This window comes from Ruditapes philippinarum, unplaced genomic scaffold (assembly GCF_026571515.1).
Source record: "Ruditapes philippinarum isolate M1 unplaced genomic scaffold, ASM2657151v2 ctg63_1_1_1_1, whole genome shotgun sequence".
NCBI lineage: Eukaryota > Metazoa > Mollusca > Bivalvia > Venerida > Veneridae > Ruditapes > Ruditapes philippinarum.
This window is the reverse complement of record NW_026866221.1, coordinates 719,505-791,593: the sequence shown is the minus strand read 5'-3', so window position 1 is coordinate 791,593 and position 72,089 is coordinate 719,505. Positions and strand designations below refer to the sequence as shown.

At 32.5% G+C, this 72,089-nt stretch overlaps 1 protein-coding gene and 1 long non-coding RNA gene across 3 annotated transcripts; one reads left to right on the top strand and one right to left on the bottom strand.

The window, feature by feature from the left end:
* Positions 1-28,619: 28,619 nt before the first annotated feature.
* LOC132731801 (uncharacterized) lies at positions 28,620-62,260 on the bottom strand. 2 transcript variants are annotated; one of them, XM_060718064.1, is made up of 7 exons: positions 62,144-62,260; positions 45,550-45,597; positions 41,126-41,179; positions 35,162-35,512; positions 33,149-33,247; positions 32,169-32,320; positions 28,620-30,201 (listed from the first exon to the last, which is right to left on the bottom strand). In XM_060718064.1, the coding sequence occupies exons 1-7, from the start codon at positions 62,148-62,150 to the stop codon at positions 30,088-30,090; spliced, it is 825 nt and encodes a 274-aa protein (XP_060574047.1). In that variant the 5' UTR covers positions 62,151-62,260; the 3' UTR covers positions 28,620-30,087. The 2 variants fall into 2 exon arrangements, with proteins under 2 accessions (XP_060574047.1, XP_060574048.1); XM_060718065.1 differs by lacking the exon at positions 33,149-33,247 and having other exon boundaries at positions 28,624-30,201.
* Positions 62,261-68,895: 6,635 nt separating this feature from the next.
* Positions 68,896-69,838, top strand: LOC132731804 (uncharacterized). The gene is made up of 2 exons (XR_009625935.1): positions 68,896-69,058; positions 69,706-69,838. It is a non-coding gene; the product is annotated as an uncharacterized LOC132731804 (long non-coding RNA).
* Positions 69,839-72,089: the final 2,251 nt, after the last annotated feature.

Here is a 72,089-nt window from a genome sequence, read left to right as displayed (position 1 = left end):
CTGTCATGTCCGTCAAGTGGGACGTATTGGTATATTAACTTGGTTCTCCCTGTCATGTCCGTCAAGTGGGACGTATTGGTATATTAACTTAGTTCACCCTGTCATGTCCGTCAAGGGAACGTATTGGTATATTAACTTGGTTCTCCCTGTCATGTCCGTCAAGGGGGCGTACTGGTATATTAACTTGGTTCTCCCTGTCATGTCCGTCAAGGGGGACGTATTGGTATATTAACTTGGTTCTCCCTGTCATGTCCGTCAGGGAGGGGGGACGTATTGGTATATTAACTTGGTTCTCCCTGTCATGTCCGTCAAGGGGACGTATTGGTATAATTAACTTAGTTCTCCCTGTCATGTCCGTCAAGGGAACGTATTGGTATATTAACTTGGTTCTCCCTGTCATGTCCGTCAAGGGGGACGTACTGGTATATTAACTTAGTTCTCCCTGTCATGTCCGTCAAGTGGGACGTATTGGTATATTAACTTGGTTCTCCCTGTCATGTCCGTCAAGGGGAACGTATTGGTATATTAACTTAGTTCTCCCTGTCATGTCCGTCAAGGGGGACGTACTGGTATATTAACTTAGTTCTCCCTGTCATGTCCGTCGAGGGGGACGTATTGGTATATTAACTTAGTTCTCCCTGCCATGTCCGTCAAGGGGGACGTACTGGTATATTAACTTAGTTCTCCCTGTCATGTCCGTCAGGGAAGGGGGACGTATTGGTATATTAACTTGGTTCTCCCTGTCATGTCCGTCAGGGAGGGGGGACGTATTGGTATATTAACTTGGTTCTCCCTGTCATGTCCGTCAAGGGGACGTATTGGTATATTAACTAAGTTCTCCCTGTCATGTTTGTCAAGGGGGACGTATTGGTATATAAAACTTAGTTCTCCCTGTCATGTCCGTCAGGGAGGGGGGACGTATTGGTATATTAACTTGGTTCTCCCTGTCATGTCCGTCAAGGGGAACGTATTGGTATATATTAACTTGGTACTCCCTGTCATGTCCGGAGGTGGGACGTATTGATATATGAACTAGGTTCTCCCTGTCATGTCCGTCAGGGAGGGGGAACGTATTGGTATATTAACTTGGTTCTCCCTGTCATGTCCGTCAAGGGGAACGTATTGGTATATTAATTTGGTTCTCCCTGTCATGTCCGTCAAGGGGAACGTGTTGGTATATTAACTTGGTACTCCCTGTCATGTCCGTCAAGGGGACGTATTGGTATATTCACTTGGTTCTCCCTGTCATGTCCGTCAGGGAGGGGGACGTATTGGTATATTATCTTAGTTCTCCCTGTCATGTCCGTCAGGGAGGGGAACGTATTGGTATATTAACTTGGTTCTCCCTGTCATGTCCGTCAAGGGGAACGTATTGGTATATTAACTTGGTTCTCCCTGTCATGTCCGTCAGGGAGGGGAACGTATTGGTATATTAACTTGGTTCTCCCTGTCATGTCCGTCAAGGGGAACGTATTGGTATATTAACTTTGTTCTCCCTGTCATGTCCGTCAAGTGGGACGTATTGGTATATTAACTTGGTTCTCCCTGTCATGTCCGTCAGGGAGGGGGGACGTATTGGTATATTAACTTAATTCTCACTGTCATGTCCGTCAAGGGGGGCGTATTGGTATATTAACTTAGTTCTCCCTGTCATGTCCGTCAAGGGGAACGTATTGGTATATTAACTTAGTGCTCCCTGTCATGTCCGTCAAATGGAACGTATTGGTATATTAACTTGGTACTCCCTGTCATGTCCGTCAAGGGGACGTATTGGTATATTAACTTAGTGCTCCCTGTCATGTCCGTCAAATGGAACGTATTGGTATATTAACTTAGTGCTCCCTGTCATGTCCGTCAAATGGAAAGTATTGGTATATTAACTTAGTTCTCCCTGTCATGTCCGTCAAGGGGAACGTATTGGTATATTAACTTGGTACTCCCTGTCATGTCCGTCAAGGGGGACGTATTGGTATATTAACTTAGTGCTCCCTGTCATGTCCGTCAAATGGAACGTATTGGTATATTAACTTAGTTCTCCCTGTCATGTCCGTCAGGGAGGGGGAACGATTTGGTATATTAACTTAGTTCTCCCTGTCATGTCCGCCAAGGGGACGTATTGGTATGTTTACTTGGTTCTCCCTGTCATGTCCGTCAGGGAGGGGGGACGTATTGGAATATTAACTTGGTTCTCCCTGTCATGTCCGTCAAGGGGGACGTATTGGTATATTAACTTGGTTCTCCGAAACCCTTATATGATTTTAAATAAGACGCATGATTTACTGCGGAATGGCACGATTTATTTTGCGAGTCGTCAATAAAAGTACATATAACAGTCACATACACCAGCTTTACACTTCATTTCTTGCTTTGTTGCAAAACATTTTTTATACATTTTCTTCAAATGCAAAGACAATGTTTTACAAATACAATGTAATTTACTCAGTAATTGTCAGTACTTATCGTTGAACCAGGCTATAATTAAATCATGCGTTAACACATATCATATGCCTTATATGCACATAATTTCCTCTAAATTACCGCAGCACATGTCATTCATACTGGTCCTAAAATAGTATTCTTCATTTATTAAACAGTCAGTTAATATAATTGATAAAATTTCTACAAGATGACAATTATATATATTAATTACTAACGAGGATACATATATCAGACATTTGATCATTCAATTAAATATGATAGCTCAGTGTTAAGTTATAAGAGATAATCGATTTCACAACTTACCATCTGCATTATTTATTAGCGAATCAATTATTGAGTTTTACCAACATCAGGGATAAATGTAAAACTAGGTTCTGGGACGTCATACTTTTTATATTGATATAAAGCATCATAAGAATGAAATGTTATGAAAAACACGTAGTGACAGTTATTATAAACAGTCATCCAGCAGTGATGATATGTTTAAGTATGTCGGGTTCACCTATTCCGTAAGAACCTACATTATTATGTCTACAAACAGGCTTAGACGCAAATACATAATATTTCAACTGTCATTTATCTTAACTTTTTTTCTAACATTCAACGGTGATTCTCATAAAACGTTCAAAATAAACACATTATGAGAGGGCAATTACCCTGAATAGCCGTACAGGCGAATTACCACGGATCACGAAAATTCTCTGACAGTGAAATCAATTCAACGGCTGGATATTATCGATTACATTAAAATGGTGTAAATTTTTAATGATATCACGTGACTGTAATGAAGATGGGCATTTTGATTAAACATTATCACGAATTGAATCTGCTTTAGAACAATGACATTAGGTCGGACGATTAGTGGTGGAGAGGAAATTATTGAAATGTCCTAACATATAAAACTCAGTTTAACGAGCTTATTTCCATGTTTCGTTTACATGTATTGCAATTGTATTCAGAGCGTTCATTCAGTTCGAACCTGATTTATTTAGTATGATATTGATTATATAAAATACACTTGCAAAAACAGTGTCTTTTGTTCGTAAAGAGAAAAACCTGAAAAAATCCAAATTCAAATCAAAACATTCATTAGCAAATGAATACCTGCGAATATATATATATAGAAACATATAATGTATACCTATGAATATATATCGTATAATGAACCTGACCACTTAACATTGCATGGTTTTATCTTTTCAACATAATCACTTCACAAGAACTCATAATTATAAACATGACATATATGTTAAACTAATTATATTAATAGTTTCCTTGACTGGTCATTAACTCACATAAAGTTAATAAGGTATGAACCATTTAAAGAAAATAAAAGAGTAATACATTTAAGATTATTCAGCGGTCATAGAGTAGGCATTCTTCAAACAGGTCATTTTTGGTGGAACTATGGCCTTTATTTTTTCATTTAACATGTGCTCTTCTAAGCGCTAATCTTCCTAAATTTCTCAAAGGATTTCAATAAATATTTAACAGAATTATTGTAACCACGGGGCATATTGGCATGGTTTTCGCGAAATCGTTGCCTTTTAAAAGAAGAATATAGGTGCTTTTCTGTGTCCATGGTCCAACATTTCTCATAGGGTTAAACCAATTACTTGCAGGAAACTGGCTATGTGGCAATTCATGTTTTCTTTTTAACCAGCAAAGGTTATAATGTATTCGTGTAAATATATATCTGAATTACAATAAGAATGGATAAAAACACAACTTAGAGAAAATAGATGATATGTGTTTTATCTCTTGTAAAAAAGTGATATCTTTTATTTCTTATTATACATATTGTGTGCAAAACAGTTATACAGATCACACGAATAAAGTTCGAGCATGACATGTGGGTAACTTTTTCTTTCATGCCTCTAAGATTTCAGGCACAGTAGGCCAGTCATGAATTTATGCAAAAAAAAACAAAAAACAACAACAACAACAAAAACAAAACAAAAAAAACAATAGTGGTACGTGCCAAGCTCTTTTTTGTTACAACACCGCTGACCTAAGCTGATTTAACCATTTATTAAAACAGTTATGAGGACTGACGACCTATTGTTTTGAAAACGTTGAAATGCCATGTCTTAGAGAAGCAAATTGTTATTCATTTCAGTCCCGCAAACTGTCCATTTGCGACTTTCTAAGATGAATTTATGTTTAATATTGCATTTCTCATATTAACGATATATGAATAGACTGCTCAAATTTCTTTGAAAATCTGCATGAAAATAATTACAACTGTAACAGTAAGAATGTCATTTTGAAAATCTACAGGGAATGTAACTGTCTCCATTTTATAAATTATGATCTATTAGGAAATTTCTTTAGAAGATTCTAGTCACAAAACATCTTTATTTAAAACGTCAACCCAACTACATCTTATAGAAACAAGAAGTATCTTTAAACAAGAGGGCCATGATGGCCCTGAAATCGCTCACCTGTATATAGGCCCCCGGGGCGGGGCTAATTTTAACCCAGGGGCTTGTATTTGAACAAACTTGGTAGATCCCCATTGTTTCATGATAAATATCTAAGCTCTAGCTCTAAGAAAATCTTTAAGTTTTTACTAAACACATATAGTGAAAAACAATGACCCACACCCTCTGTGCGGGCCAATTTTGTCCCCAGGGCTTTTATTTGAACAAACTTGGTAAACACTCACTAGAAGATAATTCATGCTTAATATCTAAACTCTATCTCTTTGGGCTTTTTAACAGAACATTTTTTCAGTTTTTACTATATACATAAAAGGAAAATCAATGATCCCGGGGCCGGGCCAATTTTTTAACCCCAGGGCCCTTAATTTAACAAAAATGGTAGACACCCATTAGAAGATGTTTCATGCTAAATATCTTAGCTCTAGCTTTTAAGATTTTTAAAAGAAGATTTTTTTATGTTTTAACTATATACATAAAAGGCAAAACAATGACCCCCTGGGGCGGGGCCAATTTTGACCTCAGGGCTTTTATTTGAACAAACTTGTTAGACACTGACTAGAAGATGTTTCATGCTTAATAGCTTAGCTCTAGCTCTTTGGGTTTTTTAAAAGAAGATTTTTTAAGGTTTTACTATATGCATATAGGGTAAATCAATGACCCCCTGGGGCGGGGCCAAATTTGACCCCAGGGCTTTTATTTGAACAAACTTGGTAGACACCCATTAGAGGATGTTTCATGCTAAATATCTTAGCTCTAGCTCTTTGGGTTCTTTAAAAGAAGATTTTTTAAGGTTTTACTATATGCATATAGGGAAAATCAATGACCCCCTGGGGCGGGGCCAATTTTGACCCCAGGGCTTTTATTTGAACAAACTTGGTAGACACTGACTAGAAGATGTTTCATGCCAAATATTTAAGCTCTACCTCTTTGGGTTTTTTAAAAGAAGATTTTTTAAGGTTTTACTATATGCATATAGGGTAAATCAATGACCCCCTGGGGCGGGGCCAAATTTGACCCCAGGGCTTTTATTTGAACAAACTTGGTAGACACCCATTAGAGGATGTTTCATGCTAAATATCTTAGCTCTAGCTCTTTGGGTTCTTTAAAAGAAGATTTTTTAAGGTTTTACTATATGCATATAGGGAAAATCAATGACCCCCTGGGGCGGGGCCAATTTTGACCCCAGGGCTTTTATTTGAACAAACTTGGTAGACACTGACTAGAAGATGTTTCATGCCAAATATCTAAGCTCTACCTCTTTGGGTTTTTTAAAAGAAGATTTTTTAAGGTTTTACTATATGCATATAGGGAAAATCAATGACCCCCTGGGGCGGGGCCAATTTTGACCCCAGGGCTTTTATTTGAACAAACTTGGTAGACACTGACTAGATGATGTTTCATGCCAAATATCTAAGCTCTAGCTCTTTGGGTTTTTTAAAAGAAGATATTTTAAGTTTTTTCTTTCGGTTGCCATGGCAACCAGAGTTATGCATGGAATTAATTCTTTGAACACTTTTTAAAGGTGACCATCAAAGGAACATTCCTGTGAAGTTTGGATGAAATTGGCCTAGTGGTTTATGAGGAGATGTCATTTAAAGTAAAAGTTTACGGACGACGGACGGACGGACGGACGCCGGACGAAAAGCGATCACAAAAGCTCACCCTGTCACAAAGTGACAGGTGAGCTAAAAAGATACTCGGTCGAACTAAAACTGGTTTATTTGCATATCGTATCGCAATAGAATCATAAGGATTATGATATTGAGCCTATTATCAAATTTTACGTTTAAATATTTGAAGTTTAAGTGAAAGAATTACATACGAAGTATTATAGATAGAAAACAAAATGGAAAGTCTGTAGTAGATTCTTTAAAAGTAAAGAAGAAATAAATAAGACATGTAAGAACTACAAACAAAACATATTATTTCGTACTCTATTTTTTTCGTTTCGTTTCAGTTCATTTTTACCGTCATGTATTCTTTGATTTTTATTATAGTGAATGTCGTTTAAGCTCAAAGAAAAACGTTTTAGTAGTTATTTAGAAGTTAAATCAAATCGAAATTCTAATAATAAGTAATAAAAGACAACGTTTTGTCGATACAAAATACTCGATTAAACGGATTTGTTACACCTTTTGAAATAACGAAAGCAACCTAAAATCCGAAAAAGTAAAAGAACGAAAGTAAGCTTTCTAATCTAAAAATACTTCAACAAATATTTAAAATAAACAAACCATTCATTCGTTACTTGATGTACAGTTGTAAAGTGACATGTTCTGACTTTTATCGTACCAATATACATTTGTAAAGTGACTTATTCTTACTTTGTCAATCTATGTACAGTTCAGTATCAAATAACCGAGTAACATCAATAATGGTTAAAGTGGCTTACGAGTAATAGAGTAACATCAACTAGGGTGAACGTCGCTTACTTTCCGACGGTATCAAATAATAGAGTAACATCAACAATAGTGAACGTCGCTAAATTCCCGCATGTATAAAATATTAAAGTTAAATCAACAGGAGTTAACATCACTTACGTCCCGACAGTATCAAGTAATAGTATAGCATCAACAATGGTGAACGTCGCTTACTTCTCGACTGTATCAAGTAATAGAGTAATATCAACAAAAATGGCCGTCGCTTACGCCCCTCAGTATCAAGTAATAGTAAAGCATCAACAATGGTGAACGTCTCGACAGTATCAAGTAATAGAGTAATATCAACAAAGCTGGACGTCGCTTGCGTCCCAGCAGTATCAAATAATAGAGTAATATCAACAAGGGTGAACGTCGCTTTCTTCTCAACAGTATCAAATAATAGAGTAACATCAGCAAAGGTGAACGTCGCTTACGTCCCGACAGTATCAAATAACAGAGTAACATCAACAAGGGTGAACGTCGCTTTCTTCTCAACAGTATCAAATAATAGAGTAACATCAACAAGGGTGAACGTCGCTTTCTTCTCAACAGTATCAAATAATAGAGTAACATCAGCAAGGGTGAACGTCGCTTTCTTCTCAACAGTATCAAATAATAGAGTAACATCAACAAAGGTGAACGTCGCTTACGTCCCAGCAGTATCAAATAATAGAGTAACATCAACAAGGGTGAACGTCGCTTACGTCCCGACAGTATCAAATAATAGAGTAACATCAACAAGGGTGAACGTGCTTACGTCCCGACAGTATCAAATAATAGAGTAACACACCAACAAGGGTGAACGTCGCTTTCTTCTCAACAGTATCAAATAATAGAGTAACATCAACAAGGGTGAACGTCGCTTTCTTCTCAACAGTATTAAATAATAGAGTAACATCAACAAGGGTGAACGTCGCTTTCTTCTCAACAGTATCGTATCAAATAATAGAGTAACATCAACAAGGTTGAATGTCGCGTACGTCCCGACAGTATCAAATAATAGAGTAACACCAACAAGGGTGAACGTCGCTTACGTCCCGACAGTATCAAATAATAGAGTAACATCAACAAGGGTGAACGTGCTTACGTCCCGCCAGTATCAAATAATAGAGTAACATCAACAAAGGTGAAATTCGCTTTCTTCTCAACAGTATCAAATAATAGAGTGACATCAACAAAGGTGAACGTCGCTTACGTCCCAGCAGTATCAAATAAAAGAGTAACATCAACAAGGGTGAACGTCGCTTACGTCCCGACAGTATCAAATAATAGAGTTACATCAACAAGGGTGTACGTGCTTACGTCCCGCCAGTATCAAATAATAGAGTAACATCAACAAAGGTGAAAATCGCTTATTTCTCAACAGTATCAAATGATAGAGTTACATCAACAAAGGTGAACGTCGCTTACGTCCCAGCAGTATAAAATAATAGAGTAACATCAACTAGGGTAAACGTCGCTTACGTCCCGACAGTATCAAATAATAGAGTAACATCAACAAGGGTGAACGTGCTTACGTCCCGACAGTATCAAATAATAGAGTAACACCAACAAGGGTGAACGTCGCTTTCTTCTCAACAGTATCAAATAATAGAGTAACATCAACAAGGGTGAACGTCGCTTTCTTCTCAACAGTATTAAATAATAGAGTAACATCAACAAGGGTGAACGTCGCTTTCTTCTCAACAGTATCGTATCAAATAATAGAGTAACATCAACAAGGTTGAACGTCGCTTACGTCACGACAGTATCAAATGATAGAGTAACATCAACAAGGGTGAACGTGCTTACGTCCCGACAGTATCAAAAAATAGAGTAACATCAACAATGGTGATCGTCGCTTACTTCCCTCAAGTATAAAATAATAGAGTAACATCAACAATGGTGAATTACACAACTACAGTTTTATATTATTATCTAGTTTGGATTGTCACAAGGTCCTATTGACTCCTTTCCTTTATGTAGCGATTTTTTCGAGATACAAAATATAAATCTGAATTAGAGAGGCAAGATTGCACCTATATTTTTCACCTAATATTGACAAAGATGGCATAGTGTTTAAAAATGTTGCATCTTGAGTGTAAAAAAGGTTTTCTAAGATTTTGTCCGGTGATTTAGTTTTGACCTCGTATAACTCAGATTTGAACTTGACCACCTGGGTACTGTTGAGATGAACATTCTAGATTTGGTCATAACTGTATTTTCTAGAATGTCCTCAAGGACTTTGGTTTGGAGTTTTACTACAGGTGACATAAATTTTGTACTTGGCCTAAATATTGTCGAGATAGACATTCCGAACAAGTTTCATAAAAATGAATCACAGCTGCGGCCTCTGGAGATTTCACAAGTTATTTCTAGGACTTTGTAACATAGGATTTTACTCACATGTTCCAGATTAAAACTTAACATAGATATTATCAAGATAAACATTCTGACTATGGGTTTATAAAGATTTGGTAAAAACTGTAGCCTCTTTAGAAATCCAAAGACAATAATAGACAACCCATCCAGCACAATACCTAAGTTTCTTTGTTATAATATAATTTCATGTGAATGACAATAAGTAAGTGTAAAATAACAAGCATTTAGCCATTATCTGAAACCTGAATACATGTATTAACCCTTTACCACATATATACGCGAAACAACGCACTTTCGACCCCCCCCCCCTTTTTTTAGGCCTCCTATAGTGAAAAAAAGTCCTATTTGGGCCCGAAACATAAGTTTTCGTTTGAGAAATGTTGCTTAAAAAATTGAGCACTTTTTCGGCGCCGCCCCCCATCCAAAAGATACATCAGGGGGTTGCCAGAAGGGGGATGTGCCCCCTTCTGTTAGGGGGGTTTGAAGGGGGGCGGAGTCCCCCTCATCGCCAAGAAAATTTTGGACTTGTGAGAGGCTAAAAATGACCCCAGGTCGATCATAATGTAACGTTTAACCAACGCTGAAAAGCCTTTGACTCTATCTCAATCCCTTGAGCAGTTGCAGCACTTTGAAATAAATTTTGATGGAAAAAATCGAGGCAAAATAGTGATTTTTGGCAATTTTGAGGTGTCCCCTCGTTGCCATGGTAACAGGAATTTAAGACTGAGCATGTCGTTACAAAGACAATGGTCCAGTCAACATTTGTGCCAAGTTTGATTAGTATTGAAGCATTTTTCATAGTTTCATAGCAGTTTGAACTTGTAACAGGAGGCTTTTCAGTGAAAACGGCCATTTTTCACAATATGCTCATGGGGGAAAGGGTTAAACATTCAATTAAAAAATTGAGAAATTTAAAATATAAAAAGATTGAACCTCAATGACAAAACTGTTGATGTAACTTTTCTTATAGATATTGAACAACCTTTCAAAGGTAAGTATACTTACTTTGTACAGACTAAATCAAACCGAGACTGTAATTCCATGTAATTTTGCTTTTTAATCGAGGGATCACTTTTTGCCAGATATTTTCTATTTTTTCTTACTTATAAAGAGAAACAAAGTTGTACAGTTAACTAAAGTGTAATTAACGTAACTACAATCCCAATGAAAACACTTAAACTACGCCCCTCGTGATATAATTCCTCGCATCCGAACTCCAAACAGTGATTTTATAAAGCGATAAAGTCACTGTTTGAGATATATTAATTCTTAATTAATAGTATTATACCGTGTTTTATTAATGCTTAGAATATCTATAATTACTACAACATTTTTGCCCTTCTTATGTTTGTTTGAAGTTACGTTTATAATAAAAAGAAAAATACTATTGAAGTTAAAGTAGTTAAATGTAATGTATTTGTTGTCGGATACCCACGGTTGATTAACATGTAACATAACTATATGCTTCGACGATGGTATTTATGAAGAATTTTCGAGGTTTAACAAATATATGTACATGTACATTAAAATTTCAAGGTTCTGAACAGAAGTATTATTCATTTCTTCTTGTTTTTTTTCGTATATATTTAATTCTTTCCTAAAAGGCATGATATGGTTAAAAACAGTTTTCACGCAAATTGATAGAAACGTTCCGTATTGGCTTTCATCACAACAATTTTAAGTAATTAAAAGATTTTAATATATTCTTGTTTTCCGCTGAAATAAATCTTTAAACTACATTTTTACCGGGTTTACTCATGTAATGCATCAGTTTATGAGATGTTTGAGTAAACTTATAAATAATTTGTATCATAGTTTTGGGACCTTTCTGTTGAAAATGTGTCAGAGTTAAATCGTATACATAGAGGATATTCAAGTTTTTTCTATAAATACATGATTTATTTTCATTGAGTGGTATGAAAATAAATATTTCATGAGTGGCGGTAGCCACAAGTGAAATATGGTAATTTTCATGCCACAAGATGAAAATAAATCATGTATTTATAGAAAAAACTTGAATTTTCTGTTTATTATATACATTTTTCTCTTTTTTGATATTAAAATTTGAAAGATTTTCCCGTACTGGCAGAATTTAAAAGAAAGTAGTCCGGCAAGACACCAGTGAAAATACGGAAAATATGTTTCACTGCAGTGAAAAATAAATTTTTACAGTGAAAATACGGAAAATGAAAATACGCATTTTATTTCATCAATATTTCTCAATATTTCATTTATAAGTATATAATAAATATACATATACATGCACAGTACGTAAACTGGTGTGCAGGTATTAGTTACCCGCACTCCAGAGCATGCCCATTAATTAGCTCATTTTTGCTTGGGTTTACTTATTGTGACGGCAAAGAAATGAAAAGCGAGAGAAATATCATATTCAGAGCCTTTTTTCTGGGGTTTCATATTATGACATCAGGGAACGTATTTTTATGTTTGACTATGATACAAAAGAGAAAGAACATCAAAACACTCGACAATCTGATTAATACTTGTACAAATCAGATGTTTCGATGCTCGTAGTACTTAATAATATACCATATTGTAATGTTAATGATATATCTTATTGTTATTTTAATTAATTGATGTCAAATGTAATACATAAATAGATTATGTTTATATTAAAACATGCTGATATAAATGGAGACATCTTAAAAAGTTTGAAAGAAGTAACGACATATAAACGTTAGTTACACATATATATTACTGTTAAAAAATTTCTTTTTCAACTCTCACCTGTCAGTTCACAGGGTACTTTAAACTCAGAACATTTCTATCATCATAGGGAAAACATAGTTTACATTCCTTGTTAATATGCCTTTTCGTTCATTCAGCAAAATATATTAGAACTTGTTTAGCCCTCTACATTGATAATTACCAAACATAATGAACGAGAGAAAAGTTTTTTATCTTCCTAATATTTAAGTATGTCATGTTCAAACTGTTTTTCCTTTATAAATACGGTTTATCTCAATAAATAACTAAAATAAGTAAGTATAAAAAAATAAATTTTTGACCGATTCCCATAAAACATTTACTTATATCTTTAAACAATATTTTTACCGTGTTTACATGTGTAAATGCATCAATATTTGAGTAATCTTTGATAATGTAGATTTATCACGAATGTATATTTATGACATCAAAAGGAAAAAAAGTAATAGAATAGGTATAGTATTTACAGAAACGGGTGGCGATCTGAAGACAGAGAGAGCGTACCGATCGAGCTTTTTAAAAGGCTGCCCGGGTGTGTAAATTCTATACATACCTATTTCGAGTGCGGTAACTTACCTACATGCTCTTTTATTCTTCTAACCAAACATCGTTCTGTTTTTAAATCAGCATTTATTAATTTTAATCGGAAGAAACCTGTAATTTATGTACTTTATCATGTTTAAGAAAACAATCCAAAGACACTCAACGACACCAACAGCTACGCTATTGTAATTTATTTAGCGCATTCATTCATGTGTTATTTGAAAGTTCTTGTGAACAATGTTATGCCACGAATAATATTTTTCTTACCATTTTGGATGCAATTTCGATACGAAATACCCCAAAATGACGTTGCTAGAACTTTAACCAATTATCATCTCGTGTGTTTTCTTTCGCCAAGGAGACACATCTTGGGTGATTTCTCTACTATAAAGTTAATGTTGACCCACATTATTTTGCATGTAAAATTGTGCCTACCTCACCTTTGACTCAACACTAAAACTATTTCAAAGAGCTTGGTTAAAAATGAAATATTTACATTTATTCAAATGTGATCCAGCCATCGGCACGGTGCTGGCGCCATCGGCACTGTGAAAGAGCTCTCGCAAATGTGATGGAGCCAATACAAGCATATAATTAGTGTCAATATTGTGGAATATGGCAATGAATATTCAAATTTGCATGAGTTGATAAAGACTTATATTTATAAAATGTCTAAGTGTGGCGTTTAGCACGAAGTACATTTCACCAAAGCAATGCAACACTATTTTAAAATTAGTGTCAAAACTGTAGACTTCATAAAATAGTGATATAACACAAACACGTGTATACTCTACAAGAACATCGAGGTACTGGCTAGACATGTTATTGAGCATGCGCAATGTACATATAATATAAAAAACCATCAACATTAAATCAAGAATGAATCTCCGGCACACGACACCGGCGAAAACCAATAAAAGAATGTATACAGAAGGACCAAGTTTCAAAAAGCTATGGTGCCTGATTTGGTAGGCTTTTGTGCGTCGCGTTGACGCTAGCGACAACAAGACAAAGCGCCAAACAGCGCGTTGTCGGAATTTCCTCTTGTCGTCCTGTCGCTAACGATGTACGCCAAACGGCGGGTTGTCGTTCGGCGTGTTGTCACATTGTCGCTCGGTTCAAATCGAAATTGGCTTATAAGCCAAGCGACAGGGCGACATCGCGATAACGAGCCATTTGTCGTGCTTCGCTGGAGACAGAACGGCAACGCAACAACGCGTCGTTTGGCGCTTTGTCGTGTTGTCGCTAGCGACAAGACGAAAAGGCGATAGCGATATAGGTTCCACAATATCGAAACTAATTATATGCGTGTATTGGCTCCATCACATTTGCGAGAGCTCTTTCACAGAACCTTGTCGATGACTCGATCACATTTGAACAAATGTAAATATTTTATTTTTAACCAAGCTCTTTGAAATATTTTTTGTGTTGAGCCAAAGGGTAGGTTGGGATCATGTTTCATGCACAATAAATTGGGCAGACATTTACTTTACGGTAAAGAAATCACTAAAAATGTATCTCAACATAACAGAAAACACACAAGTTAATATTTGGTAAAAGTTCTAGCAACGTCATTTTAAGGGTATTTTGTATCGAAATTACATGCAAACTGATAAGGAAAATGTTCTACGTGGCATAGCATTCTTCGAATTTTGAAAAACAATCATATTTTTAAAAAAACCGGATATTTTTAGAAAATGTGTTAACCTGTTTCTGCTTTGTTTTGGTCGATGGCTCTACAACGGAAGTGTCGAGGGCTCTCATTTAAACCGATCACAAAAATGTGAAAGAGCCACTGTTTAGTAGGCGTGATAATTAGTATTAAATTATGACGTCATCAGTTATCAATGAACGCACTCGACGAAAGTTTAGATGATGTCTTTTAACTGTACATACATTTGTCTTTAATTGTTATCGTATAAACGTAGTTAGCAAGCACAAAAATAGAGACACAATCTCGGATGCAGGGATTGGTTGTAGCAATTCATCTATTTGAATGACTGAGCTAAGCAACAGGCAACGATTAGAACGGGGGGGGGGGGGGGGTAATATGTCTGTTTCAACATACTCATTTTGTTAGAGGTTTGTAGCAAAGGCATTTTTTATTATATTTTTTTCTCTCTTTATTTTCTTTATTTTTATATTTATATAAAGAAACTTTAATATCTTTTAAACTTTAAAAAACAACTTTAATATCATGTTTTCAATTTTAAGCTGGATTCGTTTAACATCTTTAAAAAGTTCAAGCAAAATATTGTAGCTTTAATTATGTTATAATATTATAATAATTATCATAATGGCAAAGGTCCTTCTAATCCATTACTAAAACAAATTTTAAGTATGAAACAATGAAAACAAAAACTATATACTTAACACATACGAAGGCTAACACTGTTACAGTAATTATTTTTATAGATAGCATTGGAAAACAAATTTCAATTTGCAACAAACTAATTCGGTTTAAAGGAACTTTACATTTACTTTCTATTTTGTAAAGTATTTCAATGCTGCCTATAGTTTGTATTACTGTAATTTGATAATTAAGTTTTATAGACCATACTAAACGTCTTATCTGACAAAACATTTAACATTTTCTTTATATCTGAGAAACAATCTGGAGTGACCAGTTCATTGAACAAAAAACACATACTGGGCTGTATCTAAAATGTTAACTTCTAACTTATAACATTAGTTTTTGTTTTTTAAAAACTACGACCATGATGATGAAGTGGTTGTTTTTGTTAAAATCGTCCGATATGTATTTAGTAACATTTTGCTATCTATTGTAGATAATGGAATACCTAACTTGTCTGGTTTTTGTATCTACAGTAAAATGATTGATGGATAATGGCCTGTATAGCCTGTATAGAAATCTCGTAATAACTATTGGCACTTAATGCCCTGAAGCTCATACACAAATAATTAAGAAGCCATATTTCTGTACCTTTTTTCTATTGTCTATAACGCTAAGAAATATAATATATTATATATTTTTGTATTAAAGTCAAGACAATTAGTAGCTTATCTACAAATTAAACAATTCCAAATGCATGTAAAACTTCAAATTCTTTTTAACAAGTATAAACAAAGACAAGGAAAATAACGTATACAATTAAACATCCGACTCTATAGTTTCACAAATAAAAAATTACATTCATAAATGAGGGATGAACCCATCATTTTTGCCCATGGTAGCACCGGTTCCCGTTTCCAAATACTGGTACTACGTATTGCAAAGTTCAGATGGGAACCAACGGAGAAAAATAGGCCGGAACTTCCTTGTGGCGCCGTTACATGTCGCAACTTCGCTGTTTAGTAACTTTGGGACATAAAGTAATGCCGACCCAAGTATGATAAAATGCTCTATAAAGTGGATTGGTCTACAATGGCACGTCACATTTTCAAGAAATATTTCAAATATTGATAAAAAAAAGACAATAGAAACGTACCATTTGGATATTTTAGCAAAATATTTTTTGAACAAAAACGTTTATCTATTTCAACATTGTGGCGCTGTAATATGTCACAACGTCGCTCCGCTGAATATCGCAACCACCGCTTAAATGTCACAATGGTAACGTTTAATGTCGCACGATTTTCACTTGCAGCTAAATGTTGCAACACTACCATTTAATATCGCAAGATGTATAATTATGATAAAATTAAGTTAGCTAGTGATATTAAATTGCAATAAACATTATGTAATGTTAGTATATATTAAGTAACTTTGGGACATAAAGGAATGATCTGATTCATCTGCTGACTGAAAGATGAAAATGCTATTTAAAGTCGATTGGTCTAACGGACATATTTTCAAGAAATTTTTCGAATATTTATATAACAATAGAAACTTTTCATTTCGTATTCTAACAAAATATTTGTTGAACAAAAAATGTTTATCATTTAGAAATGTTGAAGAAGAATTAACTTTATCTTTAAAAGGAAAGGTTAGCAGAAAAAAATGTGATCCCAAAGCCTTCATCATATGAATAAAAAACACATACCTGAAAATATACAAATAGTACTTTTAATGATGAAACATGTATATATAATAATGAAAGTAAATGAGGTAATGATCCCAAACTGGGTTACATATACAATGAAAGTATGTGATATGAGAATGGTATATGAAAATAAATGAAATGAAATAATGATCCCTAGACTGGTGGGTTTCATTTACATATAATTTTTATGGAATAAATATATATGTATGTTTAATATACGTTTAAGACATGTTAACCAGGAATGTGACTTAACTAAAAACTAAGAGTAATACAATTCAAGTAATGAAAATTTAAGAAAACGTAATGTATTGATAACAACTGCATGAGACAGACCGACTAAAGCAAGCAAGCTGGGCCGGTCTGACTCGTACAATTTTGCAACATAATTCCGGCCGACTTTGGAATGTCTATTCCATACGGTGGGTTTAAAACAGCACACCGACAACAGAAAAGTTTCTCGATAAGGACTAAACGCACAACGAAGAGTTTCCGGAAATTTAAAACAGAAAAAGGTAAGTATACATTTACGAGATAGATTCCTAACTTATGTTAATAACATTATAAGATATATACCGGTAAGTACTTATTAATTATAAAGAAAGAAATATATTTAAAGCCAACATATGGCACATATAAACTGTATGAGGCAGACCAACTAAAGCAAACAAACTCGGCCGACCTGTCTCATAGAATTTTACAACCTCGAAATTCGAAAAGAAAAAATGATAAGAAAACAAAAAATAATCTATAACTTTAAATGAAGCTTCTTAATATGAATATTAAAATAACAAGTTTTATGCATGGATATTCTTCTACAGTGTAAAAAAGTAGTCTACATAAACAACATCGTAATCTATAATATATATTTTTATTGCTTGGATCTATTTCTGTAGTAAATATATTCGAAAAGACATTTTTAAAGTTAATTTGTGGAAATAATGTTTTACATTTGATTTTATAATCAGTATATAATAGGAATTACAAAATACTTATGACGGGAACCCATTAAACTAAAAAAAATCAGGTATTTTCTCAGAAATTAATCTGAATGCATTTAAACTGAATGGATTTAAACACATTTTATAATATGGAGAACAAAATTTACTATTTGCTGAATGTTTTTGTTGAAAGCCAATCCAATATTTAACAAAATAAAACCAAGGGTATGAATGATTAGAAATAATATCTAGTAAATGTTTTAAAAGAAGAGAAAACCATCTTAATAATATATTAGGAATATTCAAACCACCATTTTTAAAAGGTAAGTATAATGTTTTTTTTCTCGAAACTGGCTCAAAAGATGAATTCCAAATAGATTTTTGCTTTTTGAAACATAGTCATATAATATTGAGGCATAATGTCTGCTATTAATAAATGAATTTTGAAAATGCTTAAGAATTAAAGGCTGTGTTTTTACCTTTAAATGAATAACAATTTGTTTTTATATAACTAAGTGTTCTTGTAAATTTTAGAAAACGTTCATGCCAAATTTTGTCTATATCAAAATTATTACCAAAATAATAACCTAATAATTTACAATTCTTAACCAAGGATGATCAGATTTATTTTCCACTTATATAAATATAAACCATTAGATTTTCTGTAATTAATTTTTGGCCCAGATACTTTTTAAAAATAAATGTTTTCATTGACAAATTGTCAGTTAAAATTGTTGTATTATCATCGGCATAAAGAGACATTTTGACCTGGAACTTATCACCTGGAGCTAAAATACCTTTTATAATAGTAATATCTTGTGTCATTTTTGCGAATGGTTTAACAAGAAGTGATAAAGAACACCCTCAACGTACAGATGTGTCCGTAAAATGGTTCAGATATATCATGATTAACGATTACACTATACTTAATAAATCCAATTAATAAAATTATCATTAAAACCGAAAGCATTTAATGTAGAAAAAAGGTAAGATACTCTATCAAAGGCTTTTTCTTGGTAACAGGCTTTCAATTGTTTTTGTTCGACATAATCAAATATATTTCTAAATATATATTATCAAAAAATTGATCTTACTTTGATAGAACATGTTTGACTGATATCAATTTTAGGTAAATAATAATAATAATAATAATAATAATAATAATCTTTATTTATACATGTAGAAGGTAACATACAAAGTTCACAGTAAGAAGTATACTTATTTTCAGTATGGCCTTCTTATTTAACAATAACAAAGAAAAAAATGTATATCTATACAAATATTTAAAATCGGTTGGTATATATATAAAAAAGAATATTGATATTATTTATATTCTTGATTGTAAAAGTTGGATATTTTTTATTCATTCATCCGACTGACGCTCATATTAATTATAGTAATTACAGATAAACTCTTAAAGGCTTTTAAAAAAAAAACAGAAAAAAATGATTGATATCAACATTTACAACAATTAAAATATAAAGTGATCAATTTTCATCATGTATCTAACTGTAAACTTAGAAAATAAATTTTACAGTTGTTTATGAAAGATTGTAAAGTCGAACATTGTTTGATAGTATGAAGAAGAAGAAAAAGAAGAAGAAGAATTTTATTTCAAAACCCACATGTATGTAAATTAGGTATTTTATTCCAAACGTCAATACTGAAATAAGAAATGAATCCTTTAAATAATGTGTATGATGTATACTTTTCAGAACAAGATCTTTATAAGCGATTGAGCCTAATTTATGTAATAAAAATTTCACTCATATATAACGGTGCCAGATTGTTTAAAGATTTATACCCCATAAGTGATGTTTGGTATTTCACTCTGAAATTGAATTTCATCCATTTAAGTTTATTAAAAAGATCTAATGTTGGTGAACGTATCGGTCTATTAAGTATAATTTTGCAGCTCTTTTTTATTTATTTATGTACGAGTATGTGTCCTTTTCCCATACCGTACAACAATAATCAAGCACAGGAAGGGTGTAATATATCTTTTTTACCCAAGAACTTTTTAACTGTAACATTTTCAAGAGTTGTATCATTTACTTTCAGTAGGAGAGGATTGCATTTCTTCACCTTTTTTGAAGAACCAATTATCATGCATTTTGTTTTAATTGGGTGCAAAGACATATTATTAAGGATACACCAATTATTTATATAATTTAAATCTTTTTGTAAATTATCTTGTATTTCCAGTAAACAGTCACCGGATTGGTAAAGTGTAGAGTCATCCGCATACAAGTCTATTAAGATCATTACGGAGTATAGATATATCATTTATATATAAATCAAAAATAGTATGGGCCCAAGAATGGATCCTTAGGGAACTCCTGATTTTACCAGTAAAATGTCAGATTTTAAATTACCTACCTGAATTGTCTGTTTTCTGTTAATAAATAGGAACGAAAAAAAGTTACAGCTTTTTCAGAAAAAAATGATATAATTTCAATTTGTGTATCAAATTTTCATGATCAACAAGATCAAACACTTTTCTTAAATCAAGGAAAATAGCACCTATCATTTTACCATTATCAATATCTTTGATCCAGGCATCAATTTATGTAAGTAATGCTGTATTACAAGAATGTTTTTTTCGAAACCCTGATTCCCTGTCATGTATAATTTTTTGTATTTTGAAAAAATGTCTGAAGATGTGACGCACTATGTCGTTCAAATATTTTTGAGATGGTGGGTAGAATTGAAATTGGGCGATAATTTTCAGAAAACTCTCTACTTCCTAATTTAAACACAGGCAAGACACGAGCTTCCGTAAGTTAATCAGGAAAAATACCCAAATGAATTAATTTATTTATAATAGATTAATAGTATCCCCAGAACTTTTAAAATTGCGGGGCCATCAAGGCCTGTAGATTTATTTGTGTTTAATTTTGAAACATTTTGCTTCACTTCCATGATCGTTATATAAGGAATATCAAATACGCGAGAGCCAAGCAATGTATCCATTTTTTCCTTTAAAGTTGAAAAATTGTTTTCAGAAAAAGTGGTTTCGGTTATGATATTTGTAATATTGATACAGTGTTTATTTAATTTATTGATAATACAACTATAAAACTATATTTAAAATAGGTAAATGTTTTACTCAAATTATGAACAAAATTCGACTTATTTAAATTTCACTCATATATAACGGTGCCAGATTGTTTAAAGATATATACACCATAATTGATGTGTGGTATTTCACTCTGAGATTGAATTTCATCCATTTAAGTTTATTAAAAAGATTTAATGTTGGTGAACGTATCGGTCTATTAATTATAATTTTGCAGCTCCTTTTTTTATTGATGTATGAGTATGTGTCCTTTTCCCATACCGTACAACAATTATCAAGCACAGGAAGGGTGATTTATATTTTTTTTACCCAATAACTTTTTGACTGTAACATTTTCAAGAGTTGTATCATTTACTTTCAGTAGGAGAGGATTGCATTTCTTCACCTTTTTTGAAGAACCAATTATCATGCATTTTGTTTTAATTGGGTGCAAATATATATTATTAAGGATACACTAATTATTTATATAATTTAAATCTTTTTGTAAATTATCGTGTATTTCCAGTAAACAGTCACCGGATTGGTAAAGTGTAGAGTCATCCGCATACAAGTCTATTAAGATCATTACGGAGTATAGATATATCATTTATATATAAATCAAAAATAGTATGGGCCCAAGAATGGATCCTTAGGGAACTCCTGATTTTACCATTAAAATGTCAGATTTTAAATTACTAATAAATAGGAACGAAAAAAAGTTACAGCTTTTTCAGAAAAAAAAAATGATATAATTTCAATTTGTGTATCAAATTTTCATGATCAACAAGATCAAACGCTTTTCTTAAATCAAGGAAAATAGCACCTATCATTTTACCATTATCAATATCTTTGATGCAGGCATCAATTTATGTAAGTAATGCTGTATTACAAGAATGTTTTTTTCGAAACCCTGATTCTCTGTCATGTATAATTGTTGTATTTTGAAAAAATGTCTGAAGATATGACGCACTATGTCGTTCAAATATTTTTGAGATGGTGGGTAGAATTGAAATTGGGCGATAATTTTCAGAAAAGTCTCTCTTTCCTGGCAAGACACGAGCTTCCGTAAGTTTATCAGGAAAAATACCCAAATGAATTAATTTATTTATAATAGATTAATAGTATCCCCAGAACTTTTAAAATTGCGGGGCCAAAACCATCAAGGCCTGTAGATTTATTTGTGTTTAGTTTTGAAACATTTTGCTTTACTTCCATGATCGTTATATAAGGAATATCAAATACGCGAGAGCCAAGCAATGTATCCATTTTTTCCTTTAAAGTTGAAAAATTGTTTTCAGAAAAGTGGTTTCGGTTATGACATTTGAAATATTGATACAATGTTTATTTATATATCTAAGTAATCTTTAGATTCTTTTTGAAGATTAGAAATAGTAAGTTATAGAAGATTAGAAATAGTAAGTTATAGATTATAAGAAGGTTATAGATTATAAGAAGATTAGAAATAGTAAGTTTTAGATTATAAGAAGATTAGAAATAGTAAGTTATAGATTATAGATTATAAGAAGATTAGAAGTAGTAAGTTATAGATTATAAGAAGCTGACTCTGGCTGTCGGTACAAACCAGAATATCTCTCTCGAGGGTAATTGTTTATGGCGGTAATGAGACTATGCATTCATGAAAGACGTGCGGGAATGACGTCATTTATAACAAGGGGCTTGCTTCACACGGGGGTAGCGGTTTGAGATGGTTTTTCTAGTACCGATGTTAAAAGTAGAAAATCATGTTTGGTATGTTGTAATACAGTGTATCTGTTTGATCTCCAGCATGCATAATTAACTCCCCTGGATCCTTTATGTTTTCAGGGGCAATTAATAATCTTATATATTTACAATACAATGATCAAACACACAGAAACAATTTACCTGTAGTCATGTTTATATTCACAAGCATCAAAGGTGCTATATTGTTATGACTTTTGCCATGAGATTGGTTCAGTCAAAGGGTAAGAAAACATTAGATGGAAACCAAGTAAAACTACAATTGTACATTCTTTCATCGGTAGAATAAATGTAAATTTTACCTTTATTCTATCTGTACAGATGACAGCGAATTTTTTATCGTAAAGAATTTTATCAATATTTTTACCATCGTCATCATTTTCAGTATTATAAATATTACTCTTGTTCGTTGGTTAATTTTGTTGATATAACATAGTTTTATATCAATTAATTACCAAAATATGATATCCAATACTATAATTTTTATAATTAAGTGTTGTCATAATGGCCTTGTTATTGGGCTGAAGCCTGTCATATTAGCCTGAGGCCAAAGGCCGAATGACAGTCTAACGCCCAATATGAAGGCCATTATGAAAACACTTAATTTTTGACAATTTTACTAATTAACTACACATAATCTAAAAAAAGTTAAGTACTTAGTGAACAAAAAATAACTAATGTGAAATTCCGTTGCCGTGAGCTATTGCAAATGAGATTCTTGTTTTAAAAATGTTTGCAGCAATTCAAAATGGCGATTTTTTTCAATGAAAAAGAATCAGATTCATAATGGCCGAGCTTGAGAGCCAATCAAAATTCTCCAATCTCATTAAAGCCGAGTTTCCTCACTGAGGCCGTATTTTTTCATCATGGCCTTGTTTTATGTTCATACTGTTGTGATGAACTACATTTGAAGTGAAAACGTACCTAATATTGAAAAGTTAATTAATAATTATAGTTAAAAATTACAACGCTTTTTACTAAAACCTGGCTAAGAAACGTACTAAAACTCGATTTCAATTATAAGTATATTTCATTATTATCTTTTGCAGATATTTTCCATTTCAAGTGCACATAAAGATTTCAACTTTTATGTCTTGTCCTAGCCACTTTAAATTAGACACGACTTACGCAATATTCGTTCATCATTCATTTCTATAGAGTTAACTTGATTAATGAAATATGAAAATGAAATATTTATTTATTTTATTTATCTATCTTTTAGATACTTTTGAGATACAAGGTCTTAATATTTTTCACGACTAAACAAAACACTCTTAAGTTGTTAAAATTTATTTCAGCACGCTTGCACTTTTCCACTATCAAACAGATCTGATCTAAAGGGCGGCATTTTGTAGATCTTGAAAGTGCATTATCAATTAAGAGGTTAATGCGGCCCGCAAAACTAATAATGGCCCTACGACGGCAGTATTCCCTTCAGAGCCGGTTATGTATTGTGTATTAATTAAACATGTTAAATATATACTATGCTTAGTTCTAAGATACATGACCCCTATTTTTCTCATCATTTTATATCAGTTTTATCATAAAAAAAAATCTGCCGTGCGAAAATATGAGACAAATTATTTTAAAAAATGACATGAGACAAATGTGCCTTCTTGTTCTCTTAAAAACTTGATAGGAGCACATTTGTCACACAAATATGTTTTAGTTAGACATTTGAGGTCCCATTTGTCTCACGTGGGACAAATGCGACCGCATCGGTCTTACGTAACAGAAATGTGCTCCGAGACAAGTGTGCTACAAAGGTGTATATTTTCATGCAAGATCGATAGTGCTGTAATATGCTTTTGTACAAAAACTCTGCTAGGAGAAACGAAAGGCATGGACATATTCTTATCCCTTACTATAACAACAATAGAAATTCAATGCTGGTACGTTGTTTTGTTTGCTGCAGATAATGATAGAAAAATAATGCACAATTATGGTATTGCAAAATGCCTATACAAGTTGTTGTATTATTGTAAAGGTTTTGCTTAACGCCTAAAACACAAATAAGAACTGATGTCTCATTAATACTATCTCGATCTATCGTTGTATTCATTTATTTTATTTTTATATTCATTTATTTTTCCGTCTGGAAATAATTCTTCGCAATTATAGTACTGTAACACTGAATGTCGATTTTTTTCTTAAACACCATCAATTTACAGTTTATTATTTTCCCAGAGTACCTTTTCCCCCTAACAAATTGATGTACCTTCAAATAGCCTAATAACTTAGTCATCATTTCGATATTTCGTTTCGGTAGAATTTTGACAGAAGTAAACGATGAAAGAAGAAAAATATATTCCCAAACTTTACTTTGACAGTTGTAATTTATCTTCTTTATTCTGTACACTTTATAATTTGTTACACAACTTTCAGTATTTGCAGAGTAAATACAAATATGATGTTTTTATAAATGAAGCCTGTTATATAAATTTGATGTTATCCTAACCTATCTTTATGTCTTAATAATGTCTATATACACGTGTTAATACACTATATGAGATAAATTTAGATATCAGCATATCTCCATATGATATTTGTTCCAATGGGACGGATTGTGTAACACATGGTATTTGTTTTGAAATTATGTTTTGTAATGTATTGTACATATTCCATACTCTTTGAATATTCAATTTTGTAAATATGTTTTGCTCTTCAATATTGGAGGAATACAAAGTATCTATCTATACATAAATCATAATACGACTACATATTTGTTTATTCTTGCTCAAGTTAGACTGTGCTCATTTTTTATAGTCAATTTGAGCTGAATTGACATATGCACGTATTTAATGTTATAATGGTGACTGACCAACGGTTGATATTGGACAATGTTTAGGATAAAATAAATTTCTACCTAAAATATGAAAAGGTTGTTCGACTCATTTTATAAATTGAACGTAACAAGTAAGTTTCCAATGAATATTTACAGAAATTTCATTGAACTATAAAATTAAAAGGAATTATAGAAAAATGATAATTTATTAACCTGTTCACACACTATATAACCTTGGATGCGAATAATGTCACTTTAAGTTTTAAATCATTAATTTAAGTATGTCATTTTAAATACTTAATATAAGAACTTCTTTAAACATTTAGAGCTACATTAGTCCAACTAATAAGACTTGTCAAAGAGACATCGAGATAATATTTGACGGGCGATGTCTTTACCAAACTGCATTTTCCTACACGGACGCTGGCCAATTAGAAGTTGTTGGGAGCGAAAACTATGAAAGTGAGGACAAACGGCCAACATTATGTTATAAATATCAGTTTTATATAAATTCTTAAATGTTCATTCCTCAGAGGTCATCAGACCACAGTGTTGAGGATGGTTGGTGGCTGCATCCATTTTTTGGGTATCAAATTGAAATGAATCTCATTTACAGCTTAAACGAAAAATTATCATCGAGGTGGTCAAGTCGGTAAAAGGAAAAATCGAAAAATATCATTTACACATACGTTACATTTAACACTATGAACAGTGGTTCATTCGGTTTATAAATCTTTAAACTGCATAAATTGAATAGCGATTTCAAACAGTAGTAGAATTAAACATTTAAAACAGCAACAAAATTGGGAAATGTTAAACTGGTCCTCTACAAGGAGTATTGATTTTAGGATGGTACATGTATATTTGGCCAAAAATGTTTAAGCTGGTTATCTTAAACTCATTTTGTTGCATTCACAGTCTATGGCATTGTACACTCAGTTTTTTAGATATTACATTCCAAATTAGGTAAGATCATGCAGCTAATGTCGCGTAAAGGTCGCGCGGAATCTATGGCAACGACGCCAAACAAGAGGTCGCACAAACTAAATAAAATTTTCTTAGCCCTTCAGGATCTCCAAATATCAGATTTTATTAATCTTGAAAAGAGATTTTCTCAGTTTATTTGTTAATATGTTTTAAAGAATTGTCAATCAAAAGTAAGTGTATCAATTTTGTATATCAGAAATAGTACAGATATATTTATTTTATGCATGCACAATGTATATGTTGCACGTACTAAGTCGCATTGTTGAACAAATAGATATGCTTTGAGTAAACATGTGCCTTTATGATTTATTATACTTATGTTTGTTTTGCACAACAGTATGTATGTGGGTCGCGGGTCAGTCTATAGGTTATATATAAGCTGGGAATTTTCTAATTGATAGGGTTCTTTGAGTTTATTGGAGTTGAAGAGATGTTGTTGAGTTGTCTTATTGTAGTTTAAGTGTTCAATTTGTTTTAAGACATATAAAAATGATGCATAATTTTAGTTTAATTGATTTTATTATCATGCTTTCACTTGGATTTCTTATTCATTATACAAGCATAGAGACCAAAATGGGTTGAGGCAGATTTATGTAAAAAACCGAAGTAATTTCGTAACAATATCACCAAGCTCTTTTATATGACCGAGTGAACCTTGTACCGGAATTATGGTGCTCCTTTAACTTCGGACACCTCGTCGAGTATTCCTAATTTGAGCTTATCTGGAAACTAACGGAAATAGCGGATATGTTGCAGTTGTTCGCAGGTGCAATCGACCAATCAGAAGTTCTTACTTTTCCTCCATATGAACAATTAAACAAATCTTCAACACCTGCAAAAAGACCTCTCCGGTTTTGTCCGTGTAGAGTACGAGAATAAATATGGAGCATATAACTAATGTTTTGAAGGTCACACCCGCAATAGCACAGACGGTTAGGTCATTGCCTGATGTGGGATAGGTCAGTGGTTTGATACCTACTGTTACCATTGTCTTAGACTTACTCTTTTTATTTTTTTTGCAGTAAATTATAATGGAAATGACCGAGTGTTTGCATAATTGTCTGCACGGATGTGAAGCAACTTAGAAGCACTGTTTTGTCTCGATTTGTATTGTGTTATACTGCATTAAAATGACATATACTGATTTTAATCCGAATGAATTTTGAATATTAAGTCTTAAACATTTATTTTTTCAAAAGTTAGAGACTACATGTATATGATAGAATTGTAAAGAGAAACCTCACTGTCGGTGCATCCAATATGGAGGAAGGTAAACAACTAAAAGGTACGTGTCATTTTATTTTCTATGTATTTAGACAAATCCGTTTTATATTGTAAAAGAAGAATATTTGCATATAACGTAAAAATAAATCCACTATAAGATCAATAAGTTCACAATGTATGTAACATACGTTATAAATGATTTTTTTACAAAAAACGTTTGTAAATAAATGTACATGACATTTGAACTGAGAGAAGTTAAATTTTTTTTAGTCAATCTCTGTACAAGAGACATTTATATAGAAGTGAATACTCTTGTTTATTACAGTAAATGTATAAAATCATCTGTGCAATTTAAACATTTATTCTGTCAATTTGTTTTGCCGAAATTTGTCTACTTTCTGTTTCGTCTCGACAACGGTGCAGACACTAAGCAACGGCGCGGACTTTCCGTGCACCATCACCGTGTTACGGTGTTCCGTTTGGACAATCGTGACTTTTATTTAGTCTGTACCCGCGATGCACGATGGTACGATGGTGAAAACGCGATGGTACGATGGTGAGAGCGCAAAGGTACGATGATGAAAACGCGATGGTACGATGGTGAAATCGCGATGGCGCGATAGTACGATGGTGAAAACGCGATGAAACATCGCGTTTTCACCTTCGTTTCATCGCGATTTCACCATTGTACCATCGCGTTTTCACCATCGTACCATCGCGCCATCGTGTTTTCATCATCGTGCCATCGCGTTTTCACCATCGTACCATTGCGTTTTCACCATCGTACCATCGCGTTTTCACCATCGTACCATCGCGTTTTCATCATTGTGCCATCGCGCTTTCACCATCGTACCATCGCGCTTTCACCATCGTACCATCGCGTTTTCACCATCGTACCATCGCGTTTTCACCATCGTACCATCGCGTTTCATCGCTGTCCGGAACATTTAGCCAAACCTTTTTCATTCATTGCTAGGTAAACTGCTCACAAACAGTATCACAAACATAACCACGTGTTTTTGTGCAAACCAGGTCAACCAGTGACTATGTATTATCTCAAGTAAAGCGATTGGATAACAAGTAAGCCAATTTACATAAAACTGTAAACACCGGAAAGGTCCATACTTGCCTCGTTTAGATATTGCTCCTAGGGTCAATACTTGCCCCGTCTAAATCTGGTCCCTTGGGTCAATAATTACCTCGTCTAAATCTGGCTCCTAGGATCAATACTTGCCCCGTCTAAATCTGGCTCCAAGGGTCAATAATTGCCTCGTGTAAAACTGGCTCCTTGGGTCAATACTTGCCTCGTCTAGATCTTGCTCCTAGTGTCAATACTTGCCCCCGTCTAAATCTGGCTCCTAGGGTTAATAATTGCCCCGTCTAAATCTGGCTCCTTGGGTCAATAATTGCCTCGTCTAAATCTGGCTCCTTGGGTCAATAAATTCCCCGTCCAAAATTGTCCCTAGGGTCAATACTTGCCTCGTTTCAATCTGGCCCCTTTGGCCGACCGGAAGTCTTATTTTGTAAAACAACAATGAATCAAGAGCTTTGATAATTGGCATGTGACATTGCCTTTTGTACCTTTGCAAAGCTTATATTAATCGTGTTCTTTGGGTAATTATTGACTTCGCCCCGTTAGGTCACACTTGGTTAATATATAACCTTATATAAGGAAAAACATAAAAGTCATACTGTATGAAACTACTATGTTACATCTACAAAACGGATTTAAAGCATATTTGTCATGTAAAGCATTACATGGTGAACCTGTACAAATTGATATGAAATATGACCTTGGTGTCTGCAATTATATATCCAATGTGTCATATCAAATGTTACTTTAATACGTGTAATATACATTATTTCCATAAAGACACAAGGTCAGAATCAAACGCTATAATTACAAATGGTTCAAATACATGTCTTTAAAAAGCATAAACACACACACACACACACACACACACACGCACGCACGCACGCACGCACGCACGCACACACACACACACACACACACACACACACACACACACACACATGTAAACAGTAGTATTATCTTAAACTGATTCCGTCAATCTTATAGTATGTCTCTAATTTGTACATTACACAGGAATCCAGTAAAGCTTTACGTTTTTCTAGTCAATTTGTTTTTCTTTATTTTGAATTGTTAATATTTGCTGCTAAATAAAGCATTGTACAAGAATAATCTATCTTTTGAAAAGAAAATATGTGACAGGTTAAATGCTAACTTAGACTTACACGGGAAGTTGTTTTCCTTTGTTTTTTACATCCTTTAACTGTTTACCCCCGGAAAATCATGAGTTCAAAATTGTCTAAATTACAGCAATCGTTTATGGCATACATATCCATATAGGAAAATCTTTATTCAATCCAAGAAGGTCAGGAGGGAAAAAAAGCATTTAATGATGTACGACGTTGTGAAGAGATCTTGATTTTGTCATATTTCTGCTTATTTGATCACTTTCTTTGTATTCTTTGTCATAGTTCAGTGTCACAGTGTCTTCTTCTACATCCTGAAAAAAGTGTTATCATAATCTTTATTAACGCAAATAAATGAATCTGAACCGCACATAACATTTGCCGACGCAGTTTTATAACCAGATGAGTAAATTATGATGTAACATTCAAGTCTATTATTAAGTAAGACAATAAAGAAGAAGTCTGCAACATGATTCGTATCATGTAACAGAATATATTTATAACCAATATTCAATCAGTTAAGCTATTTTTAGTCAGTAGTAAATGAAAGGTGAACTGATGCTTTAAATTTATTTTAGCTATTAATGCATCTATCGACATTTATTCATTTTAAGTTGGTACATTTTCATAAAGTCTTGATCTTGCTTAGAAAAAAAAACAAAAACAGTATGACCCACTCCGGTAAGTCCCAGGAATATTTTAACCTAAATTCAAACAGTTGGGTAAATACCATTGGAAAATTTGTTCAAGATATGTCAAGGTTACTAAAATTGTAGAAAATTTCACAACAGTTTATTCAACAATTTTCATTAAGTTTTTACAAGATAAAAACAAAACTTACACTAAACATTATAACATATATGTACAGTACAATGCATTAATATGGCTACTGTTCATGTGTCAATAGGGGCATTTAAAGGTGTCTCTTCTAAGTACGCTTCTTGGGGTGCAAAATGATAAATGCATCCAACCATCACAACCATGTTATCTACCATTTTATAATATTACGAAATATGGAATCTTGTCTAGATCTGACAGCAGGTATCATTTACAAAAGATCTATTCTAATAGTCAGCACTTGAAAAGACTATATTACAAATTAAGATTTTATTATTAAGGACCCCTATGTAAGGTCTGATGAATATTTAGTGGTAGATCATATAAATAATTATTTTAAATACACTTGAGACTTGAGGTAAATGGTAAAACTCTGTAACCAATATTAAATAAAAAAAGTTTAACTTGTTTCTAAAAAAAATTGTCATTATTTCAAACATGTGACTATTTTGATATTGTTAAGGTTGGACAATTTACATTGTTTCACTTAAAACAAACAGTTTCTTGTTGTTTTTCTGATAACATCTGACATTCAATCAAGTGTGGTATTTTTGCAGGAGTTGAAGTTAATACAACGTGTGACTTTATGCAATTTACTCTTACATGACATCAGCGCTGCAGAATTTAAAAATTTAAATTTACAAAATGTAGTCTATCTCATATTTACACTTATCTTCAATATATTAACTGTAATTATTATTGAACAGTGTATTAAATTGTTATTTTGATATAGGTAGCACAAATAAATGTTAACAAATATCTTACTCAATAATGTTCAAAATCTTACTTCAGTCCATAGTCTAGACATTGTTCATACATTAAATATTTTGAATTGTTAAATATAATAACATGTTATCGAAATACATGTTTGTAGTTACAGTGTTATCAATATTTACCTAGATTGTTGGCATACGTTTGTATTATGTTTGTTGAATTTTCGTAAATGTGTATATATGTTTGAAATTTATGTATTCTTTTTCTGCTCTTCATTCAATAGAGGAATAAAATATATATATGGGGAGACAACATTTACATTGATAAATACTAATAGTACGAGGTATACAGTGTGGAAACAAACAAACCTAATATGAAATAAAGATGAAAATCACCGCAACAAATATTGTACTGTTCATCTATAATTTTATATACATGTATAAAAAAACCAAAACATAAATATGAAAAAAAAACTACGCTGGTTACGCACACAAAAGTGATGATTATAATTTTAAACTTTCAAAGTAAATTGCTTCTAATGAAAGAAAGATAATAAACACTAAGTTTAATAAATCTTGATTTGGAAATGAGGATTCCTGAGTTTTGAATTTCAAGACAAACATTTTATTCTAAATTGATTTTAATCCATCTAACTTTAGTTGTAACATAAACATTTTATGAAATGATCAGATCTGACTGACATGTTAACTGTCTTATATTGACTATATACCTGCTTAATGATAGTTATTTTGTTGTCAGTTGAACAAGGCCCACATTTTCTCAGAAAAAGGAAAGTAACTGGTACAACTAAAGCCAGAAGTAAGAGCATACCACCTGCAATCACTGTACAATTTGGGGCACCAAAGTGATTGCTTCTTTCATCTGTAAAACAAATCAAATGTAAACTTAATATGTAAACGTAAAGTAAGCGGTCTACGGTAGTAGAAAAAAAGCAATATATCCAGAACAAATTTATGAAAGTACACTTTTTACAGTTGAAGAGTAAATAAGGACAATGTTATCCAATGAAAAATGATAGAACAAGTTCTTTTCTGTTGGGTACTCAATTTTTGTTTATCGATACTGAAATAATGAAATGTTGTAAAAATAAAGCTGGGTAAATCTATCACACAAATTCAGCAGGTTATTGGTTAAAAAGAATTGATCAATACGAAAGAATCTTTAGAAGTATTTTTGTTTCAGAATTTGTGAAAGTTACTTTGATAAATTCGGAATTAATTGCTTGGTTTCTTGTAAACAAGGCATAATATAAAAACACACTTGTTGCCAGTACAGACCGGAATACCTGGTTCGAGGGTAACTGTACATTGGTAACGAGACTTTGCCGAGTTTCCACAAAACAGTTACCACAAAGCCCGACAATCCGTCTGTAACGACAGTCATTGATTCTTTTTCTTGCATATTATAGTCCGGAAAAAAGCAAAAATACGAAAACTAATGTTTTTATTTAGCACTTTAACTGTATGAATTTGCAACTTCATTCAGTACGACTAAGCATAAAATGCATTGAATTGTCGTCATTGTAAAGTACGCTACTTGTATAATAGGATATTTTCCAGGACGGGTTAAAATACTAGAAAATCCAGTCTAATATGCAAGGAATAATCCATACATGCTAGTCACAAATGTACATTACATTTAGACCTAGTATATGAATATTATTTTCGTCAACTGTACGACTTTACGTACATGCAGTTATGAGGATAGTTAACGGTACCACAATTGCGGTCGTGAGTAAAATAGCAGCAACTACAACTGTAATGTAAGGTGTGGAACGATATAACTTTCCTGGAAAAAAAGACAAAGACATACAAGTAGTCTTCAATACTCGGGACTTTTTACCATGCAGTCATTAATTATCTTCATTGAAGTTTAAACAAACGTAAGCATGTTTGTGCAGTTAAAATATCTTGTGAACTGAAACATGACACGGCAGTCAACATTTTTCATTCTGTCTTAATGGAAACTGTTGCAAACAGCAAGTACAGCAAGTACATCAAGTACATCGATTAGACTTATTTTTTCTAAATGTACATTTAACTAAAGATTTGAAAACAAATTAATTTCCGTTAAGGGATTGTTATGCCTGTGATTACATAACTGCTCAGATTTTCTACAATATAGTTATAATATGTATATTTCATTTCGATTCATTTGTTTCTGTTATCATTATTTAAAGAACATGCACAGTTAATAAAATTATAATCAAACAGCTAGTTTTAATTCTTTCTATCTATTTATAAGAATATATAGACTTTACACAATAATAAAAGTGAAAGCAAATTATTTCATTGTGAATGAGATCAGTATAAGCACCATGTAGCAGATTTACAAGACATTTTTATCATGGAATCGTATGTTTAAGCTTAAACAGAATGCTATACACCGGATGGTTAAGTAAACTTCATTGGAATAGAAATAAGGTATTGTACACAATAATTATAGTGGCATCATTCAGTTAAAAAGAATTTATTCTTTAGATTTATCAAAAAAGAAGCTGTCACAAAAAAACAATTTTTACGTATTTTCGTGTAACTGTACCACTAATTATGTTAAGTTCATTGTTTTAAATTTTCCGTTTTAAGGAAATAAAGTTCTTCAATTAGAATGTCGTAGATTATGTTTATCCCTGTGTATTCCTGTTTCACAAATTATCTGAATGGAAAGCCCCAGTACAGCCCCGTAGCGCTAAATTTATTGTTTTCTTCTTCTTCATATTCGTCGTCGGCGCTTTGTGAATTACCAAGAGAGAAACTATTGGCGTTCTTCTCATTCGGCGCTTCTTTAATAGTTATACTACTCCAGCAGAAAAAGCCCGAAATACCGAAGTTGCTTTGGTATTAAAATTAACCTTAAACCTTAAAATTAGGGTATGTTATTTGTATTTTACGATGGTATATCTTCATGTGTAACCTTCTGGATATTATTATCATTATCATTATTATATGAAATTGAAATCTGTTTTGATCGGCGCGGCGACTCCACATATTTGATGTGATTTATGCTGGTCTACATTTAAATAGTGGTTGAAATAATGTTTAGAATCTTACCACATTGTTAATACGATAAGCTAATTCAACGGGATAATATTAAAGAACAAGTTTGTGTCGATTCAATACATGCAGATTAAATGAACTGAAAAAATGAAACGATATTATTGGACAAAATACAATATTTATGTATAAAATATCTTGAAATCTTAAACATAAAAATGTGTGATTAATAAGTTTGTATTATCACAATCATCTCTGCTCAATCATCAACGCTACACTGCGATGTATATTTTACCTTAATCATGTGCCGATGGAGAAAAAAGAACTTGGATGATTGTTCAGCTATATTTCTTCTTATTTGGAAATTCACAGAGCGCCGATGTAAAACAACAAATGGCCGAAAGAAAATACATCGGTAGTTTTTCTTCGCCGGAAAAAATATTCACAAAGCGCCGACTAAGAAGAAAGTAATAGATTTATACAATATTAAACTTTTTTTTATAAATGTGGCCATACGATTGAGCAATTGTTAAGGAACTGAAACAGAAGAGATCAGGATACAAAGGAAATGTATATGACAGCGAGGTACATTTTAGCAATCGACTTGGCCTTTTTTCTAAAATGTTAAAAGGGCTTTTAAAATGTATTATGCTTTCATAGCTAAAGTTACGTTCAACCTATCGTTATAACGTCATTAATTTTAACTCACCCTCAAATTCGTCAGTTTTCTGAGTTGCAAGTCCACATTGTTGAATCACCGACTCCTTATCGTCAATTGCATTTACACAAACAACATATTCCGTTGCTGGTTTTAAACCAGTTATTGTGAAGTTAGATATTCCCGGAGTTACAAAAACCTCATTATATGAAGTGTTGTCTTTTATTGAATAACGTATTTTATATCCATACAGGTTATCACAGTTCAGAAGTGGACACCAGTCTACGTTAAGTGTTGATGAGTTTATAACTTCAATGAGCACTTCTTCAAACCTAACAGCTGCATAAGCTTGTGTTGACACCATTTCTATTTCTGTCTGTGTCGTCTCAATCGGTGTTGATTCTTTTAAATATCAAAATTATAATAATATCACTTTTAAATATTGAAATAATAAAAATAAAGTTCTTATTAAAATTTGTTAAATATGTTTTGGGTGCTTTGAATGTATTTTAGTTTTACTAAATGACAGTAGTGCAATAAATTTAAGTCTTGCATAAAAGAAAAATAACATGCATCATGTATTAAAACCATGTATTTCCTCCTCACAATAAACTTAAAAATGGACCAATATAAAAACAAACTCATAAATGTTTTGCGGAGAAGCATGTATTGTTAGATAACATAGCTCATCATCATTTGACAACAAAATAGTGACATGTGTATTAACAAATGTTTGTTTTTGTCATAATACAAAAACGTTCCAAATTTCACAATACTATTACTATGATCACGGTTGACTCGCCAAGGAAAAACCAGAGATGAAAAACTTATTTAATTAAAATAATTAAGAAAATTTACGCGGAAAACCTGTTCCCATTTGTCAAATGTCAGCGAGTGTTGGGACTCACTCTTAAATACATGCCAACATGCTCATCATCTATTTTTTAACTAAAAAGTACGCAATCTGAAAATTATATAACATTAAAACCAAAATGATACCTTAACCAATCTGATCGATTAAAACTGATGATATAATCATTTGTTAAATACGTTTGTCTTCACTAGCTTAAAATGATGCCCGACATAAATTTACCAATATTTGCAGCAGGTAAATAATCAATATAGACCTTAAATCATAATATTATACATAAAAGAAATTGGATAAAACAGGATAAACAATGCGCTAGTGTCCGGTAGACTGATTTAAACCTTCTGTAAAACCTTTATATATATACTTACACGATTTTTTTCCAGATCTAAAATAAGGCCTAAATAAAATTTATCATCAGAAACATCTTGTTCAGTAATAAACATATAACGTTTGAGCATGGTAAAAGGACATGCGACGGCCTTGTTTTTTGCAAATAACAATTTCGATACCTAAACGATATTGATCAGTTTAACATTTTGAAATTTTAAGAGATATTTAATCTTCATTTTTTTTACATCATTATATTTCAGTGCACTGAGCTCATCAAAATTTAGAAAACCCGAAAAACCTAAAAGAAGCATACATAAATCTCTAAATAAATCTAAATAAATTAAAATATCTCTTGAATTTTTAAACACATTACAAATGCTTATCAATACTTTTACATTCAAAGGCTCCTTCTATTAGCTACTTTACCATGAGTTCGTTTCGCAGATCCTAATATTTTTTAAACAAACAAATTGTCAGTAGGATCCGAAAACCCCTTTTAACCATATACCCATTTAATGCTATAAACAGTCGCTGAAATAACGCCAGCAGAATTCTTTTTGTCTAAAATATCAGTCAAATATAAGTGTATTGGTGACGCAGAGTTTCCTCCCTTTTCTTTGACTTTTAAAATATAGCAAATATTTAACGTTTGTATTATCACTACGGAAATTCGATAGTTGTTCAGCCATTTTACGAGGTCAATCACCAAAACCTTCCGGAGATACACCTGCCTCATTTATGTTGTCCATGATGTCCATTCAATTTTCAAACCTGAAAAAATAAAACAAAATTAAACATCTGTTTCTATTCTTTATGCAATCAAACCAAATTTTAAAGGCCTCGCATCAAAAATACCGTTCCTATCCCTACCACGCCTAGTCAACACTCCAGGCTTGAAATGAAAACTATCTTTTATAAACGAAGTATAATCTTTTTCGTTCGGAAATATTAACGGCCAATAATTTGAAGAGATTTCCAAATGGGAACAATCAGCGTACAATCACACCTATCTCTATACATTTTACTGATAAGCTTAGTCCATATTTGTTTAAAAGCATTAATACCGCACGTATTAGAACACCAAAATATCACATTAAAAGCCTGACACATTGCAATATAGTCGCAATCAAACCTGTCTATTCAAGTGAAAATAATATCCAATCAAGCAATCAAGATTCACGTGTCTACAATCTTATACCAAACGGGGTTTCCCGAACCTGCTAAAAGCAACAGTTAAAGGATTAATACATGTGGGGCAGATGTAACCTGTGTGATACATCCCTTGACTAATATCTTTTTAATTACTTCCAAAACAAAAATACGGTTTTCCAGAGCAGATTTACTATTTTTAAAACTTTTTTTCTTAGGTAAAGTTTTCAAAGGCAGCTTCTAGCCCTCATTTATACTTCTAATACGAAGCTGCTTGCGCCAGATCTTTCGAAATAAGAAATATTTTTCCGCAGTCTTTCATTTAGAGATAGAACCTTTTCATTGTTCTCTCTCGATCTACTACCAAACACTGTCTTATCTTACCAATTAATTAGTAATGAGAAAGGATTTATATAAAATCTTATCTGAGATGTTTTAGCATCCTGAGCCTCCGTAGACCCCATCTTACAGTCTGCCAATCACAATCGTCTGAATACGTGCGCCGGAATCATCCGAATCTTCAGCTAACAGGTGTGCCTCGTATTCATTTACAACCCTCGAGCCAATTAAGTGGAGTCGGCTAACTTAATGAGCTTTTGACAGTGAACAAAGAGCGCTCATACCTTCGATCACTTTCAGCCGAGCTGCCTCTGCTTTTGACAAACCTTAAGCTGTCATGTCATTAAGCTGATTGTCTGCCTCACGTAGACTGCCGAGCACTTTGAACTTAATCTTGAGCTACTCCTCATTCCTTTTATTTCGGTACTGATAATTGTCATTGGTGAAATTTAGCTATCTGTGGCTAAGCAAGCTGTTTCTGCGTTTCACAAATCTTCGTTTCAAAACAAGAGTCTCAATCCTTGTCAATAATTGATTTCTTCTCTAAATGCCACGTGGTTCGCACAGCTAATCTCAGAAATTGGATAAAACAGTATGAACAATGCGCTAGTGTCCGGTAGACTGATTTAAACCTTCTGTAAAACCTATATATATATCATATCATATATCACATAACACGTATATATACCATTTATTAAAACCTTATTGTGAATACAAATCATTAAGACAATATTTTTACGCTATACTTAAACGAAACGCGTGAAAAGTTTAATACATGCATAAGTTATTAACACTCGCGGCTTGGGTCGCCTCATAAAAAAATTGCTGCCGTGATAATTTCATTATAAAGACATCGCACTCGCACATGAAAAGCACAACGAAATCATTATTTCTATAATAATTTATAAAATCCCCACAAAATTAATGCACATTTTTTTCGTTTTTCGTATATTAACATTTACGAAAGCCCTATGACTTTATTCAATTCCTCACTTTCCTTGACTAGAGGTTTAAATGCATTCTCGTGCTTTAGCGATGTTCATGCACGATAAAGGAACAAAACAATTGTTCAAATCTCAGGCGAGTCATTTATCACTCATAAACGATTCAGAAATGTGATAAGTAGTCAGTGATTTGTGGAGAAGTTGCTTATTAATTAGGGAAGCCCAATAGGTGATTCGACCTCCTAGATATGAAAATAATGTGTTAACAGCGTAAAATGAGAAAAACATACAAACAAGTTATTACCAATTTCTCAGCAAGTGACCGATTACTAATACCACATGATTTCTTAATCAGCTGTTAGAGACAGATGTCCATTAGGATCAACTGTCAGGGAGAAATGTCGTCTCGGCACAAGTTCGAACTAGCGACCCCTGAATTACAAATCTGATGCTTATCGTACTGAACTATAAACATCATAAACAATTTCAGGAGTGGCGTAAATGTTCAATTATCAGACGTAGTTTTTATTTATATACAATAGGAATCTAAAAGCACGAGTTTTTCACTAGGATAGAAAAGACACTTTAGAAGAAAATACGACTGAAAGTATTTAACTTATACGACGATTAATTGTAAAAAAACATGTAAGTTAATAAACACATTTATAGTTCACTCTGCCCCTTCCTGCAATTTTCATCCAATCAACATCGAGAGAGTTTAGTGTTTTAAAGATCGAAATATAATTTATTTCACCTCGTGAACACCAAAAGTTTATACTCGTGGCTGCGCCACTCGTGAAATATACATTTTGGTGCTCACTCTGTGAAATATATTCCGATCTTATATTGAACTAAACAAATATCCTCTATCTATCTTTGTATTTGTTTATTTATCTTTTCATTTTTATTTATTTATTTACTTATTTATTTTGGTGTGGGAGCGGCAAACAGTGAATGTCATGTTATTAATTTTGTTTTTTCTCATAGAATGTCAGACCATATACAAGAAAAGTTGGAGTTTGAACAACGTGTTGTTAGTTTCGTCGAAAAAGCCATAACTGCTTAATATTTACAGTAACTTTATTTCTGGAAATGACAATCCAATTTATTTTGTTCTTTTTCGATAAACTGATTTTACTCTTGAGTGGCACTATAAAGTTCGCTACAACTTTCCGTTTGCTTATATGGTGTCCTGTTTGAGGTAGTTAAAATATCGCCTGTTAAGACTTGAAATTGACTAAATCTCTTGTTTTAGCTCGTCTAGTTCACCCAGGCGTCGGTGTCAGCGCAAGTTATTATCTTCAAAACCACTAGCGGAAATGTGTTGAAACTTCACATACACATTTGGGAGCAAAATACGCGGAAAATCCCTCGATGATTTTTATAAGCACTCTTAGATAACATGTACAACGTGTATAAGTTAAAATCAATATAAAATATATGAAAATCTTTAGTTAGCAGGGCGCCGTCATTTTAAAATCCTTGGAGCTTTTGAAGAAAAAAAAACACCACAAACGCTAAATAAAAGCGTCTATATATTTCAAACTGTTGTTGGAAGACACGCCAGTCTTCTGTGCCAAATTACACTTCGTAGAAAATTATAGAAAATCCGTAAATAAACATAATTTTCATTGAAAGTAACGATGATAGACATATATAAAGTTACTCTAACATATCCATTTTGATAATTCAACACGTTTAAAGTAAGATAAAAACAACAACAAGGCCAGCAAGGATTTTTTTAAACAAAACATCACGAATAAGAAATTAAGATATACTGAAAGAGTTTGGGTGGATGTCGTTCAATGAACGGCAAGCCTCGTCACCGCCCAATGGGCGGGTCCTCTCGGGACGGATATTCCGATCCGAACAGCAAACATATGTCAGAGATTTTTTCTTGCATGTTCTAACATATTCAATCATATTTTAAACTCTTTACCTTAATAAAACATTTTTCCATGGAAATGTATGAAATTACATTTCATTCTTTAACAGTAGAATTACGTCATCATAAGCGTGTCATTCATCTGGCACCCGCCTGACGAAATTTCTGGCATGGGTAAACTGACGGAAACGCCAGTCTAATATGCAAGAATGTAAAATCTCACTATTTAATCTATAAAAATACAAGAGGGCGACACAAGCATTTTAGAAAAACATTTTGCTTGTCAATTTATGTCATACAGGACACCGTATATGTCATCTGCACTAAATCCAAGTGGAATTAAAAATGTCTTCTTACAGACGTAAGAAGATACTTTTTGAATTGCTCTGCTGTGATTATAGTCGTATAAACATAACAAATGAAACTATTTTTAAAGTTTGTTAATTCACGTAAGCGATCAATTGTAAATTTTAGTTATAATAATAAAAAAAACTAACCACAGACGATATTGTCATCTTCAATTTCTTCCTCTTCTTTTACTTCTTTCGGACCTTGTAATAAGTGTGACGCCATTATATGTCGCAACGCCGCTAACGTTTAATGTCGCACCATTGCCGCTAAATATGTCAACCGCCGCTATTTATTGCAAAATCATCTGTCGTTAAATGTCGCAATGGTAACGTTAATTGTCGCACGATTTTCACTTCCCGTAAAATGTCGCAACACTACCGATAAATGTCGCCAGATGTAAATTCATGTTAAACTAGTAGATGCTAATGGAGATGCATTGTAGTTCACCCTGTTGAGCTATAAAGTCCATTATAATTATTTCAAAGACAAAAATAAAAAATTATTTCATCTCACGAAACTTACCGACAATTTATCAAATGTCCATTGACTGTTAAATCAAAAAGTTTATTGACGAAGGGAGTCACGTGATCTCTAGTTTTTGCTACAAAAGTCAACAAAAGTTTTACTGACAAATAATTCCTGCAAGAATTTTATATGGTTAAATTTAGATACAACCATTTATATCTTCGGAAAGAATCAGATGATCATCGCATACAAAGTTATTAATAATATAATTAAAATACATTCAGAGTCTTTCCTTATAAAAGATTTTAACGACAACGGAAATCGAAGTAGACATGAAACTTTCAGTATCTGAAATATCTATCAGTGTTTTCCTAGACAACTTTATCTAACTAGGGGAAATTTCAAAAAGGTGTCATCATAAAAGTGATGGTACTGACACAGGATCATTGAAGTAAGGTGATAAAGCACATGCCGAGGCACAAGTGGATAAAACCTGTACGCATACTGTTTTAACAGAAACATTTTTTAGCTTTAACCAAGACTAAATTTGAAATGATTTTACTTTACATTAGTTAATCAAATTATTCTTTCTTTTTGATGATGGTGTTGGTAGTTTACATTCCGGATAACAGCAGTTATTAACACTGAATTCATCAAAGGACAGTTAAGCCACCGCATCGTTCCTGGGTAACAAAGAGCAATAAAACTAATTCCATCATTGAAAGATCTATCATCATACATTGACCGTTTGAAAAGACTTAAACTGCCAAGTCTAACTCATCCTAGATTAATAGACATTCTAAATTGTTAAAGGTTTAGATGACTGCACTTTTGATTTTTTAGTTATTCGGTCGTAATTTAAAACTCGAAATGATTCATGTAGAACAACTCATTGCTTGAATCAGTTATCAAAACATGAAATAATTTGCCGGAGAACGTAATGGACTGAAAAAGTATCCATAAATTTAAAATCAGGCTGGGTCAAGACTGGACCGGAGAAGTAACATATAAAATTTAAGACGTTACTGTAACATTGCTTTAAATATTTATATATCAGTGTAAATTGAAATCTGTATTTGTGCATAAATAAATGTAATAGTGAGGAGATGAGCATGAAGTAGTGGCGGAAGTTTGTCAAAAGAAGAGGGACTTAAAAAGTGCTTAGTTCTTCAATCATAGCCCAGAATTATCCTACCTGTATCATCCTACAGGATACTGTAGAGATACATTATTGACTAAACTGTTACAATCAGGAATAAACTGTAAAATGAAAAATGTGATAAATGTATATATCTTAATGTTCAAGCTTGTGTGAAATTGCCAGCTAATGTCCGACTTCTTTAATGTAACAATAGGTGTAAGGCAGGAAGAACCTTTGTCTTCCCTAGTTTTCGTCAATGATATTACTGAAAAATTGGATTTTAATGCTTTGACCGAAAAAGACTTTGAACTTCTGTAAATGTTATGATTTCTTTGCTGATGATATTGTATTATTAACAACAGATCCAAATAGTATGCGGTCACAAATTAATGCTACATTATTCTAATAAATCGGGGTTGAAAATAAATGTCAATAAATCAAAAATATGTGTATATGAAAAGAGAAAACAAACTGTATATACAACCTTCTATATAGTTAACGAAAGAATTGAAATTCTTGAAAAAAAATCTTCTTTTGTCTTGAAATCAAGTTTACTTATACTGGTACTCTTGTGAATACGGTTAAAGCGCTACATGAGCAAGCCTTTAGGACGTATGATAATCTTTTAAACGTTATTAGTCTAGATATTTGAACCAAGGCATCTCTGTTTGATTCTATGATTGTACCTATGTTAACGTATGGATGTGAAGTTTGGGGTGCTTATTATTATAAAGAGGTAGATAAATCATATATTATGTAAATTTTATATAAATATAAAATTATTATAAGCACCCTAAACTTCACATTCATACGTTAACTTAGGTACAATCATAGAATCAAACAGAGATGCCTTGTAAAGACATTTATCATATGTATAATGATTTATGTAATGATGTTAGTACTTCTTACTGTGCTAATGAATTCTATTTTTTTAGCCTATCATTTAGGCTTTTCAAATATAAGGTTGTCTTTTGATCCTGGGGTGAATTTTGATAAATTCTAGAATACGATATCACTTTTTCAAGAATTGAGTTTAAATATCATTTCTATGTCAAAATTATATTGCTGTTGCAACTGAATTTTATTTTATAATATACTTAGATATACTTAGAAGTAGATAATGTTTACATAGTTATAATAATATTGAAAGAAATAATAGATTGTGCAAACTATGTAACCAAAATGCAGTATAGTCAGAATTACATTTTGTTTTATAAGATCAAAATATTTAGTACAATGTACATGGCCAACTATACAAAATATAAATGCATTGTATGTTTACGTGTGCGCATGCGTGCGTTTGAAAATTGAAAGTTCAATTAAACAAATCAAACTCTAAAGGCCTACTAAGATAAACGAAAGTAAATGTTGTAATAAGAGCAATAAAATCCGATAGCATCTTCTCATCACTTTCCGTCAAAATTCGCATAATATGTAGTTAGAATACACAGAACGGATACGGCATTTCGGCCAATAGTTATTAAATGCTAGGGTTTGTTGACTATAACGAATAAAGTCCGCCTTAAATAAATTAATTGATAGATATAAATAAAAAGTAAACAGTACATTATTTATATGCCTATTATCATGATTGAAGAAAAAACAAAAGCAACGAAAGTATTAAATGTATACTTGTTAACCTTAATTCGAATTTGGTTATAAGTTTAGTCTGTGGGCGTTTTTAAATTTTGATTAAGATTGTCAAATATATTTTTAATTATAATTTGTCGGAAATAGACTTTTCCCTCGGATGTCAAATACATACATTCGTTATACATTATATAAAGATTGCAGACTCTGTTTCTATTTACATCTAAAACCGAGCGGCAGAACTATTTTCAATCCGTATGTCAAATTGTATTAAAGTTGTTTTATTGTGCCTTGTAGCGCATGCTGTTTAAACAGAAATTTACTTAACTTCGATCTAGATACATTCTCAAACCAAAAAACACTATAAAACCACTGTCAAGTGTCTTGCATACATAAACTATTATCAGTCACATTTAAACCAAAAAAGTATATTTCGTCTAGACGTCTAGAGAAGGTAGATTGATAAGGGCATTCCGTTACGTCCTGAAGTTAATAAGTATATTCAAAGTGTTTTAAATGATTAATGTAAAAGTTATAATAATACCATCTAACATGAGCTAAACTTGAATTTTTACATCTTGCTACATTTAATGGTAGTGTAGCGACATTTAGCGGAAGGAAAACTCGTGCGAGATTTAACGTTACCATTGCGACATTTACGGGCAGAAGAATTTGCGCAAGATAGCGGGTTGCGATATTAAGCGGCTATTGTGCGACATTGAGCGGCCAGTGCGAAATTTACCACCGCTGCGACATAAAACGGCGCCACAATGAGTAGAAAAATCAAATATTTTTAAAAAAATGAAATAATAAGTTTGCTTAACAATGTGATTGATTTTTCAATTAACAAAACCACAATCAAACAGTGGATCTATCATTGTTTTTATCATTGAATTCATCCGTTTTTTAAGCTATACATTCAAAATACATTTAAACTGAAATCCAATTTGATTAATTCAATTTTATTACATTAAATGGAAATCGATCGTTCAAAAAGTATAGTTTATTCATTATTAGCTTGGTAAAGCGTATACAAGAGTAACATACAGACATATGGTAAAATGAAAATTACATAAAAGACTATGATCAAAGAATAAAGTAACAGAAACAATTGAAGCAAAGACATTTGGTCCGCCTAGTTTTCGAGTAATCTGTCATTGCACTTGAAAAACTAGGTTATTTCAAAAGCAGATAATTCATATTCAAGGTAAGCAATGGCTTTTTTCAGCATCCCATGTAGACTGCTTTATGTCTGTATGTAACCCTAGCACACGCCTTAAACAAAATTGGAGAAAATAAATAAATAAAGGTTTAATACATCATTTGATGGTATTGTAGTTAATATTTTTTTAAAGTATCACAAATAATACTTGCCGATACAGACGACACCATTTTTGACGCCTTCGTCCGCCTTCTCTGGATCTGAAGTATAGATTTTGTAAATAAACATGAAACCTACGAAAGACCGGTAAAGCCATTTCAACTTCATGAATTCCCGATTTCATCTTCATGAATTCACAATTTTAACTTCGTGAATTCACGTTTTAAATATACGGAATTCACGAATTCACGATTTCAGCTTCATGAACTTCAAGAATTCATGATTTCAACTTCACGAATTCATGAGTTGCTTCATGGCTTCTGGCTTTGGCGTCAGTTTTGGTTCAAGTGCTTTGCACGTGAGCAGAACAGTCAGTTGAGGTTATGTGAGACGCATCTCTTCTTGATCCGAACTTGTTTACATTTCAGCTAGATTTAATTTGCATTTTAATTAAACGTCTGAACCTTTTCCGAAGGGTTGAATTAAAAATTGTAAAAATATTTGCTCTTTTGATAAATATATGGACCATATTGCATTTACATATTGACACACCTTCGTTACATAGAATGACAACAAATCAAATTGATCGTATGAAAAATCTACATTATATACTCGTACATGGAAAACAAAGTCATATTGATCACGTCTTTAAATCTACATTAGAAAAACAAAATAATAATACTCATGATTAATAAATCTACGTTTACATACTACGAAACCAAAACCTTATTAATCACGTCAATAAATGTACATTATATTTACATACAATAAAAACCTGTCAACTACATAATTCAGTTCTGTCATAATAACCTAGCGTTCATTTCCACATGACAACAAAATCATATTGAAGCCGACAGAACTCTTTCTCTTTATGGAGGGAAATATCCGCCAAAAGTATAGGTATCTTGATGACATGTTTATATCTGAATGTTACTTATCCATGTATGTTGATTGCATTCTTATTCACTGATTTGCTGACTGAAATGTGAATGTTTAAGACTGCATGTTTACTCATGCTTCATTGCACATTGCTGCTTATCTAACAGAATTAACATTGCAAATGCAAATACATGATATATTACTTCATTACACAAGAGACTTATGTCTCTGATTGCACATCAATTGCTTCTTTTTTATATTAAAATGCATGTGTAATATACGCTATAACTTTATTACACATTTCTATATATTCCACAGAATCATTATTACAATTGCATATGTGCTATTGCTTAAATTCACATTGCTTCTCACTTAACAGAATTCGTGTAAATGCCTTTATATAGTAATGAAGAGGCTCTATTGGTATGGCTACTGCCTAGTGATATTTTTCTTTCATTATTTTACTACTTCTTGTCTTGAAAACAATAAAACACCAACATATTTTCGCAAAATTAAGAAAATTTCAAAATTGCAATATAATTATGTTTATTGAGAGTAGCAAGTAAGACGCAAGCACTTAAATAAATGGGACATGAACGAATACAGTCAGTCATAATTTGATACCAGGTGGCGCAATGACATATTTGTAACAGTTTAATATTATAATTATCTATGGTAGGAGAAGGCCTTAAAATCTGAATATAAAAGCAAATCAATTACTGAACAATTAAGGACCACAATTATTTTTCATAATCTTAAAAATTCAAAAATAAAGTAACGTTGCTAAATGAAATGAAATATACAAATATTGACATCTTAAAAAGCAACATTACAATTTTCATAAAATGAATTAATAACGTATCCCTATGGACCAGTCATTGAATTTAGGGATACTTTTACTTTTTTTCTAAGTGTCAAGCGTTGCTATTTTATGATTGATAAATCATGAATGATATTTGAAATGACACATTTAAATTATTTGGTTGTTTATATCTTATGAGACCTATTATATTTCATTATTTTATCTAATTATAAACAGATTCTCCCTGTTCTATTGTAAGAATCACGTTCTTACACGTTGTATGTTAGTGTTATAGAATCTATTAATAGTAACAGATTGCTGCTAAACTTGTGAATAGTTGGAAAACGGTACGGCGGCTAATTAGATGCAAATGTATAAATAATTACAAAGTTATCTTTCATTAATCAGTTTCATATTTTATATCATTAGAAAGGTCTGTATACTCATAATTTGCACATTAAAGAATTAAATAAATTTTCAAAACATTTTCATTTTTTCTTGGTAAAGGGTTAAACTTGGCCCTTTCTGTCAACGTTCAATAGTTTAGTTTAGGTTGAACATCACAAAATAGATTTATGCTAAAGAGGCACATTTATTGAAATAAATAGTGGTAATCGTCGTCTTCGTTATATTCCGTGACGGATCGTATTAGATACATAATAAAGAAAACTAATAAAATATATCTTTTTGTTAATATTTTATCGAACTGAAAGGCAATTAAACGTTTACTATATCGTATGTAACGACAGGAATATTGATTTCAACTAAATGATTTAATTTTTCGATAGCGCAAAAAAAAAAAAAAAAATTTATGCAGATACCACTTTTACGGTAGAATTGCATTGTTTCATGCAATAATTTAAACATATATATTTTCAAATATTCGATGATCGTTGATTATTTGGCGGTAATTATCGGATTCTGAAGTATACTAAACGGATTTCGATGTCTGGTATAACGGTATATATGTATAAGGTAGAATAACAAGTAGAATTACAAGAATATCACTCGCCTTACAAAATTAATCAAAATTATGAAATAAAAAATTTCTAGAAATGAAACACGATTTATCAACTTATGTTTCATATAGTTAAAAGAAATAATAAAAAAATAGTTTTATGAAAACTGCAAAAGGGATTTTCAAAGATTCGAACTTGGCCTACTAGGTCACAACTTCGTCCTACTTACCACCTGTAGGCCATCGAGCAATATTAAATGATTTAATATCGAGATCTATAATATCAATAAAATCTTTAGCATAAATCATAATAAGTTACGTAAACTAACGCGAAATATTTGCTTATTTAATAATCATAGCAGTTCCTTGACAATATTGCTAAGCAAGTTTGCTTCATATATGATGTTTTATTGTGAATAAACAGTTACTCAACATATTGTTCCTCTTTTCTTTATACCTGAAACCATTAATTAAACTGATATTTTTTTATAATTATGATAATACAGTCATTTTCTATCCGGCGACTTGATGCTTTAGCATCAAAATCTCTACTTGTTAATCTAGTTGCTACAAAATAAAATCACAATATTCTTAAATGTAAGTATATAATTTTTCTCGTGATACTTATCCTCATGATTGGAAAATAACTAAAAAAAACATCATACATTGCAAAATAACAATCTTAATCTATTTCTACAAACATTCAAAAATATATTCCAAGAAACATTTTATTTGTTTTCAACAACTATTCTCATTCAAATATCAATCCGAAGCCAAACCTATCCTTGTCGTGAAATACACGATTATTTTTATTTATGCCAAATTATTCTTTTTTGTTTTGAATATATAGTTTAATTTGAACTTGTAATAAAGATTTTCAGTTTTTTGCTATTATCAATGAATGAGCTATATATCATTGCTCCTCGTCTTTGTACATAATAACTTCCCGCCAAAAATAAGGAAGGCGGGAAAATTATATCTCTACGCTTTGATCCACGTCACGACTTTCTCACTTTTCTTGCTTTTCTTGTAATGTTACTTTTTGGCGGTAAATTAGCCTATATAAACACGCCCTTTCACAGCATTAGTTAGATTCGGACATTACAGTTTTTGGAATATACAAGGTGTGTTATGTTTAGTTACAATAAGAATTATAAAGTTTATAAAAGGTTTGAAATTAAAAATAATTAATTGTGTTTATTGAAAATGAAATAAAAAGTTTGTCTTCAATGTTGGTGTAAAACCTGAATCTCCACCACTATCCTTCATACTCCTACATTTTTTACATTTCAAAAAAACTTTTGTCCTACATTTCTTTCCAAAAATAAATTACTTCAAACATTCATAAAAAATAGTTCCTTAATAAACATTTGTCTTATACATATAGCATCCCTATTACCAGATATAACTTTTTTGAATTACAGATAAGGCCTTCCTACTTTTCCGAAAATACATGCGATTTTTGTTTTAAACATGAAAAAGTAATAAATAAGAACATATTCAGAGGCAAGGTTTTATTGTATTTCTTTATAGAATGGGGCAGTTGAAAAGTCATTCCACCCCTACCCCTAACATATTTACGGAATATAAATAGTTTAAAAGTAAACAAGAAGATCCGTGCACAGTGCGACGAAAAACAGGTTTTCATCTACCAAGTATTGATAGAATGAAGTATGGCAGAAAAAAATATACTGTTATTTGTACCAAACATAAAATTGGTTTCGTTAGTTCAAAATAAAAATATACCAGGTACCTGAGTATCAATGCCAGTCTGTATTTTCATATAAGTTACATACATGCCAAGTTAAGTATCAATAGGTCAAAGTGAACTGAAGTTATTGAGTAGAAGCTGAAAATTCTATTGTAAGCAAGTGACATTGACCTTGCTCCCAGATATCTAAGTAGCAATTCCCACACAGCAAGATTGGTGTAAATAGGTAAAAAAAAATCAAGTTATTACGTGAAAATCTTTTTTTAAGCAACTGCGACATTGACCTTGTTCACAGACACCTGTGTAGCAATCCTAAGTTGCGTATTGATATAAGCTACCCTCAGACTAAATTTTGTGTCAATAGATCTAAGCTAACTCAAGTAATTATGCCGAGACGGAATTTTTACTTTTGGCAAAATGGTGAGCAAATGAGCAAAGTCTCAAAGCCATAATCGATGGATTATCTGAGTGGAAAGCAAACATTTTGACAAAGATTCTAAATAAAAAAGGGGCATAATTCTGTTAAAATGCTTGATAGAGTTATCTCGTCCCTTTATACAGGTTGGGGCATGACGGTAAACAAGTGTACAAAGTGCAGCAATCGGTGAATGGACTAAAATTATCAAAAATTTAATAATTAATAGACCTAGTTTTAGTAGAAATAAATATTTATATCATTAAACATCTCCGGCTTTACATTTTAGTACGTCTATTTTAACTTTGAAAACTTTTATTTAAAAAATTCGTAGACTACGCTTTTTACTCCTACTAAATATCGCCTTGCGCTCAACAACCGACCTTTCGCTGCATCACTACTTTCGGAAAAAATCGATATACAAATTTAAGAAATCCACCACTAGCTCTTGTTCGGGTTGATATTTTTCAAGAAATCCGAAGTGTAGAGTGTTTCCATGTTTGGAATTTGATATATAACAAATCGTCGTTAACTTCGTCAGGGGGAAAAGTTCTCCCGAGTTTAATTTAATTTTCTTTTTGTAACAGCTTAGATCATTGGAAGCCTTAAACAATCCTACATGGAACTACATTGATCGATTTTTGAAAAAAAAAATAACTTAAATGTATTAGAAGACAAAAACATAGACAATACATACAATTAGCCGTTTAATTGGCCTTCCGTTCGATCTCGGTTTTGCCATTCGCTCGTTTATCTGTACATCATAATTTGGAAGTGTAAGCCGTGTATTGTAAGGAACAGTATTGAGGATTGTTAATGCAGAACTGGTATCATTGCTATTGATTTAAGTCTGATACAAAATGACATTATTGTGTAGAATACATGTCTTATAATAGCGTCAAATTATTTGTCATTTAATATGTCTTTATGACAAATGCAAAGTAAAAACTGCTCGCATATTTCGTTAATGCAATATATTCTGTGTGATGATCGAAATCCATTGCTTACATATAGAAAACGTTTTTTCAGACAATATTATACGTTGGACACTCTAATGCTTTTCATTAATTATAATTTATGAGTTTTATAAATGCGTTTTATGTCAAATCAAATATCTCATTTGTACTTGCTTTGTCCATTTGTTTAATTAAAGAACGATAACTGAATAACAACGGATCCTTCGAAAAATAGAAAAAGATGGGGAGGCGGGGTCCGGGTATCCGGGAACTTATTGGATATATAGGGAAAAGTAATAATTGTATGTTGATACTTGTCATAATTAAATGCAAAAAAAACCCCGACAAATTCTTTAGATTATGCCTTATATCATGACCAGTATGAACTATATTTAGAACTATATATTAACAAACTTTAAATGTGAAAATCACATGTTTATCAAGGATCTATGCCTAAACAGAAAATCAAGGTTTTTGTTAATACACATTTTTTTATGTTTTTAATAATTATTATATTTAGAAAATATAACAAGATATATAAAAACAAAAACAACAACAACAGAAAAACAACATTTGGCGTCTATGACAGATGTCCATTTCCCGGGGACTACATTGCGGCTCTTCTGGAAGCGATGTGGTAGTAGTCTATTCCCGGTATCTCTATATAATTATCTAACTCGGGCCCGGCTATCTCTTTATGGGTATAAACCCTCTTTATGATAAATTTCATCAAAGATTTTCTATCTCAAATTGAAACGCACAGTATCGTAATGAATCATTAGGGGTATGGATGATCTGTTGTACTGATGACATTTGTTTTGATTTTATAAATGAGCCGCGTCACGACAAAACCAACATAGTGCGTTTGCGACCAGCAAGGATCCAGACAAGCCTGCGCATCTGCGCAGTCTGATCAGGATCCATGCTGTTCACTATCAGTTTCTCTACTTGAAAAAGGGTTGGTAAGCGAACAGCATGGATCCTGATCAGACTGCTAATAATTTCCTTGTCTTACTCTTATTAATATTTACATATATAACATAACACTTCTATAACAATACTAGAGAGGAGCTACATGTGAATGACACCAATAACAGGTGGTCATTTCTCGGATTTACAATGTAGTGTGACTGAAATGTACTTTATAGTTAATTTGATTACCCCTCTTTTGTATAGGTTCGCCTTTTGCATCAGAAAAAATACAATTAATCCAAATAGAAAAAGTAGGCATTTTAGTTGTTTTTATCTTCAAATAGATATAAGTTGGGAGAATTATCCAAAGCGTTTATATTTTTGTATTGTTTATAGGAAGAAAAATAATTTCAGGCAGCAGACGCTTATAAGATTTTATTAGAATCTTATCAAGAAATGTTTTATTTTTATTAGCCAATCAAACTCATTGTTTTTATTCACTGCGGAGATGGTGCAAATCAAGCGCAGCGCTTAAGAGTCAGTTGTAGCCGCTCAATAGGTAGAGCGATGGACTGTGCATCGGGCGACCCGGGTTCGATTCCCGGACGGTGCAGATCACTTTCGTTGTGATTGATCATGAAACCCTTCAACGGTCATTCGCACTGTATCTCTGCTCTGGCATGTACAGAAGTTTCAGTTCCTTGCGAAAGTGAAGGCAACTAGTACTGGTAAACTGCTTGACAGCCTGCCCAGGGACGATACGGTGGTTGAACTCAATGTGGCTTACTGTCCTGATCCCGAGTGAAAACTACCACCACCACCACCAAAAGGGTCAGTTTGGTGTGAGGCAGATCAGAACAATATTATATTTACTGGTAAACAGAAATCTCAGATATCTGGTGCTAATAATATTTTGCTGTTTCTGTGAAACCTCATGGACAAACGTTTGATTGAAGAAAGTATGAGAAATGGGTATTTAAATTAGTCTGAATATGTATGTGTATAGAAGGGAACGGTGTTGTAAATACATACTAGTGTACAGAAATCTCAGATACTATACCAGTACTAGTTGCCTTCACTTTCGCAAGGAACTGAAACCTCTGTACATGCCAGAGCAGAGATACAGTGCGAATGACCGTTGAAGGGTTTCATGATCAATCACAACGAAAGTGATCTGCACCGTCCGGGAATCGAACCCGGGTCGCCCGATGCACAGTCCATCGCTCTACCTATTGAGCGGCTACAACTGACTCTTAAGCGCTGCGCTTGATTTGCACCATCTCCGCAGTGAATAAAAACGATGAGTTTGATTGGCTAATAAAAATAAAACATTTCTTGATAAGATTCTAATAAAATCTTATAAGCGTCTGCTGCCTGAAATTATTTTTCTTCCTATAAACAATACAAAAATATAAACGCTTTGGATAATACACTAAGGACGTTTTACAATTTCTGTCAAACCTCTGAATAAAAGTTTTAGTATAAGTAATTTTGGGATATAGATATTTGAAATATATCTGGTTTTGTCCTTGTAAGAGTCGGATCGTAATGATATTAACATTTCCTTGTACACAGAAATCTCAGATATCTGGTACTGAAGTGTTCTATTGTTTCAGTACGGTCTCTTGGGCCAACGGTTGATTAGAAATATTATGGTTAAAGTTAAAGCTATAGTTACTTGTACACAGAAATCTGCAAGAATCGTTTGTTACTAATATGGAATAATTTGAGAATAAGAAAATAAAATAATATTTATTCACAAATAACTTTAAACTGAAAACTGGTATATAATTTACGATATATCAGCTTACAAACATAAATCTATATTGTTGCCCTCTTTTATTATTATTATCCTCCAAAAAAGTGTTATTAGTCCTATCTTCACTTGCAGACTGGCGCAAACAACTTGTTTACAACTATTGCATGGAAGCACTGTAGAATGTCATTTTGCAAAGAAAATTGGTTGGCTACCCCTATATAATAAGACCATTTTTATGTGTCAACCATTTCATTCATAGAAAAAAATCACCTCTTTAGCATGATAACTCAATTTTAAGGTAGAATTAGGGATCATTCCTCATAATGTAAGTCTATGGGAAAATCTATACGAGAGTCTGACCTTCTTCATGAAAAACCCGCGGGAACCTCCACATAATGTTTTTCTTTTGTCACATTTCAACGACAATGACATACATGTACGTTTTGGCATTTTTTTTTCCATAAATTTACTTTCATAATTCATATTATGTTTTTCCAGTGTTTATGGAGAGCAATAGATGTACATGTATATTTGACAATGGTAGAAGTAAATGACTGGAGATGAACAATATTATATGAAATTGAACTCGAAAAAAAAAAATAACAGAAATTAATAATAAAAAAAAAACAAAACAAAAAACAAACATTTAATTACAAAACGGAGGCAAACTTAATCTTATTGGCAAACAGTTTGGTTAAGTTTTTTATTAATATTAGTGAGTGTTTTTGACAAAATCATACTTTTCGAAAGTATAGTGTTTCTGAACACTGAAAAATAGTCTTATTTATGCATATGACATGGAATTTAATATTTCAAGTACTATATAAAATATGATATTTTTCTTAAGGTATTAACAGAAACTGTTATTTGATTTTATATAAAACTGAAACAGAAAGATGTATCTAAGAAAAGAAGATTATCAAGAAACTATATACCTATTGATACATGAAATGTTTGGAAGGACGCCATCATACATATTTCAATATCAAGTGATAATGTTCAAAAATCTTGATCTATGTGGTCAATGGTATTTGAAAATCCAAGCCAAAAAGTGTTCAATCTTTCATTAACAATGCGATATTGCGATGACGACAATGTGATAATGCGATGGCGACAGTGCGATAACTCGTTAGGGTCATCGTGGTCATACTTTATAATCTAGAGGACGACAATGCGACAGCGGGATGACAACAATGCGATAGTGCGATGGCAGCAATGCGGAAACGCGATGACGAAAGTGCGATAATGCGATGGCGACAATACGATATTACTATCGCGTTGCCGTTGTTATTGCATTGTCGACTATCGCCTTGCGCACCACAAGCTCACATCCCTTTTTGTAACTGATTGGCACTAAAAAAATCGCAAAAATCATTCTTGTAATACTGCACTCATTAGTTTAATAGATACTTGGTTAAAAGATGTTGACAGTGGAAAAATTATCGGGACTGTATTCTTAGATTTAAAGAAAGCTTTTGATTTGGTTGATCATGAAATTCTTTTGCATAAACTTAAGCTTTATCATTTTTCTGAAAATGCCGTTAAGTTTTTTTAAGTCATAACTTTCTTACAGAATACAACTGGTTAAGATACGTAATCTTCAATCTCAGACAATGAAAATAATTTCCGGTGTTCCTCAAGGTTCAATATTAGGACCTTTATTATTTCTAATATACATAAATGGCATAGCCTTTATTGGTAATAATATAAAAATTGATTTATACGCAGACCATTCTACTCTTTATGAGTCCGGAGAAAATATATCAAAAGTAGAAGTAAAACTTCAAGATCATTTAAATAGCATTGAGAAATGGTGCAAAATCAATAATAATTATGGCCTTAAATCCAGATAAATCAAAATGTATGGTAATAGGAACAAGACAAAACGTAAATATTATGAGAAAATTGTATCTTAAGATAAATGAAATAGTTCTTGAAAATGTAACTGATCAAAAAGTTCTGGGTATTTGCATAGATATCAACTTAAAATGGCACTTGCAAATTGACTATGTTTGTTAAAAACTTAACGGAAAAATTGCTTAATTGAAAAAATATATCGTGTTTTTTTAACTTTGATATGAAATAATTGTTTTACAATGCATATATATTGCCCATTATGGACTATTGTTGTAATATATGGGGTAAAGGAAACACAAACTACATAAATAATGTTTGTAAATTACAAAAACGAATTGCTAAAATCATTTTACACAGCCACAAAGATCTCCGTCAATGAAGCTATTCGAAGCTCTTAACTGGTTACCGTTCCTTGACAGATGTAAATACCACACGGCGGTAAACTTAAAATAACATGGCACCGACTTATATGACAGAACTGATGACTTTATCCGACAACAAAATATATAACTTAAGGCCACATTGGAAATAAGATATATATGATTGCTATTGTATGTTCTTAATGTGTAACCATCTTTAAATAAAGATATTATTATTATTATTATTATTATTATTATTATTATTATTATTATTATTATTATTATAACTGCTGACGAATTAGCTGACGGTATAGAATATAGGGAAAGATACTGTTGTAAATATGTTTGTTTGTTTTTTTGTTGTTTTTTTTTGGGGGGGGGGGGGTCGGGGGTCTTTTTTTTCTTTTTTTCTTTTTTTCTTTTTTCTTATCTGTATACTGAAACGTCTTAATAAAACTATAAATTGATTATAAGTAACATTTCATATCCAAAGGTAGGTGAAATAATTGAAAAGTTATACATACACGGAAAATGTAATAAATTGTGTGAAACTTTAATATACTAGAAAGATTTCAGATGAAAATGGTGTTGACATTTAAAAGATGCAAAAAAATGTTGAAAATAATTGTTTATTACTGATATAAAAAGACAAACAAATTATATCCATAGATTATATTACAAAATATGTAGAAAAATAAAATTTTGAAATGGAAAATAATAATGATGAACAGTCTGTGTTAAATACAAAATGAAAAGATTCCTTAAATTTAATTTTCAGTTGTCAGTATACGTAGTACAGAAGTTTTCTTGACAGATACAAAGATAGTTCATTAACTAATCTAACTGGGGTGAGTAACCAGAAGCATTCGTTAGAGTTACGATCATCGTTAGGCCTTGGTTAAGCTCTAGTTAGTAATTTACCCTCTAACCCGAAACGTTCGTTATACCAAAAATACTAACGAAACAGTCGTAAAATAACGACTACCTCGGAGTACACGTTAGACCTTCGTTGAAGGAAAAACAACGTCTGAAGCTCTTTCAACAAACTTTTTATGAGTATGTATTATTTATATCACGTATTTTCTTCCTATTTTCTTGATAATAAGTCCTTGATATGATGTTACAATCTGTAAATGTCTTAATATGTAAAGTTATTATTTATTTATTTATTTATCATTATTATTATCATTATTATCATTATTACTATCATAATTATTATTATTATTATTATTATTATTATTTATTATTATTATTATTATTATTATTATTATTATTATTATTATTATTATGACTGCATTCATTTTCAAAATAAAACGTAACCGTACTCATTAAACTTAAGTGAGCATTTCTTTCGTAAATGATTTTAAGAATAATTCCAAATATCTTTATACAAGTGATGTTGTTTTTTCATTCCGCAGACAATGGCCGCCATGCTGCTAGAGTATTTAGATAACTGATAGACTTTGGACACTTATATGTTTGAATGCTTCTAAGGAGGTTGATTAATTTCATCAACTGACATAGAGAATACAAAGTGACCTGTTAATCGCCTTAGTTATCTTATGTAATAGTATTCTTTCTTATTTATCTCAAAACAAGCTAACACTACTTGTATTGCACGTTTAGCAATACATCACATTTTTTTCATGTATGAAATTAAATAGATATAATATTACATTAAAGTTTCAATTTTTTAATACTTAAAAGACTTAGAAGTTATACTAGTTCTATATACAAAGTGAAATTAAAGAATTCAGCATAAAGACATTCATGTACAATGAAAGAGTGTAACACAGTATATGGATATATTTTGACGTGTTTGGTTATATATGAAATTCAGCGGTTTATATTAAAAAAAAAAAACATTATATATCTTTCAAATATTTTAAATTAATGGTTAACCTCTATTTTCATGAAAAGTAGAGTTTATTAATCGAAACTTGCTTTGTTTCCCATGTAATTTTCAAGCTAGCAACATACGAAGGTTTATTAAATATTTTCACCAGTGTGTAACAAAGGTTATGTAAAGAAAGTTTTACAGAAAAGCAGTTCATTTCTTCATTTGCATCATTTAAATCAAAACAAAAATCACGTTGCTATTTAGCGTCAATATTTTTAAAAGCATCGATTAAGATATTAGCGAAGATATTATTGCCATTGGCCAACAATAATAAAGTTTGAAACTATTTTATTACCTTATTTTTAAAAAATGATTCACATTTATTAAAAAATGTATACTTTGCCTTTAAAAGGAAAGATGATTAACATTTTCTCTTAAATTGTTTATAAATCTTTATTTATTTTTCATCACAAAGAAATATCAAATCAAGATATATTTATATATGTAGCATTTCATCAAGGAGATAATTCACTGTATATTTATCTCAAAAAGTATCCAAATTTTATTGATTTCTATTTACTTTGCACTTTAACATTTACTCTTATATAGTGTACTACTCTATTTCATCACACACATACCGAAATATTCTACATCTTAAAGATGAGGCAATGAACTTATATCTAGTCTCTCCTTTTGTTTTTTGTTACAAATCCAAAATGTTCAGTTGTAATTATGTTCATGTAACAGTATTTCTTGTCTATAGTTTTTGCTAGAAACGTTGTTTAATGTTTAAAGCAAATAAACGCTATTGTATTGTTTTGTATTGTATTGTATTGTATTGATAAATTTGATTAATGAATATATATGTCATTATTAATGAACATACAAATTCCATTTAACATTTTTATGTAACTTGTAGAATTTTTCTGATGATAAATCTGTTATATAAAAATGCATATTTAATTACGTTTAAAACAGTTTATCCTCAACACTATAATATCAATTTTGGTTGATTTGAAATAACGTTCTAGTATAATTACTGAAGCTCGTACTATATATAACGCCATTAAAATGTAACGTGACATTATCTTCAAAGTTTATTTTAAAAATCATTGAAAATTAGTATTGAAATTGTATTGTTGATGCATTTCTATCAATGTATCATCACATTTAGTATGATTATGTACTATGTACATGTCAAAATAAAATAATGTTCTGTTCTGTATTGTATATCCGAAGACTTAGAATTGCTTTCTTTAGATTCGTTTTACGGCGAACGTATGGCATACATACATACATGCATACATACATACATACATACATACATACATACATACATACATACATACATACATACATACATACATATTGTTTCTTTCAAGCAGCTGTGTTCACAGATATATATGGCTGCACATTTGCACAAAATTTTTTTAAACAAATTATAAACAGTTTAAAAACAATTATTTGTACGTGCAATGTAATCTATGCAGGAAAAGCTAATAACAGGTGGTGCCAAAATGCTGTGTATACCCTTAACGATTACACAACGATTTCGTTAATGAATTTTACTAACGACTGATTAGCGATAACATAACGATGCTTTCTGGTTATGCAACAAAAACAATCGGTAAAATCACTAACGTGTTCGTTACGCGATCGCTAACGTTAGCGGGATTTTAACGAAAGCTTCGGGTTACTCACCCCAGGTCTGTAGATTAAATGTTCGCCGGAGAAATCAGCACACCTACCCTCAAAATCACCATGCATTTTATTCCAAGTCTCATATTTTCATATAATCATTTTGTCCATCGACACAGAAGATATTATGCTCCACGATAATGGTCAAATTTAAACTCCAACATCAATATAAACAACGCAACAGGCGAAATAAACATCAAAATTGTCGCCGTTTTACGCCATTTTGACACATTCAAAATTGGCTGTTCAATTGCGCCGCGCTTTGAATATGGAAACCACATATTACCGAATGGCCCCGACTATACGATTAAGAAGGGATTTTTTAATTGAACGATTTCATTTGGTCGGCAAATGATGTTTGGCACTAATAAAATTAACACACATAATTTTTAAGAAATACAACGTTTTCATTGGATGACAAATAAAGCTAAACACTAATTTAATATTCCTTTCACTCTCACTTTTGACTCTGTCTAAGAATGAAATAATTTCAAATCAGAGAAGACTCTCAAAGAACAGTTGTTATTGATTTACACGCCGGTGTATGATATCATATTGTTGGAATTATTCAGATAAACTCGCTATTATATTTATAAATAAACCTCAATATTCCATTTGTCTCAAAAATGATGAAGAACTGTATCATATAACAACGATGTAAGTACATATACGTAAAATAAGACACGACTCGTCATTTCACAATAGCATACACAATATTCATGTAAATTTAATGCAATGGGTTTAATTTTTCCTGTTTTCATTTTCATTTGTTTGTTTGTTTCTTTAGTAAATAGATATTTTATACTTAATATGATCCTTATATTTGCTATAATTGAATATCGACAACAACACATTTACTAATTGTGAAATTAATGAATTCCTTAAGCAACATTTACTTTCGTTGGTTCGCTTTCTAATCTTGCTAGATAAGTAAGCAAGTATCAACAATGTGGTGTTTTAAACTACAAACTAAAAAAGATAAATGCGGTTCAACGCGAACGTGTAAAATAAAAAGATCTACGTAATATTTGTGGTTGCTATTTCCGAATGAAAACATATATTTACTAGCTTATAAAATCCCACAGGGCTCACGTCTAGTGGTTGCCAATGAAAAAAAATCAATTGTGAATGTCATTATTTATGTCAAAAATGATTAATTGTTTATAACAATATGCCATAAAAGAATGCAAAAAGTGATGGTCTTAAGAGCATTGTCACGAGTTACATTTTTTTCGTACGGTGTTCCGTTAGTGCCATCGCAAATAAATTCATTTGTTAAACAAATCTGCTGCATGCGTGCACACATGCGTACCGAATACGAAAACACAAAAGTCAGAAGACGAAAACGCGAAAGAACGATACCGCGAAAAAAGTAGGATGATGAAGATGCGAAGACACGATGACCGAAACGCGATAATTGTCGACTTGAAATTATTTTTCGCAGCTTGATCATCGTATATACGCGTTCCCTCTTCTCGTCTTCGTATTTTCATGTGTTCGTCACATATGCATAGTTTACGATGCATCTACATTTTATTCTTGTGATTGTTGAACTTATTTTCAGATTAAAATAAATGCCTTCACAATGAAAATTAAGACAAAAGTCATAATTTAAAACTCTTGAGACATGATGACCCTATAAGGCTTCCGTAATATTACTCTTAATCTTTATCAGTTTTCAAATTGTTTTGATGTTTTAGTTCTCTATCTCAGTTACTGCCACACATATTTGTGTTCTCAGAATCGCATAGTCCTTCATGACCAATAATAATAGAAATTTTAAGAATAAACGCTGAATTTGCTATAAATTATCATAGAGAAAATAAAAATAGTGGTTAAAATTGTGTGAATACTTTGAATCAAACATAAAAACAAAGTATATTTTATTTCACGCAATAAAAAAAATTGTCTTGAAAAATGTTATGAAAACACAAAAGTGAAACGATGGACGAAATATAAACAAATCCAGCGATAATCTAGTAACACACGACTCTACAAAATATTAAAAGTACCCAACAAGTTACAACACTCGCACGTTAGAATCTATTTCGGAAAAAATACGAATATTTGATGACTATATATGACTTTATATCTAAAATGCGCAAACCTTAGTATAAGTTAATTATAATTAAGTAATCCATAAGTTATCCCGTGTTATCAATAATCACTTTTACAAATGGCACTTTTACAGAACGTCATATTAAAGAGTTGGAAAAAAACACATTTCTTACATTAGCTTTCAATATTTGAAGGTTATATATACTGGACCATGTTCAATAAATTTAAAAAAAATAAACATACATAAACTAAAAGTACCCCTCCTCCTCCAAAAAAAAATAGAGAGAAAAAAAAAGCTATGAACTTATTAAACAAAGCAACAAAAAAGAAAAAAGAAAAAACACGCTCACACACACGCGCGCTCACACGCACGCACGACAACTTGCATCTTAATAGTAAAATAATGATAAAACTACTTTAATTACTAAACCTTGTGTTTTTACCTCTCATTTAGGATGATATTCCTGTAATCCTCTCTAGTAAACGTCTTGATCCTTCACTTCCTATTAAACATGTTGGACCCAATTCAGACTCACGCAAACACTTTTATTGATTCTACATAGCAGCATGATCATAGAGTGTTGAAACTATTCAGATACAGTGAGGAAAACAAATACATGTATAGCAAACAACACAATGGATCTTACATACGAAATTTAACAAGTTTACTTCTTTAAAAACGAGCATGCGAGAGGTCTTTTTGCAGCTGTGGAAGATTTGTTTAATAAGAAAAATATTTTGATATTTTTTTGCATAAAAGGCACAATGAATGCTTATAAATTACAATTATTTAACAATATAGAACTTATTATTATATATATATATAATACAGTATCATAATAAAAGTTTGTTTTACACTCATTTTTTAATGTTTTGAAAGATAATATGCCTTTTCTTCGCGCATCAGGGATATTTTTTCTACAAAGCGAACAATTTATTTTATGCTATAAAACTCAATTTAAAATAAATGATATACATGTATATGAAAAGTAGTATCAAAATGAAAGTTTCTTGTAAAATCCAATAATCAAATTTTTGATTATATGGAAACATTTCCTCTGCAACAGAGATTTTCCTAAGAGGGTACATAGTATGTTAATCAAACAATTTTAAGTCCCAGACTTACATAAAAAATGTATACATGTATATCATAAGTATATACAGCTGCATGCCTCCAATCACAATATTTAAAGAAAATCAAACTTTGAGAAAAAGTTGTGACATTTGCGCAAAAAAAATCACCGTTGTGTAATTTAGTCATACCTGTTCAAAAGTTAAAGGAGCCTCAAAATTTCGGTACACGGTTCACTCGGTCTAATAATAGTGCATGGTGACACTGTATTTCCTTTTTTCAGAACATGAAAATAGTAAAACGCTATTCAGAAAACAATAATCGATTTATACAGTTTAAAAGATTAAAAACGGAATGAACCATTGCTTGCAGTGTCAAGTAACGTAAATGACATTTTCCGATCTTTTATTGTACCGATTTGTTCACATCGATTTAAGTTAAGTGTACTGTAAAGCGGAGCATGCGCATGACAATTTTTGAAGACTGGTTCTTATGAATTAAGGCTTAAAATGCGATGCATTATATAATTAGCTTTAATTTGATACGCAAACTGATGACCTCTCAATTGAATATAATGTCAAAAATAAAATCATATTAAGCATCATGCATCATTCATAACCCCACCAGCAACCTTAACTTTTTAAAGAATAAGTGGTCTTGAGCAAAATTTGAACTCTACTTGTAATCTATGTTGTTTCATCTGTATACAAATATAATTACAATTAAAAGCCTATCTTCCAGAAATCATTTTTCTATTTTTAGCAACAGTGACCTTGACCTTGACACCAGGGGGTCCAAAACAATTCCAACTGGGGTCTTGCTGCTGTATCAACAGCTAATCCTACCTCTAGTTATTGTCCGGAAACCATTTTTCTATTTTTAGTTACAGTGCCATCGATCTTGATCTCAGGGGGTCCAAAAGAAGTCCCAACCTGTGTCTTCATATAAGCTTGTTATATACAAGATCTCATTGCTTACTCTAGTTATTGTCCGAAAACATTTTTTCTGTATTTGTAACTTAGACCTTGAACTTGATCCGAGGGTTTCCAAACGTAATCCTAATCTGCATGGGTCTTCATATAAGCTTGCTATATACCAAGTTTGATAACAATATTTCATTGCTAACTCTAGTCTATTGTACCATATCCATTCATATTTTAAATTCTTTACCTTAATAAAACAATTTTCCATGGAAATTAACGTCATTACACCCGTAACTGTTTTCTTGCAACAGCGTGTGAAATTTTTAACTTCATTTATAACGGCAATATTACGTCATCCCAAGCATGCCACGGGTAAAGCACGCGACTCATCTGGCACCCCCTTGCCAGATTCGGTAAAACTTACGGAAACGATTCGGTAAAACTTACGGAAACGCCAGTCTGATATGCAAGAATAAATATTCCTGTACACGAGTGGACGCCCTAACGATAACTACATTGAAAATTCATTCGCTTTCTGATCTCATGTATAATGTACAACATTGTACAAACCGAAAAGATAAAAACGGATTCCCTAAAGAACGCCCAAAACGACAAAATTGAAAATGTTGCAGGCTCGGTTTGAGCCCGTGGTAGCCCTGTTATATGTCGCATCAAAATGTCGCACTTGCCGCAAAATGTCGCACCTTTGCCGCTAAATGTCGCAATCGGCGTTAAATTTCGCAAAATTGACTACCTTTAATTAATATTTTAGACATCACAGCAAATACTTTCATAGCTGAGATAGTTGGGACCCAGTTCACTTAAATAACTTTCACAGCGAGCTCGACGAGCTGGCCCGAAGGGCCTGCTCGCAAAGCGAGCTTTACGGTAACGCGAGTACCTGCTAAGTGATGGTTTTGAAAACTTTCGTCCGAAGTACCGAATTGGACACATCGCAACTTTTCGAATTACAAGATAATGATAAAAGAACTTTGAACTTTTATTTTCAAATTCTAGGCCTCTGAGAGGCATCAGAATACAACATATTAAACATGAACAAATGACGTAATACAAATTTGCTATATAACATGAACAATGGCATGATACAAATTTGCTATGACTAGATAAACAGAAAATTATCATATCAGACTAAATTTGAGAAATATCAGACAAAATTTGAGCAATATCAGACACTGAGCCATTTCTAACACATAGGAAAATTTGCTATATAACATGAACAAATGACCTGATACAAATTTGCTATGACTAGATAAACAGAAAATTATCATATCAGACTAAATTTGAGCAATATCAGACAAAATTTGAGCAATATCAGACACTGAGCCATTCCTAACACATAGGTGATAAAAATACATGTTAGCCTTAAGAAACATAATATTATACTACACAATACTATTTACTATCAAAATGTATACATATATTACACAACCTCGTTTATCATTTGAAAACATGCATTACTTTCCTGCAATAAACAGCAAGTTTAACAAGCTCGTTTTTGTCTGTACTATTCATTAGCAATGAATATTTCAAACCGATGTACTCTGATTGAAAACGGAAGCATAGACTGGTGTCCTGCGTACTCATAAAGGAACCATAATAGAAAGGGAGAACCAGAATAAACGGAAGCAGTGTATAAAATACCGAATGACAATTTTAAAACGGAAAATGAAAAATAAAAATGAACGATTAATTTAAAACTATCTTACGGTAAAAGAAAATCGAGCTCGCTTTGAGGCTTTGCCTTTTTCATATTAGCGAGCCCAAAGAGCTGGCCCTAAGAGCCGGCTCGCAAAGCGAGCTTTACGGTGACGCAAGTACCTGCTAGATAGTGATGGTTTGAATTACTGAATTGACACATCGCAACTTTTCGAATTACCAGATAACGATAAAAGCCGAGGTATTCTGATTGAAAACGGATGCGTAGACTGGTGTCCTGCGCACTTTTATAAGAACTATAATAGAACAGGGAACCAGAATAAATGGAAGCAGTGTTTAAAAAACCGAATGACAGTTTTAAAACGGAAAATGTAAAATAAAAATGAAATGATTATTTTATACAATTTAACGGTAAAAGTAAATCGAGCTCGCTTTGACGCTTTGCCTTTTTCATGATATCAGTTTTTGTACATAAATTTAGATATTGCGACATTTAACGGAGGTGTTGCAACATTTAACGGTAAGGGAAATTCGCGCGACATTTAACATTACAGTTGCGACATTTAACGGTACATTGATTTAGCATTTAACAGCAATGATGCGACATTTAGCGACAAGTGCGACATTAAGCGCTTGAAAAGCGGCATATAGTCCATCGAAGCAAAAAAAATGCGTGCGCCCTAAACAAGAAAACAAAAGGCGAAAATTTTAAAAGGGGATCGTAAAAGTACCAAAAACAGGCACTCACAACAATAATGTCGTCAAAAATCGAAAATATGACACCTTTGATTACGGGGAGACTTTTTACAGTTTTGTTGTACAATATTTAAACTTCAGTCACATGCCCAAAATGTAAATTTTGACTGACTAATAACATTACCAGAAATTTCTCTATGAAATGGGGAAAGATTAACTATTATCCTCATTGACGTACCACTTTGATCTGTCAGCGAAAACAAAACCGGAAGAAACTGTTCAAAATAATTACAAGATGTACGGCGACAATTCTGATGATTTAGTAGGTAAGTGAACCAGTTTAAGAAAAACTGTTGCGCTTATTTATGTACAAACTCAAACTGAGTCTGCAATTTTCATGTACTTTTGTTGTGATTAATGCTTCCGAAGGATCACCATTTTTCCAGATTTCTAAACCTTACGAATACAACATTTGAAAGCGAGCGTACAGTTTAAAAATGAAAACAACGTCTGTAAATGGAATCAAGTAATAAAATATGAATAATAAGTAATGTGTAACAGATAATCAATATACCAAGTATAATATCTTAAAGAACGAACTATCAATATTTATTACAATTAAACACGCATATTGGCATCGATGGTACATATTTTAATACATTAAATTGTGAACGGGCAAAAGATTTAAAACCTGTGTGATACAACATCACTAACGACCCAAAACAAAACATTTAAAAATGTTTCTTAAGACGTTGTAGCACATGGGGTTAGTCAAAATCATCTTTCCTGTTTCGGCGGCATCTGACATATTTTGTGTTAGTAAAACGAAAATTGTTGGTCTGCTATTTTATATCATATGGATTTTTCTTACGAAGTATCAATGCTCAAACAAAAATATCTTTCAGTGCAAATGAACAGAAATCCTATAAGATCAGATATGGTCTTTTTATTGCAATACTAAATTGAATATTGTATATTATCATGCTATTCGTGACACACGCACATGAAAGGGGTTTATCAATTTAAGTCCGCCACGCAGCCGCCAGTTTTGTATTATCTGATAAAACTTGCCTCGATCTACTCTCTCGCTAATTTGTTTTGTCATTTCCATATGGATGGCATATGTCTGATTGTAAGGTTTCCTGAAATAGCAATATTTGCAAATTTGATCATTAACTCCTTTTTCCTGTCACGGTATGCAAATGAAATTTTCAATATACTTCATATTCTTACCAAAAATATTCATTTAAAATGCCTTCATATAGACGTTAACTTGTAACCTGCCAGGCTAGCATGAACCTCTTAAGCCTCGGTCTCACTTACTCCCGGCAGAGCCCAGGACCATCCCGGTAAGTTACCGGGATGATCCGGGACGATCCGGGATGAAATTATTGTTGCGGTCACACTTACCCCGGCAGCACTACGGTAGTTCCCTTACTTACCACCCAGGATGCGCTCCGGATCATCCAGGCAGAGCCCAGGTGAAGCTACGGTTCATGCCGGTGCTTCCCCGGTCGTTCCCGGATGACGCCGGAAGAGCCCCGGTTGACCCAGGCAGAGCCCCGGTCGATCCAGGCAGAGCCCCGGCAGAGCCCAGGACGATCCAGGCAGAGCCCCGGTAGAACCCCGGTGGATTGAAAACGCCCGAAAATGATAACTTTGATACATAATTTTTATTTAATATAATATCTATTGTTCCAGAATAGTAATTCATGATGATTTTCTGGAAAATCCTTATGCCATACTGGATAGAAGGGAAACGGGAAGGCTTTTAATACAAACAAGTTCAATCATCACAAATTGTCCTTATTTTTTTTTTAAATGATCCGGGCTTTGCCGGGGCTCTACCGGGGCTCTACCGGGATCAACCGTAGCTCTACCTTTATCCTCCGGGGCTCTGCCTGTAGTTACCGGGGCTCTGCCGGCATATACCGGGGCTCTACCGTAGCTCTACCGTAGCTCTACCGGCTATATCATACCCCGGATCATCCCCGGTTTGTGCCGGCAGAGCTACGGTGCTTTCCCGGTATCACCCCGGCCGTTCCCGGCAGAGCTAAGGATGATGCCGGCAAAGCTATACCTTCCCGGATCATCCCGGACCACCCCGGTGATATTAAATATTTTATTCCATCCGGGGTCGAATGCCGGATGTTCCCGGATCATCCCGGATCATCCAGGACGTTGCCGGCAGAGTTACGGATGTACCCCGGTTGGTACCGGTCGTACCCCGGTCGTTCCCGGATCACCCCGGACGTCTACCGGGGCTCTGCCGGGGCTCTGCCGGGATGTAAGTGAGACTGTAGCTTTACCAGCTCTATACTGTTGACAGATTTTTTTGGTGTATTTGATACTTGTATCCCTTAAACTCCAAATGAACTGTTTCAAATTCCAAACTAAGGAAAACAAATCAAAAGTGAACGTTTAATGATGGCTTGATTGTCTGTAGGTTTATATGCGCGCGTATATATTATTGCGTACATATGCTTATCTTTATGATTGTTTTGTGTGTGTGTGTGTGTGTGTGTGTGTGTGTGTGTGCGTGCGTGCGTGCGTGCGTGCGTGTGTGTGTTTACAGGCCTTACTGCATACGTATGGTCGCACGAATCCACCCATCAATCCATCCATTTTTTATATCAAAAGTTAATTATTGCAATTATGACAGGTTGTGTTTTTGACTTTTCAGAACTTATAAGGGAGAAAAGATTCAGCAATGGATACTATAAATGCTACTGTTGTATATTGACATTTTTAACCAAAACAACATTAAACATTTGGTGGTTACAAACACAAAGTGACAGAATAAACATCGAAACACACAGTTATCTGATTTGTATGGAAGCCTTGGAGGGTCACTTTTGAGTTTCGACTTACGGATATTTTACTTTTGACTTTCGACTTTTGACTTTTGATTTGTGACTTACGTCTTATGACTTTTGGCTAACCCATTTTACACGTGCCCTAGAAGCTGAAAGCAGCAACTTTGGTTTCAGGTATGTTTTTAAACGTTTTAAATAATTTCATGCAGATTTGTCATGGAGGAGAGGATGTGTTAAGGAGGGAATTTAATATTATTTGATATAATCCCATAGTGGTAACATATCACAGACTTTAATTCCACAAGTGTGACTGTGTGTTTTGTACAATCTTCTATGTTCTAAATATGTTCATTATATTAGTGCTTATACATTTTTTGTCCTCATCACAAAATCTGTCCATGAGTAACAAACAAATAACTGTTTTACAAGTAGACAGGGAATACAAGTTTTACGTCTTAAAATGGCATGGTGCACAGTATTAAACATGTATCGCATTTCAGCATTTTATTGAGCTAACATGGAATAAGTAAAGAACGGCAAGTGCTATGTTCATACACACTATACAAAGTTAACTTAAAATTGTAATCGAGCACCATTTGCATTTAGCATCAATGTCTAATTTTGTTGTATATTTTAACAATTGAGAAAAGAACACTTAAGAATAAACGTAGATATAGAACCAGTTAGAACAAAATATCCTACTAGCATTTAAAATATTTTTTCGCACCTATCAATCTTTAAAAAACGGAGCTAAGAGATTTACCCATTTTATATAATATGAATGTATAAAGATTTAGATAAAAGATAAACTCTTATTTCAGACACAACTACTGGACAAAAGGTAACGAGGATGAAAACCTTGATGTTGATCTGTGTCTTCATCATTATACTGTTCAGCATTACCAAAGCTACCGTGCCAAGATACCTACCCTCAACATCTATAACAAACAAAACTCTGCTGATAATAGAGTACTTTCTGGTACAGCATGGCATAACGACGTCATTTAGTACAGTGAATAGACTTTTTAAACGCTTAAATTTAAAACGGCGTAATGGAATATATACTCCTTTTGAGTTATAAACAGAGAAATACAAACAAATGGACAACGCATAGAATTTCGTACAATATGGCTTAGGTTAATGCTGAATTACCACATGTACGTCAATGGAAATAATGAGAGCGCTTGATCCGGATGGTATTGAGATGCGGAAAGCTCATCGCTTATGCCGACGCGTATACTACGCCATGACATATGGACGGTTTCATAAGGATTTTATATCCATGGTGCTGTGAATGGGTATAGTAGAAAAATAACATGGTTAGAGGTTTTGGACTCAAATAACGACCCACACCTTATTGCAAGATTCTTTTAGACACCTTTAATGAACATTATCAAGTCCCCCTCACCCAATTACTAGGTTGTCATGTCGGTACGGAAAACTGCATTGCTTTACTATTGTAGAAATACTTCAGACACGATTCTACAGATCCGATAGTTGGTACTCGAAGCCTTGTAGCTGGAAAAAGCACATCTAACCAACGCATTGAGAAGTGGTGGTGTACATTACGAGAAAAAATGGAATCCATTGGTGGATTTTTTGGACTTACGCGATACTTGTGTATTTAATGATCTGGATCCGATACAATGTGAGAACTTAAAATTTTGCTTCATGGACCTCATACAAACCGAGTTAGACCGGATTACACATGAAATAAGGCATCAAAAAAGTTCTTCTGTTATTTGTGGTAAACCTGACACACTGTTTTTTGTACCAGGTCTGTATGAAACTCACGACTTCGGGAATGCAGTTAACTTGAGAGACGTATATATTTGCAAATATTTGTTTTCACGCCCAAGAAGACAATGTGAGGAATTTATAGAATTAGCACCCCTTCTGAAGCCAGATCTACAGATGCCATTGGACGCTGATTCAGCACTACAACTGTGTACCGAGTTGAAAGATTTAATTTTGAGAATAGATTTAATATAAATACCCTTTGAAACGACTAATACTGATTTTATTTCGTGTTATTGATATATACTAGGTTACTATAGGTTAAGTTTCAAAAAATGATGTTTTAAAATCATAAAGACGATAGTCTACGATTTCACTTCATTATATGGTTATTTTAAGATATTGGTTTGTAAATATTGAGCAAATTACAATATATTTGTAAATTATCATTTAAGTTATAACCACTATAATTTGCACTATAAGGCATTGTAAAATTGACAACATTGTTTAGTGGTATACCTAAAGGACACCTGTATGCAAAATTTAAGCAAAATTTACCGTACGGATTTGGAGTTGTAGGCATTATTATGACTCAGAACATATACATGTACATTTAAAAGGCTTTTTAAAAGAAATACATTTATTGAAAGTCTAAAAAAATATCCGTGTAATCTCATTTAAACATGTTTTGTAAGTGTTGTTTTTTTTAGATGCAAATAATAACATGTTAAATGCATGACTATTCTCGACACGATAGAAATATGCATGGAAATGTTTCTCTACCCCACCAATTTGAACATTTTTTATCATATCATTCTAAATTTAAAAAATCACTAAAATTGCATTTAGTTAAAGGGCTTGTATCAAAGTTTGCTAAAATCTTTCTAGAAGTATATTGATTCATTCTGTGAAATATGGACGGCTTTTACCGGCTAGTTTGTAATATATAAAGCATTGAAAATGTTATAATTGTAATTTGCTCTTAGATTTTTTTTAGCATTAATTAGGCAATGAATATATGTAAAAAAAAATATAATAATAGAAAACGTGCATATTTTTCCATCTTAATATAGCTAGAAAAATCTAAACACATTTATTGTACAAGTTAATTGTCCTTTTAAAGATTTCCAACTCAGCAGCCTGTAAATATTAATTTTTAAAGTTTTTACATCACAATATATGTATGTGCAATTTTGTAACTATTTACGTAAAATACATGCAGTATTTCTTTTTGTTTTTGGCATACCGTCGTTGGGGGGTCAAAATCTCGTATAACAGTTTTTGCTACTTTTCAGGAGGAACATTTTTTTGATTTCTTTCTTTCTAAAAGAACCTTCTGTGGAAACAATTCCTGTCTTTTGGAAACAAAAATAGTCCCTTTTATATAAATTTTTTTTTGGTTTTTTTCAGTTTTACATAAAAGGGGCCCAAAATTTTCCCTTAAAAAATGCATATAGACATTTTAAAT

Bases quoted from the DNA above. Each gene is read 5' to 3' on its own strand.
- LOC132731801 (XM_060718064.1), bottom strand. The intron at 32,321-33,148 runs GTACGTAAAGTC...TTTGTTTTACAG, and splicing joins AACTATCCTCATAACTGCAT to ATGAAAGAAGCAATCACTTT. The intron at 30,202-32,168 runs GTATATAGTCAA...CACTTTTTTCAG, and splicing joins AAATAACTATCATTAAGCAG to GATGTAGAAGAAGACACTGT.